The 72,089-nt window shown below is 42.0% G+C and overlaps 2 long non-coding RNA genes across 2 annotated transcripts; both read left to right on the top strand.

Moving 5' to 3' along the window:
• Positions 1 to 13,625: 13,625 nt before the first annotated feature.
• On the top strand, positions 13,626 to 34,522 carry LOC122462037. Its single transcript, XR_006284361.1, has 3 exons — positions 13,626 to 13,638; positions 19,313 to 19,322; positions 34,366 to 34,522. It is a non-coding gene; the product is annotated as an uncharacterized LOC122462037 (long non-coding RNA).
• A 13,629-nt stretch (positions 34,523 to 48,151) lies between these two features.
• LOC122462038 lies at positions 48,152 to 49,582 on the top strand. The gene is made up of 3 exons (XR_006284363.1): positions 48,152 to 48,202; positions 48,419 to 48,644; positions 49,515 to 49,582. It is a non-coding gene; the product is annotated as an uncharacterized LOC122462038 (long non-coding RNA).
• Positions 49,583 to 72,089: the final 22,507 nt, after the last annotated feature.

A 72,089-nucleotide genomic window follows, 5' to 3' on the forward strand; every position in this document is an offset into this window, starting at 1 on the left:
AGGAATGTTGGATATTATTTTCTCTGACAATGGAGACTAACGGGCTGGTTAAGATAACAGGCACAACAAACATTACAGGTAAAAATATGCACCAGGTTTTAAGCTTTTTAAAGCAACACAACATTTGAAATATATATATTCACAAAAGTCAGCTTATGCTGTTTGCTGTACACCTTGTGATTCATAAAAATAAGATTTTAACACCAGCTATTCCAAAGATTAGGTTTGCCTCAGTAGACCTTTATAGATCTGGGTTTCTCAATCTGAAATTGTCTCTATCTATCCCCTTCTCAAAATAAGCTTTGAACACTCGTTGAGGATATAATTGTGGTAGTGATAGGGTGAGGGAGAAGGGTTGTTCTAAGTCAGATGGATGGTGTTCCCATTTTTGTGTTCGCACAGTAGCCAATAGGTAGGCATGGAATGCTCCCTCCAACTATGCTGGCTTTGCTGTATAGGTAGTGGAGAAGGTTGAGGCATAGCCCCACTTACTCTCTGTCTGCATTTCAACATATTACTCCCCAAGAGGAGGCACACGGTCCCACGTGCACAGAGACCAGAGGGACTAATATTATAAGTGGGCCCTATGCAGCTGCATAAGGGGAGGGAGCGTCTTCCTTCCTTTTCTACTCCTGCATGGCTATGTAGGGGATCCTCGAAAACTGGGCCTAAAAGAGTAGACTGGGCAGCTCATCTTGCTTCACCAAATTCATTTAATACCAGTACTTGTTAAACAGCCAAAACCAAAGGGTTTTAACAACAGTCTCCTGGCTTGGCCTCTATATTGTGCATCATAACCTTCCCCTAGGCCTGAAAAGACAGAAGGAAAGCACTTTTTAGATGCGCTTGTTGTCAACAAGGTTGGAGTTGATACAAGGTTTTTACTTTATATAGAGGGAGTAATAGTATTTCCACAGTGACATCTAAGATGTTGCCACTTGCACAATAGTTTTGAGTGACTAAGTGCAATAGAAAGGATATCTGACCTATCTACATAGCTCAGAAGGTATTCAGCTTCAGAGGCTCTCAAAGTTTGGACCCATTCAGGTCGTTTTTTTTCTTTAAGCTGTTCTTACAAAAAATGCATTTAAAGATCACCATGGTTTTAGTTTGTTAAGTGATCTTTATATAGCATTGCAATACATTTTTCACAGATGCGTAAGCATAACCCATTTGTCCAACATATAAAGTGTGGGTCATGGCATTTGTTTAGTCATTATATAATTGGCCACATTTCAATGCTACAATTAAATACTATTTTTAAAACAGATATAGCTATGTTTTCTTGGCCTGCCTCTCTGATATTCTTTGACATATCTTGTTTCCAAATGTCAGTGACCCTTCTAGCATTAATAGCTTTAGCTCTGTACTGATGATAGTCTTCATCTAGAAACAGAAAAGCAACACTTTATTTTTACTATCCTTGTGAATTCATTGTGAGCCCAATCCTGAATCCTTTGGTCAGAAATCCAGGATTAGATCTTCAGCATTTAGCATTATTACTTGTAGTGAAGTGTTTTGGTATAAATATAGTTGGTCCCAGGCAGAGTATTTCTGTACTTTATGTTTTTGTTAGTGTTAGCTTTTCCACTCTTGGCATTCTAAAAGTCAAAGACTGATTATCCCTCTGCAATTGGTTTTGCTATGGAAATGAGGTGATTTTAAAGGGACTAATAGTGTGAAGTGTACAATTCTGAACAGAACTGAGAGTGTAAAGCAGTGGTTCTCATCCTATTTACCATTGTGGGTCACATACGCAACTCTCCATGTGTTTTGTGGGCTGCATTCACACAATATATATACCACCCGTCTGGCCTTGAGGATGTCACATGGGCCGCAGTTGTGTGCTGATTGGACCGCAAGCACCCTGCAGCCCACAGATTGAGAACCACAATTGTAGGCTACAAAGGCTACAAAAGGCTACAAAATTATTGGAGCTAGAGCCCAATTCAGTTCACAAACAAATGGTCTAACCACTATAGGGTTTTAGAATGTCTTTAAACAGATGTAATAGGTGGAGCTGGTAGCACCACCTGTACTTAAGTTTGTCTAACACAATCCACTTTTAGAATTTTATCAGACTTTAATTTTGGTGGCTGACCTTTTCTGTGTGAGGGGTCTGTCTCAGGGCTGAATTTTGTGGGGAAGCTTCAGACAGAACAGTTCAAATATGTCTGAGTAAGGTTAGGAACAAATACTTACAAGCATTTCATTGAGAAGCTCCTGCACCTCCGTACTTTGGAGCAGGGGTTTGAAATGTGGCCTTCATGTCAGGGATGTATCTATTGATATCCCTGTGAAAATGTGCTCTGATCTGGCCAAGTGAAAAGTCTCACTTCATACATGCTCAGTAGAGACCAGTTAGAGTTTGACTGCTCCATTCTCTGCAGTCTCCATCTGCACTGAAACTCCTATACACTGTTATCTGCCCAGAGAAACTGAGCATGATGCATTCTGGGACTGCAGGGGCTGAGCAGGACTTTCCCTGCAATTGCTGTTCTGGGCTAGTGTGGTGCCAGGTTCCTGAAATGAGACCAGAGAGACTTTCACTCATGTGCCCTCAAAGCTCTTGCTGCTAAGGGCCAGGCAGTGAGGAGACAACCTAGCTGAAATGCAAACGGCTGAGGAGCAAAGATGAGGCAGAGATAGGAGCGGGCTCAGGCAAGGACAGAAATAGGTTGTTCAGGGGCAGAGATAGAAGCAGAGAGGGTACAAAGGTAGAAGCTGGCAAGGATGGTGGGGTGATGACAGAAGCAGAAGGAAACAGAGGCAGGAACCAATGTGGTGGCAGGGAGCAGGGAAGTAAATGAAAAGGACAGGGAGGATTAGGATCAAAACAGGGAAGTAAATGAAAAGGACAGGGAGGAGTGGATAGAAACAAGGTCAGGAGCTAGGGGAGGGACAGGGATAGTGGATAGGAGCTCAATGGGGCAGAAAAAGAATGGAGGCACAGGGACAGAAAGGTTTTATACTCACTAGCACAAGCACAGAATCTGGAATTAGTTAGGAATTACTAGAATTAAGGCTGCTTGTACAATCTTAATTTGCCCCCTTGTGCATATGCATTATGATACAGTTTAATTACATTATCACATAGCATTTTTTTCCATAGGACCCTACTTCCTTCAGCGCACAGGATGGACAGTGCTCTGGGAAGGAATCAAGTTTCTATAGTGAAGGATAATGTTGTTAGTAACTTGCAGAAATTGGAAGGTGTGTAATGAATGAAGCAGTTGATTGGATGATCACATGGTTAAGACAGTTTAATGATGCCCTGGAGAAATGGATTCTAGCCCTGCTTCTGCCATAGACTTCCTATGTAATGGTGGACAAATCCCTTAACTAAACTTTTCATAGGGGGTCACTACATGTGTGTTTCTCATTTTCTGGATTCCCAACGACATACCTGGGGGTCTGATTTGTAGAAGAGCATCCCATCTCCAGCCATTGGAAATATTTGCTAATAGCAGTCACACACAGGCCTGATGCCATTGTATGCAATCTCATTGTACCATCCCATCCATAAATTTATCAAGCTCAGCCTTGAAATAAATTAGATTTTTTTGCCCCCACTGTTCCCTTTGGAAGGCTGTTCCAGAACTTAACTCCTCTCATGGTTAGAAACCTTTATCTAATTTCAACCCTAAACTTACTGATGGCCAGTTTATATCCCTTTTTTCTTTTTACAACACTGGCACTTAACTTAAATAACTCCTCTGTCTCCTTGGTGTTTATCCTTCTGATGTATTCATAGAGATCAATTATATCTCCCCTCAGCCATCATTTGGTTAGGCTAAAAAAGCTAAGCTCCTTAAGTCTCCTTTCAGAAGGCAGGTTTTGCACTCCTTGGATCATCTTAGTATCCCTTCTCTGCACCTGTTCCAGTTTGAATTCATCTTTCTTAAACATGGGAAACCAGAATCTCACACAGTATTCCAGATGAGGTCTCACCAGTAAATTGTATAATGGTACTAAGACTTCCCTACCTCCATTGGAAATACTTTGCCTAATGCCTCCAAGGACTGAATTAGCCTTTTTCGTGGCCAATCACATTGGCGGCTCATAGTCATCCTGTGATCAATCAATACACCCAGGTCTTTTTCTTCTGTCACTTCTAACTGATACATCCCCAGCTTATAGCAAAAATTCGTGTTGTTAGTCCCTAAGTGCATGACCTTGCACTTTGCACTATTAAATTTCATCCCGTTTCTATTATTCCAGTTTTCAAGGGTGTCCAAATCTTGTATGATATTCTGATCCTCCTCCTACCTTCCAAATTTGTGTTATCTGCACATTTTATTAGCACACTCCCACTTTTTGTGCCAAGGTCATTAGTGAAAATGTTAACAAAGACTGTTTTTTTCAAAAACAGGACTTTGAAGGAGGGGGTTGAATGAGGAGTAGGGGCCACAGTAAGGTGTATGGGAGATGGGAAACTTTTGCAAGCTGAATGAAAGAAATCACTTGGGGCCTGACACAAAGCCTAGGTCAGTGAAAAGACTTATTGATTTATGGGTTTTGGATTAAGCCATTTGTTGAACAAAATGTACAAATGTGAATGCACAAAAAATGGCAAGGTAAGGAATGGACTAGTCATGCAAGATGACAAAGAATAAGTACAGTACACATGTACTAGCAAATTATCATTCAGTTGTTTAGGGATGAAAGGAGAACACAGTAGGCTAACTCATACCCCATCTTTTTTTCTATTTACTGGGCCAAGACTGTCAAAAGTAACTAGTGATTATGGACGCCCAATCTGAGACTTTGTAAAGGGGCTGATTTCCAGAGGATGGGTGCTTAGTACTTTCTGCTTATCAGTCCCCTTGAAGGTATCACAAGTTGGGCTCCCAAGTATCAAGATACTCAATCCCTAACCACTTTTGAAAATCTTGGCTACACTGTCCAATATCTCTAAATCACCTCCAGTGATTACTTGTCAAGTGATTGCATTTCTCTTACCAAATTATTTATGCATGCATTTTAATATCAAGTTATCAAAAGAAATATAGAAGACTTTAAAAATAGAGATGGTGGGTGTAGTTGAATGAGCAGAGGGATGGGACCCAGGAATTCCAGGTTCTAACCCTAAATCCATCAGTGACTCAGTCTGTGGTTTTGGGCAGATCATTCAACCTGTGTGTCACAGTCTCTCTATGCATAATATGGGGATTATACGCACCTGAAGTAACAGTTCCTACACAATGAAGAACATTAGGTTGTGCATATTATATATGCATATAATATATAATGGTACCATAAACATTAGGTTGTGCATATAATATATAATGGTACCATAAACATTTGTTCTATTTTAAAGTCCATTAACACATCCAAAAGTTATTAATATCTCACATTTTAGCACTAATTTTAGCTTCTATGGCCCAAAGGATAATTTTGGATGCAAGGTTGTAATCAGTGTGACAGGTTCTCACTGTACAAGTTAAAAATATGAATCATACGCTAGGACAAAGTATCAATAAACCAAGAAAGGAACATAGCAAAATGAGGAATGCAGATAACGGTGAAAAGAATGAAAAGAATTAGAACCAGTTAGAGAGTATACCTATCTAAGCATACTGATACTGAGAAGATGAAGAGATAATCAAGTGGAAACTGAAGAACATTATTTTCAAAAGTTTTTTTGATACCTCTACACTGCCTGTGGTGGCATGGAGCTGAAAAATGATCATTGTTCAGAAAGTTAGAGCTGGTCAGTTAGAATGTAAAAGGTGAACTGCGATATATGGAAAAATTTATTACTGGTATCATCAAGAGAGGTAGGAAAACAGACAGACGGATAAGAACAAATCAATGCCAAGGATGTAATGAGGACTGTGCTGAGCCATGTGTAAAGCAAAGGTGACGGGCATTTGTAGATAATCTTTCTAAAAGTGTGTCTTGACTTTACCTGCAGAGTTTAAATGGAGAAACCAAATAGAAATAATAATGGAATTCACCCACAGGAAATCTTATGGTACTTTTAGACAAATAGAAAAAAATATGAAAGTGTGAATTTAAAAGCATAAAATGGCAGTTGGATTCAGGTGCAAAAATGGTACTGGAAACTGCTTTTAATTCGAGCTGGTAATAACATCACCCATTTCAAGTTTTGATTTCTTTATCAAAAAATTGAAACTTCAAAAAGGATGATGAAAGTGTTATCAAAAATTGAGATGGAAAGGGGCTTGACATGTCCGAAGGTTTTTTTATATTGAAAATTAAGAGAGATTCTGAATATTTTGAGTTTTTGAAATTACATACATTTGGAAATATAAACACTTTTTGAAAACAGCCTAATTTTTTACTATTATTTTGAGCAGCTCTACTTTTAACTCATTTTTATTTAAAAAAAAAACCTGACTAGATTTCAAGTTGCCTTATTTCTGTAGAAGTTAATTTTTTCCCCAGAGTTGTACAAAAAACAATGGTATATATATGATATACAATATATATTGTTCATATATATATATGAACAATTCCTTTGCTTTTATATTCCATGTGTTTGCACTTCCTGAGTTTTGAATGTAACAAATCCAAATACATAATGAAATACCAATCAAGTCTTTACATTTCCCCTGCTTTCCTACTGAACTATCAACTCAGTTTGTTTTGGTCAAAAGTGGACTGAGGTTCACTTACAAAGATTATAAACCTTTGCAAAACCTTCAGACTGATCTGAGTTTTGAATTTGCGATGCAACCTTAACCCAAGTCAGTTTTGTGTGAATAGTATGCATTATTTGAATATTTTGCATAATTCTGTTTACTTAAGTATTTCTTGGTGGTTTTCATTGTTAGAGTAAAGGATGCTATTTATACAAACTTTTACTTTTCATTTGGTCCTGCTTAAGTTTCTGTCCCCAAATGGTTCCTAAACTCTCCAGTGCAGCAGACATAGTACAAGTTTGATGACAAAAATGCTGAGAATTCATACATTATTACTTTTTCATTTTGGCTGCTTATTCACCCCCATTGATTTGTTTCCCTTATCTAGAGAAGGGATGGATCTCTACAGAATGTAAATGCACTCACTCTTCATTGGCGCTCACAGCCACTTACCAGGAAGTGCTGGCAACTATGGCTTGTAATTTGGCCTCTCTCAAAATTAATAAAAAAAACTTCTGCAAAGCACCTGGATTTCCAATTCAATCAATATAAAGTTGCTCCTAAAACCTCTCCCATGTTGCAGCACACACACAAGTGACAAATACCCCTGGATCCAGCCAGATTCAATTATTTTCTAATAAATATTATATTAAATATATCAAAACCCTTTCAGAAAAATACGTTCCCTGATGTAGCTGTGAAGTGCCCTTTCTCAGAAAGCTCCAAGATCAATCTGTCAGTGATTGAATCTTACAAAGTTTGATTGTGGTTTCCTTCCTCCCCCTCTCCCCCCAGCCATGCCTAAGACACAGAAGTTTGGGACTTTCTTTGACCTGTTTATAAATAACCTAGATCGCTGCCCTGCAATCTGCTCTTCTCTCTTTATCAACATTTAATGGAAAGGAGAGAAGTGGAAAATGCATGCTGTTAGCTATTATCTTTACAAATGACTTGCTAGCCTTTTATTTGTCTTCGCATGCTTCAAACACTCAAAGGACATTTTCAGAATTTCGCTAGATGAAGGTTCAATCCTGAAATGACTTGACAAGCTGTATCTTCCTTAAGAGATTTTGACATGATATTAAGCCATAGTTACAAGCCAATACTTGAATGTGGAGCCCTGGGGAAATCTTTCAGAACCGGAACACAACATTTACAGCAGGAGGCAGGTGTCTGCATCAGTGAAGCAAACAACAATATGATATATTTAGTATCGAAAATGGAAGTAAAACTACTGTCTCTTTACCACTGGGGACAATGGAAGAGGTTGAATGAGAAAAAAACATCCTTTTCAGCCCTGGAGAATGTTAATTTACTGACAGAATGAAATATAGTCTCATCACGGCAGGTGCAGCAAGTGCCAGGTGCTGTTCACAATATTGTCTTTGAATTTATGTGTTTCCTTACCAGTGAGAGGATGTGAAGCAGCTGTCCTGACCATGTGGAAAGAAAGTAAAGAGCTTTTAATTAGCAATAAGAGGGCCTTTAATGTCTTTTAGGAGCCTTCTTGCCTTGCACTCATATCAGTATCTCAGCAGGAGCTTTGTGCAACTCCAAAAGCACAAAGAAAAATCAGGAAAGCAATGCGTTACAGAGGATTTAGAGCACAAGTTAAAGCAGGGGCTGGGTATAACAGCTTAAGGAACTCTTGGCAAGTTTGATTTTCAAATTAAGAAACAAAAATTGCAGCTGAGTTAGTACACAAAGATTAAAAAATATTATTCAAATCCAAAATGGAAAGAGGGTCACATCAAATTAGATACAGAGATAATAGTATTAAATGCACCAGTTTTATAAATTGTTCCAATACAGTACAACCTGCATAAACCTCAGGACTAATGTAAACACTACTCAGACCAAATTCAGAAGTTTACCTCTGGGTCTCAGTCAGCCTAAGTGACTGTAACTTTCACATTGAGGGGTTCAGAATAAGATGTATGTTAAATCACATTAGAACTTCCTAACCCTCTGTATTTAGCCTAAGTAGTACACATGCAGGGAGCAATTCACTCATACACAAAAGACCTGTATAAGGGTCTAAGCACCACTTAAGTTTTGCTTATGCTCTGTTTTGAGCTGTTGCATAAACCCTGTATATATGTCTTTCACATAATGAATGAAGCCCATGGTGAATGGTCCCCAAATGGAAAAAACGATCTCATCTTAATATGAAGATTAAGAACACAGAATCAGAGTCTGCTTTCACTGACATCAATGGTAAAATTCCTATCTATTTAATTTGTAGCAGGACGCTTCCTCCTCCTTGAAAGTATTATTTTATCAGGAAGGTTTATCACTATGTTACATTTAAGGACATTATATGTAAATTAGAGTGTTTACCAAACTGGTGGTTTTCCATCAAATCATGACATTTAAATTTTGTGTCTGTTTTAGTGTGAAATCAGTTTCTCTTGGAAGAAAATTTTGAAACTCAAAAAAATTTCCACCATTTTGAAGGATTCTTGGTAAAAAAAAAAAAAAAAAAAAAAAAAAAAAAGTATGGTATGAAAGCAGTTGGTGCCTTTTAACTAAATGGTACCTAAAAAGATACAAGTGTACATCACTAAAATCAGACCTGGTATGCTTACATACGAATATGCAGAACTGAGCCCCAAAATGTTTAAATCAAACTTTATATGCCAAGTTTTGCCCTCTAATATATAATTGCATTACTGTACATCTTGAAAACTCACTTAGGCCTGGTCTACACGACACGGTTTGGTCGAATTTAACCACATTAGGTCAATTTAAAACTGACTGCATCCACACAACCAATCCCGTTCTGTCGACCTAAAGGGCTCTTAAAATCAACTTCTGTACTCCTCCCCGATGAGGGGAGTAGCACTAAAATTGACCTTGCTGGGTCGAATTTGGGGTAGTGTGGACACAAATCAACAGTATTGGCCTCCAGGAGCTATCCCAGAGTGCTCCATTGTGACCACTCTGGACAGCACTTTGAACTCCGATGCACTAGCTACGTACACAGGAAAAGCCCCGGGAACTTTTGAATTTCATTTCCTGTTTGGTCAGCATGGCAAACTCAGCAGCACAGGTGACCATGCAGTCCCCCCAGAATCATAGAGCGTAGAATGTTTCTACCCTCCCCCCTATCATCTCCGTCCCTGAGGTTATCGCAGATTAGAAGGCAAAAAAAACCACACACACGATGACATGTTTTCCGAGCTCATGCAGTCCTCCTTCACTGACAGGGCACAGCTTAATCCATGGAGGCATTCAATGGCAGAGGCCAGGAAAGAATTAAGTGAGCGCGAAGAGCGGAGGCAGGACGCGATGCTGAGCCTAATGGGGGAGAAAAAGGACACGATGAAGCGTCTGTTGGGGGAGCAAATGGACATGACAAAGCATCTGTTGGAGCTGCAGGAAAGCCAACGAGAGCATAGACCGCCCCCCTGCATCCACTGTATAACTGCTTACCGTCCTCCCCATGTTCCATAGCCTCCTCACCCAGATGCCCAAGAATGCGGGGGGAAGTGGAGGAGGGGAGGCTCTGGACATCCAGCCACTCCACTCCAGAGGATGGCCCAAGCAACAGAAGGCTGTCATTCAAACAGTTTGATTTTCAGTGTGGCTACAATAAGCAATGTGCCCTTGTCCTTCCCTCCTCTCACACCCCACCCGGGCTACCTTGTCTGTTATCTGATTTTTTTTTAATTAATAAAGAAAGAATGCATGGTTTCAAAACAATAGTTACTTTATTTTGAAGGGGGAAGGTGGTTAGCTTACAGGGAATTAAAATCAACAAAGGGGATGAGTTTGCGTCAAAGAGAAATACACACAACTGTCACACCAAAGCCTGGCCAGTCATGAAACTGGTTTTCAAAGCCTCTCTGATGCACAGCATGCCTTGCTGTGCTCTTCTAATCACTCTGGTGTCTGGCTGCTCAAAATCGGACGCCAGGCAATTTGCCTCAACCTCCCACTCTGCCATAAACGTCTCCCCCTTACTCTCACAGATATGAAGCACAGAGAAAGCAGCAATAACAATGGGAATGTTGATTGCGCTGAGGTCTGACCTAGTCAGCAAACAGTGCCAGCGAGCTTTTAAACGTCCAAAGGCACATTCTACCACCATTCTGCACTTGCTCAGCCTATAGATGACTTGCTCCTTACTACTGTCCAGGCTTCACAAGCCTTGGGAGCAAGGGGTTGGCTGGGGTAGTGCGACCACGTGGTGCTGCCGTCTGGGAGAGCAGCCTGAGGCAGAAGCCTCCAGCTCGCATGATATCCCAGGCAGGACTGAATCTCCATGAGACAAAACTTAAAGAAGAGAATGATCTGGAGTCTCTGGCTCCCATTCAGTGCTCTAAGAGGAGAATAGCCATGTCTGTCCAGGTGCTCCTGATTGACCTCACCAAGGTCTGCCAGGAGCACACAGGAGACGTATGACGGCTATCAGTCCTACTGCACCATCTGCTGAGAAGGCAAGGAGCTGCTGTTGTGTAGCAATGCAGTACCGCATCTGCCAGCAGCATCCAGGAGACGTACAGTGTTGGTGAGCTGAGCGGCCTCCATGCTTGCCATGGTATGGTGTCTGCATGGGTAACCCAGGAAAAAAGGTGCGAAACGATTGTCTGTCATTGCTTTCATGGGGGGTGGGGGGGGGAGGGAGAGGGGCCTGTACCCAAACATGTACCCAAAACCACCCGCGACAATGTTTTTGCCCCACCAGGCATTGGGAGCTTAATTCAGAATTGCAATGGGCAGCGGAGACTGCGGGAACTGTGGGATAGCTACCCACAGTGCACCGCTCTGTAAGTCGATGCTAGCCACGGTAGTGAGGACACACTCTGCTGACTTAAGGTGCTTAGTGTGGACATACGCAATCAACTGTATAAAATTGGTTTCTAAAAATCGACTTCTATAAAATCGACCTAATTTCATAGTGTAGACATACCCTTAGACCCCAATTTGTAAAATTATTTAGGCATTGCTGAGGTCAGTGACACAAGGCCTAACTGATATAGGAGCCTAAATCTCATTTTCAAAAGAAATTTAGGTTCCAAAATTGTACTGGCAATGAATGGGATTTAGACTCCTAAATTCCTTAATCCCTTTTAAAAATAAGATTTAGGCTCTGAAATCAGTTAGACATTGTGATGCTGAGCACAGCAACACTTAAATGCCTTTAAAAATCTGGTCCTTATTGTGCATGCAACCATATTAGGATCCTAATTCAAAGCCCGCTAAAATCATTGAGAATCTGTCCATTGACTTCAGCTGGTTTGGATCAGTCTTTATTTGATATCTGAGGGAAAAAAAAATATGTATTATCTTTCTATCTATCATATTTATTCAGCACCATCCAAGGCCCCATTCCTACTAAAACATATGCATGTGCACAAGGACTCCTGTTTGACTTCTTGACCTGCATACACCCCATGATACTCCAGTGTAGGTCTTCAGTGATGAAAAGGGCCTTGCAATTCATGAATGATTTTTTCCCAGGGAGCACAATGATTGGGATTATGATTGGGACACAAGGAGAGAGTCTCTAGGCATCCTCTGTCACCTTGAGCACTGGGCAGAGATAACCACAATATAGTCCTTATGGTTTTGTAGGTGTTACTATTATTTAAAAGTCTGTAATATCCCCTTTGGTTTTAAATTCTTTTGGCCCAAATTTGCCTACAGTTTTTCAAAATAGCCTCCCCTGAACACCTTGTGACCTGCTATACAAGCCTAGCATGACAGCATCAGCTGGGAGAAATTAATTAAATAAAGAAGTTATACTTAACACCAAACCTCAAGAATAGGAACTGGGACTCTGTGAATCAAAATTTGTCTTACAGACTCATAGACTCATACCTTTCTTTGAATGGTGAAATTAATACTGGGCTCTCATAAACAAGAATGGGGAGTGGTGGTAGTGCTGATGTGCCAACATGAGGCAATGAAGTATATCACTTTGATAGGATAGTGGACAATAGTCTGATTATACTTTAGCTCACTCCAAATGATAGGCTTAGAAAGCAAATAGGCCTGTGAAATGTGAAAATAATTTGCCTTTTACGTGTTAGCAGTTTCAGTTGAAGACCCACCAACTCACTTGGGGTCACTTGTATGCTGTTTTTTATCATTTGTAGATAGTGGCTTCCAAAATTAAATTGAAGCTTTAGACAGTTTGAGTGCAACTTCCCTGTCAAGTTTTTTGTGCGCACTAAAATGATTAGGGATATTAGGCTTCAATCAGAAAAGTTGCTTGTTGGTGAAATATATCTGTAGACTTACAATAAAAAAACAAATTCTATTTAAAAGGACACTATCAGTGTGAAATTTAGTCAACTGTAAAAATATAAATAGTAGCTTAAGGCAGTACACCAATTTCTTTGATTTTTTTGTAATCCTTTTCCTCTTTAAAAGTTTTTTCTCTCCCCTCTTGCTATTTTTGGAGGGTGAAGGGAAAGGAGGGAACTCACACTAACAAAAGAGGATACAGACTGACTACACAGAGCAAATGCTGTAAAAGGCACAACAAGTAAGCAAATTAGGGGGGAAAGGGATGTCTAGGGATAAACACATAACATTTGTCTTTTGTGTGGGTTTCCTATGATGTTGGTGAAGATATGTGCTACAAATGACCAAGAATCTTTCTTTAAATGTCATCCTTTCTACGAGGTACTGCACTGGTGTGAGGGACTCATGGAGAAAATAAACTAATATCACAGATCGGTCAGTATTATTGTACCCCTAATCTGTAGAAGAACTACCTCATAATCAGAGTTAAGAATGACATTTTCCATTGCAGTGAAAAGGATACCTTACATCAGTGGGGACAACCTGCGGGCCACACACGGCCTGTCGGGGTGGTCTGCTGGCGGGCCGCCAGACGGTTTGTTTGCATTTGCGCGGCTGCTTGCGGTTTCCGGTGGCTGCGGTTCGCCGTTTCTGGCCAATGGGAGCTGCAGGAAGCGGCGTGGGCTGCAGGGCCATGCTGGCCTCTACTTCCTGCAGCTCCCATTGTCCGGGAATGGCGGACCGCGGCCACTGGGAACTGCGGGCAGCCGTGCAGGTGTGGGCAAGCTGCAGCCGTGCAGGTGTGGGCAAGCTGTCTGGCGGCCTGCCAGTGGATTGCCCTGGCGGGCCACCTGTGGCCCACCACTGCCTTACATCCTTTTTTTGCCTATCAAAAATGGGCCCGATGCTGAAAATTAGTCTGTCAGAACATCTAAAATTGAACTTTGGAAGTGTTTATTGGGCCTATTTACATCTCCCATTGTGCTCAAATATTCTGTATGTTTCTGTAGCCACCAAGGAGACTACTGGTCTTGCTGATACACGATCTCTTTCTTTAAAGAGAGATTTCAGAGTAACAGCCGTGTTAGTCTGTATTCGCAAAAAGAAGGGGAGTACTTGTGGCACCTTAGAGACTGGCCGGTTTGTTTGAGCGTGGGCTTTCGTGGGCTACAGCTCACTTCATCGGTTGCATCCGATGGGGTGGGCTGTAGCTCACGGGGGCTCGTGCTCAAATGGATTGGTTGGTCTCTGGGGTGCCACAAGTACTCCTTTTCTTTTTTTAAAGAGAGAGAATTTGTCTTTGGGTTTTTGTGGTTCCCTTGCATTAAACCCCTTTGTGGTTTAACTTCAGGTTTTTGTGGTTCCCTTGCATTAGAAATTGGGAGTGATATTTCTTCTGCTGAGGCAGCTTTTACTGCCCTTATTAGTATTAGCTTATGATCTGGAGGATGGTGTGGATTGCACTCTCAGCAAATTTGCAGATGATACTAAACTGGGAGGAGTGGTAGATATCCTGGAGGGCAGGGATAGGATAAAAAGGGACCTAGACAAATTGGAGGATTGGGCCAAAAGAAACCTGATGCGGTTCAATAAGGATAAGTGCAGGGTCCTGCACTTAGGACGGAAGAACCCAATGCAGAGCTACAGACTAGGGACCGAATGGCTAGGCAGCAGTTCTGCGGAAAAGGACCTAGGGGTTACAGTGGACGAGAAGCTGGATATGAGTCAGCAGTGTGCCCTTGTTGCCAAGAAGGCCAATGGCATTTTGGGATGTATAAGTAGGGGCATAGCCAGCAGATCGAGGGACGTGATCGTTCCCCTCTATTCGACATTGGTGAGGCCTCATCTGGAGTACTGTGTCCAGTTTTGGGCCCCACACTACAAGAAGGACGTGGATAAATTGGAGAGAGTCCAGCGAAGGGCAACAAAAATGATTAGGGGTCTGGAACACATGACTTATGAGGAGAGGCTGAGGGAACTGGGATTGTTTAGTCTGCGGAAGAGAAGAATGAGGGGGGATTTGATAGCTGCTTTCAACTACCTGAGAGGTGGTTCCAGAGAGGATGGTTCTAGACTATTCTCAGTGGTAGAAGAGGACAGGACAAGGAGTAATGGTCTCAAGTTGCAGTGGGGGAGGTTTAGGTTGGATATTAGGAAAAACTTTTTCACCAAGAGCGTGGTGAAACACTGGAATGCGTTACCTAGGGAGGTGGTAGAATCTCCTTCCTTGGAAGTTTTTAAGGTCAGGCTTGACAAAGCCCTGGCTGGGATGATTTGATTGGGGATTGGTCCTGCTTTGAGCAGGGGGTTGGACTAGGTGACCTCCTGAGGTCCCTTCCAACCCTGATATTCTATGATTCTATGATTCTAAGAATATTAAGGTCAGAAGGCATCATTATGCTCATCTAGTCTGACCTCCTTCACAATGCAGAATCTCACCCACTCTCTCCTGCAATAAACCTCTCACCTATGTCTGAGCTATTGAAGTCCTCAAATCATGGTTTAAAGACTTCAAGGTGCAGAGAATCCACCAGCAAGTGACCCGTGCTCCATGCTACAGAGGAAGGCGAAAACCCCCAGGGCCTCTTCCAATCTGCCCTGGAGGAAAATTCCTTCCTGACTCCAAATATGATGATCAGCTGAACCCTGAGCATGTGGGCAAGATTCACCAGCCAGATACCCAGGAAAGAATTCTCTGTAGTAACTCAGATCCCACCCCATCTAACATCCCATCACAGGCCGTTGGGCCTATTTACAAAGAATAGTTAAAGATCAATTAATTGCCAAAATCATGTTATCCCATCATACCATCTCCTCCATAAACTTATCCAGTTTAATCTTGAAGCCAGATAGGTCTTTTGCCCCCACTGCTTCCCTTGGAAGGCTATTCCAAAACTTCACTCCTCTGGTGGTTAGAAACCTTCATCTAATTTCAAGTCTAAACTTCCCGATGGCCAGTTTATATCCATTTGTTCTTGTGTCCACATTGCTTTTATGCTTCTGAGTTGCTCCTCTCCTGCAGCAATGCAACTTCACACTCCCCCTTAATCAGGGCAGAATGTAAAATTACAAAATAGCCCCAGATTATTTAGATTAAGTAAAATGAGAGATGCCATGGGGAATTGCAGGATAACTTAAACCTAGGTAACCAGGCAACTCAATGGCATATAAAATTCAGTCTAAGCAGGAGCAATGCCTGCAGGTAGGAAAGAATCACTGAAACCATCCATGCACAGCACATATATGGGTTTTGAATTGGATGTATTCTCTTAGGGGGAAAATGTGTTAGGGGTCATCAGCTCAAAGAGATCACTTGCAGTATAGACTGCAACCTGATGCAAAATCCTGACAAGATGACAGACCATCAGACAAGTTTCTGGGTAGTAATTGCTATGTTTCGGCATTGTATCGGTGTCATAGTCTTCTAATTTTATGGCAGTAATACTGTAGTACTAAAGTACCAATTAATGATAGGGAATGTGTTATGTGTGTCAATGTGTTTTCTAAACCAAAATCTGCATCAGTTTTTCATAATTAAATTTAAATATGGTGTGTGCCAACAGTGAAATCCATTTGTTGTATGACTGTTTCAATTCTTCTGCTGTGGTTTTCTGAGGCTCAGTTAATTTTAGTCATTGTAGTCCAAGCTGCAGTAATCTAAAGCAGAGGTGAAATCCAGGTTAGAGAATTCTGAGTGGCAAAACATTCTGTACAGCTCTTCAATTAAGCAATCTCCTCATGACTGTCAAGAAATAAGTTAACTGAGTTTTTGGGCACCATTTACTGTCCTATTTCATAGTGAGAGATGAAATAGAATTTATTGTTTTTTAAGTCTTTTTTATTGGCCTTTACCTATAGAGTCACTGATTCAGTCACTGATTCTTCAGTTAAATTCAGTTATCTGGTAGTTTCTGGCATTTTGACGTGTGCTGGTTTCTAGTTGTTAAATTTCCTCTTGGAAGAACTAAATTAAAGATGATTTCAGTGGAAAAATGAATAAAAGGTTAATTCCTTTAGGCTACGAGGGATCTGCACAGTGCTTTCTTGTCTGTCTTGTACTTTTCACATAATCTTTTGTAGCCCTTGGAGTGTAACATGCAAACATTTATTATAACCTGTATATAAATGAAATAAGGAAATTGTTTAGAAATAATTATGATTACTGTAGGGACTGGTATAGAGATCCACTGCCTTACTGCTGCAGATAGCACTAGGCTGTGCCTCAAAGACACACTCTGCATCCTGGGGCTTCCTAGTTGTGCTGATGGACGGCAATTCACCCATTTAAGACTTGCATCTCCTGGATGGCTTACGGAAGGATGTGTGGGGAAGGTGCAACACATTAGCAGTCCATACAGTCCCTTTGAGCATAGGACTGTGATACTAGCCAGGACTTATACAACCATGAAAAAGATCGGGGGGGAGAGGAGTTATTGTGTCCTCTCCCCTGGGCTGTCACATAAAGGCTATTTTATTATTTGTACTGGGATTACAATAACACCTAGAGCCCACACCAAGATCAGAGTCCCTTTGTGTCGGGCACTGTACAATCACATAGTAAAAGACAGGCCCTGCCCCAAAGAGTGTACAGTCTAAGTTGACAGGACTGACAAAGCCCATGAGGGAAAACAGAGGGACAGAGAGAATAAGTGACTTGTTCAAGGTCACACGGCAGTTCAGTGGCAATATTAGGGCTAAAAGAAAAGGAGTACTAGTGGCACCTTAGAGACTAACCAATTTATTTGAGCATAAGCTTTTGTGAGCTACAGCTCACTTCATCGGATGCATTCCTGTACTAGGGCTGACACTCAAGTTATCTAAGGGCTTGTCCTGAACACTACCCACTAGACCATGCTGTCTGTCCAGTCACAATCTAGTTATTTTTCTTTTTTGGAAGATAACTAAATTCATCTCAAATTTTATACACTTATCACACAGTATAATTTTCCATTAATTTCTTTATATTTTGAGGGAAAGGTAAACACATAGAAGATTAGGGTTGGAAGAGACCTTAGAAGGTCATCTAGTCCAACTCCCTGCTTAAAGCAGGACCAACCCCAACTAAATCATCCCAGCCAGGGCTTTGTCAAACTGGGCCTTAAAAACCTCTAAGGATGGAGATTCCACCTCATCCTTAGGTAACCAATTTCAGTGCTTCACCACATTGTGATACAACTCATAGGACCAGTAAAAAACACAGTGAAATAATCAAATGTACAGCAAGCACTACAAAATTAATAGGGGCATTGACAGTGTTATATTCATTGAGGTGCACCACACAATTCCTAACAGGCCCCCAGACTGCAAGGCCAGATAGAGCACAGTACACCACAACACATTAGTGTGACTCGCTGTTAAAGTGCTCTTACAAAGTTTCCCTCAGCCATCTAGTTCTGCACTGAACTCTTCTGATAACCCTTGTGTGTTCCAAATTAGCAGACTGACGTTCCACCTCCACCCCAGTGGCAACTTTCCCTCCTTTGCTTCACAGATATTATGCAGGTAGCTATAACCATTGGGATATTGTTGTCACTGAGAGCCAATCTTGTGAGTAAACAATGTCAGTGTCACTTCCATCTACCAAAAGCACATTCAATTCTCATTCTGCACCTGCTGAGATGGTAGTTGACTCTTTCCTTGGTGGTGTTGTGGTGTCCAGTATATAGCTTCATGAGCTAGGGGACTAAGAGGTCAGGAAAGAATATCTCTGCTTGTGGCTTTCTGAACAGTCCTGTGATCAAGATGAAGGTCATCCACCTTCCCTGACCAGCCAACACTAATGCTGATGAAGCAGCCCTGGTGATCCACCAGTACTTGTATAACCAAACAAAATTAACTCTTTCTGTTGATGTATTCTGAGGCAATGCAGGCTGGTGCCAAAATAGGGATATGCATGCCATCTATTGGTCCACTGTAGTAACCTCATTAATGTAAATCCATCCATTATGTCCTGTACTTCTGAGAATCATAGTCCTGCATAGCAGGAGATGATTAATGGCCTTCCACGCTTGCATGACAATGGCCCCCACAGTGGATTTTTCAATTCCAAAATGACTTCCCACTGACCAGCAGAAATCCAGTGTTGTAAATTTCCACAGTGTTATCACCACTCACTTTTCCACTGTCAATGCAACTCTCATTCTGGTGTGCTTAGCACTGGAGGGCTAAGTCAAGCTCAGCACACCGATCCAGGAATGTGTACGTGAATCTGAAGTTCTGCAGCCATTGCTCATCATCCCAAGCCTACATTATGTTGCGATCCCAGCAGTCAGGGGCACCGGAACAGGGGGGACTCGGGGACCATGGCCTCATAATTTTTCAAAGTAGGAGGGCTATGCCCTCCCACTTTTCACCAACCATAAAGGTGAGTGATGGGGGGAAGGGGCAGAGAGGAATGAGCAGAGGGTGGGATCTGGAGGGAAGAGGCTGCACGGCAGCAAGGCTTCAAGAGAAGGAGTGGTGTGAGGGAAGGAGTTCGGGGGAGAAGGGATGGTGTCGGGGGGTGCAGGCTCACGGTTCAGGCATTGGTGCCTTCCCCCCACTTTTTGAGAGCTTCTGTCTCTCCTGCCACCTGTCATTGCTAGTTTCTTGGGCCCAGAAGTGGTGCCTCACCATTTGCAGCTACTCCATGAATGCCACCAACAATATTGAACTGGTTCCCCCTATGTGCCACAGCAATCTGACCTCCAGGAAATTGTCTTGTTCCTCATGGCTCCCTCTTGCAGCTCTGCAAAGACTGAAAGAGTATGCGTCCTGAGCTTGCAATGGTTATGATTATAGTGCAGAGCTGTGCGGTCTCCATGCTTCTGTCAGAGATGGAAGACAGCAACAAGTCCTATACGGGGACTTGGGATTTCAAAATAGGTGTGCAAATTACGGGATAGAGATAGCATAATGGGGTGGAGAAAGTTGCATGATGAGAACTTGATCCCACAGTCCCAGTCACCCCTGCATCACTCATTTCTGCCCCACCATGCATTGATAAAACTTCTCAAAAGGCAGTGCTCTCGACGAAGGTGGGTTGCAGACTGGAATACCTACATAAGTTGCACCATACTGTGCAGTGAAACAAGCAATCCTGTTGAGTATGCGCAGCGCCAGTACAATGAGCCAAGTATGCACACACACCAGCAACACACTAATTGTGATGGCTTTATGACAATGTAATTTGTGTAGGCAAGAGTTTGTAGTGTAGACATACCCTTAGATTAAAAACTCTTTGAGGCAGTGATCTTGTCACTTCTGTACTGTTACAGACGAAGCACATTTTAAACCCTGTGTCAATAAAATAATCAATTCCAGAGTTACTCTAGTTTCCAACACTTTCTCAATATGTAAAATACATAAAAATGTTTTTCCCTTTAACAACTATACACAAAAACTACTTGAGTCAAACGCAACCAATGTCCATTGCTATAATGAGATGTATGAGGATGATTTGTGGCATTTAGCAAGATCACGCATACATTAGGCAAATCAGATTCTATATCTGTAGTGACATAGAGAAGGAATAAAAGTGAAATTTACATCTGTGTGGAAAACCAGCAGAAGCTCTATGCAACATTTAAATCCTGTCTAAGCTCTAAAAAATTCGATGCAACAGTCACAGAACTGAATCTGATGAGTAGAGCTGGCTGAATAATGTTCATCAAATAATTGATTTGACCATTTTCAGAATATTTTCTCTAAACAAATATGTTCATTGATTTTTCCCATTATCTGCACACCTTATACAGCTAGATGGATACTGCACATGCACACACACCCACAATGAATTTGTCAAAAATTTTGTTGAACTATTTTTGAGTAGTTTTGCTTTTGATTATTTGCCCAGTTCTGCATGTAATCCTGCATACACTCTCATGCACTGCGTTCATTCAAATGGAAGACGAACTTCCCTTTTTACTAAAGGCAAGATCTTACAAGGTGCTCAGCATTTCTTTGAGATCCTGTGCACCCTCAACTCTTAATGACTTCTGTGGCAGCTGAGGGCACTCAGCAGAGGTGGGTGAAAATGTTCAGGTTTTTTGGCCAGTAAATGCAGATTTAGGTTGACCAAAACATTTAGCAAATTTGGATCAAATTTATTGATTTATTCAGTAAAAAACTCAATGTTTAGTTTCAGCAATTTCTAAATAAAACATTTCTATTTTTTTATTCAAAACATCTGTTTGTTCTGAATTTCCTGCAATTTTATTTTTTAAAAGGTTAACCCCCACCCATCAAACCGAACATTTCATTTCAGATTGAACAAAATATTTCATTTGACCCCAAATAATTTTTCCCCTACTTTTCAGTTTGGCAACCAAACCAAAAAAATCAGTTATTCACACAGCTCTGGCACTCAGCACCTTGTAGAACTGAGCACTGAAATGCCTAGGGATTGACTTAACTTCCATGAACTCAATGGGCTTTATATCAGGCCTTTAAATATACATCAGTATCAATAAATATATGGAGTCAAATGCAATTGTGTCAAAGCAAATATTGGAAATGCTGATTTACAATATTATCTATCTGTGATTCGGAAGGAAGAAAAGTCATTTATTTGGAGATTCCTTTAAAAAAAAAAGGGAGAGAGAGAGAGAGAGAGAGAGAGTACAGCAGTAAGATACATTATTATCTGAATTAAATATCAATTGTTGTTTGCTATTTGGATGTCGTGCCTCAGGTGAAATGAATAAGCTTTAGGAATCCCACTTGCACTCTGTATTCAGTCTTTCAGAACAAATGCCCTGTTTTTCACCATATACTTTAATATTGTTAGGGCAAAATGTTACCCCCACATAGATTTTCCCATCTTTCTTTTTCTTTTTTTCCCCAAATTAATTCTGTTCCAACCAGATTTTTCCATATCTTTCTATGCCAGTAAAATAAAAAACACTCATTAAAACTGTGCTCCGACAAGAAGTACTGCCAAATCAAGCACATTATTTACATGAGATCATGCCAGTTTCATAGTTTTCCAGATAAAAGTGGGGATGCTGTGGCTTGGCAAGAGCAATCTAAATGTGGGTCCTTTCCTGGCAAATTGTAAAATAACAGGTGCAAACTTCCGACATTTTAGAAGATTTTAGACATAGCTTTTAATTAAAAAAATAAACAAAACAATACAAAAAGAACTAAAAATGATACCAAAACACAATTTATTGACACTCCTATAATAATTTGCCTGTGTCAAATTATATTCTTTTACACCACCACCTAATCACCAACCAAATTCCTTTGCTTCAGAAGACATCATGCTATTCTCATTCGGCACACACACAAAAAAAAGCCCATGAAAATATTCAAATACAAATGACAGCACTTTGTTTCTCCCTCATTCATCCTCATCCCAGTTGGTCCATCCTTCTCTAACCTGCCATTTATCTCCTGCCCCACACAATCCCATCAGTGTTCGGACCCCAACCATTTCTCTACTTCTCCATACCCCAAGAATCCAACAATCTCTTCTCTCATTTCCATTCTTTCTGCCCTCCGAGCTATGCTCACATGATTCTCCAACCAATTATCTGTCTCAATTCTTCCTCTGCTCTCTCCCCAGCCCCCAAATAACTGGTTTGTTTCTCCAGGCAAACCCTCCCTTTGGCACTAAGTACTCTTCTTTTCCACTTAATGAGTGAATTAAATGTTATTTAGAAAAAAAATCTTTCTGATCACAGTGAAATGTTAACACTGTGTACAGGTTTAATATGAAGTACTGCCAAGTGGAAATGGATTCTGACTGGCTGATGTATAATACGCTAACTGCAAAATTGGATAGGATTGTACTTTATAATTCCTCAAATTCATTAAATCTTGACTATTCCTTTTCAGTGGTAAATATTTAAAGCACAGCCCAGAAGTTTGTGTGTGTGCTCACACGTGTGTGTATGATGGTAACTGGATCATAGTTAAGCAGTTAAAGAACAATCTCAGTATGATATCAATTGCTGGAGACAAATATGGATTAAGGAAATATGTCTACCAGGGAGCTGAAACAAGTTATTGTCATTGATCTGGAAGTCTATGTGATTTTAAGCAGTCATCTGAGTTGGCTAACAAAACAGTTGTATGATCCATTTTTAAATTTAATGATTTCCAGGGGAAAATAGTTTAAACCTTGCAGTGCAGATTAAGTTCTTGATCCTCTTTGCATATGATAAGCTGATGCTTTCTAAGTTTATAGCCAAGGGCATGCTCAAAGTACAATTCTAGAATTAGGCAGTTTTCCAATAGCAGCATATACAATAATTGTTTCAATTGCCTAAAGATATTTTTCTCCGATATGTTTATGTATTTCCCCTTCTTAATATTTACTCTGATAAGAGTTTCAGATCTATGTATAAGTATTCTCTGTGGAAATAATCAAGATAATTAATATACAGTACTTCTCTAAAAGTCTGTATGTAAAGGATGCATTGAAAGATACTTCCCTAGTATGTTGTTGATGGTTTCAGAGACAAATTATATAAGCCCAACCCTGACTGCACTGAAATCCCTGGGACTTTTGCCATTGATTTCAATGGAAACAAGACCAAATCTAAGAAAAGCAAGTGTATGATATATTACAGAAAAAAATAGGAATACCTATATGACATTCCCCAAGGGTACAGTCTTGGCAGTTGAACAGCTGTGTCCTCTCAACACTCCAACCTGGGATGCCTTTCACATTACTTTGCTGTGAAAACAACCTCTCCTGGCCTGTTCACACAAAGCTCTACCATGCAAAATCACTCCCAGATGAATGATATGCATGCTTCTAGACAGCCATTCCTGAATTATACAGCAAATCTAGACTAGTCCCCAGAAATGTGCATCTTGTACTGCACAGCTCTTTCTTTCTGTGCAGTGAAGGCTCATACAAAAATCTGTCATTTCATTCACAGAAAATGATATGCACAAACCCTGTAATCTCAAATGGAAGTTCCAGACACTTCAGTCCAAGCACACACTGGTTTAGATAAAACAATAAAACAAGTTTATTAACTAAAGAAAGATAGATTTTAAGTGATTATAAATAATGAGGCATAAAAGTCAGAATAAAAGAAAATAAAGAAATAAAAGGTAAACTGAAAACTACCATTGTTTTACCATAGTAAACCTTGTTTACTTAACAAGCTAAATGAATTCAAAGCAAAGGTTTTTCTCACCACATGCTTTTTCAAGCTGAACTCCTTCCGTTAGGACCACTCCCCCATTTCACTGATGCTTCTTTTGTCTTTCAAATGTAGTTGTAGTTCAAATTACATATTGCCTTGGAACTATTTCCCAGCATGCCCTATGACATGAAGGGCATTAACTGTTTCACAGGCAGCACCTTTCTTGGATGCTGGCTCTCTATTTCTAGATTAAAAAGCTCTGTCAATGCTCAAAGTAATAACTGAGGATTCTTAAGTAATCAATATAATTAATACATAGTCTATAGATCAGGCAACAGGTGCAACATTGATTTTGTATCTAACAGACTTTTATTTGTTCCCAATAAGTGTTCAAAGCTGCAGACTCATACTTCGTTATACAGTTTCACCACAGTATTGAAACTAAGACACTGCGGTGTGTGTATTACATAAATACCTATTACTGTTTGCCTTCACATAGTGTATTTCATTTGATCTATTTTTGTTTCATGGAACTAGAAGATACATTTGTTCCCTGAGTTATTAAATCTGACCAGGTTTCCAATTCTTAAAGCTGAGCAGCATACATATGAGATCATCATTCATTCTTTGGGGAATTTATAGTGGTGCTGTACATCTCCACCTGTGATAACATTGTAAATACTATAAAAGACTGTCTTTCCATTGTGTATCCTTCTCAGTTGTCTTAGTTCCAGTTTTCACCAGATAACAGCAAGAAATACGTACTTTATAATATGACAAGGAATCATGGAAAGTGTGGTAAGAATTACAACGTTCATACCTTCAGCTGTGTCTATAGCAGGGATCGGCAACCTTTGGCCCACCGCCCACCAGGGTAAGCCCTCTGGTGGGCTGGGTTGGTTTGTTTATCTGCCATGTCTGCAGATTTGGCTGATCGCGGCTCCCACTGGCTGCGGTTTGGTGCTCCAGGCCAATGGGGGCTGTGGGAAGCGGTGGCCAGCACAGGCCTTGGCCTGTGCCACTTCCCACAGCCCCCATTGGTTTGGAGTGGCGAACCGCGGCCAGTGGGAGCTGTGATCGGCCAAACCTGCGGACGCTGCAGGTAAACAAACTGGCTCTGCCTGCCAGGGGGCTTACCCTGGTGGGCTGCGGGCCAAAGTTTGCCAATCCCTGGTCTATAGTTTTAACTATTCATCATGTTATATTGATTCTTTCAAATTTTTTCTTATTCTTTTGCTTATTCTTGTTGCTTCCTTTTCCCCTTCTCTAGTTTTTCTATTGTATTTTGCATATTTACCTCTCTCTCTCTCTCTCTCTCTCTCCCTCTCTCTCATTGTGTTTATCAACCCTTGACTAGATTACTGCTATCTCCTCCTTTCCACCTTTTCATCATATTGACCATAGTCAGACATTTTCACATCCCTTTACTGCATTCCTCTCACTTTCTGTATCATATCTGAGTTCCTTGTCCAGGACTTCAAGGCTCTGCATAAATTATCTCCCTGCCTACCCCTGTGCTCTTGACTTTTTTCATTCCCTTTTGCTCTTCCAAGTCACATAAGTCACATTATCTTTGAAAACTCATGGTGATCGGGGGAAGTCCTAATGGAAAAAGGCTAATGTAGTGTCCATCTTTAAAAAAAGAGAAGAAGGAGGATCCTGGGAACTACAGGCCAGTCAGCCTCACCTCAGTCCCTGGAAAAATCATGGAGCAGGTCCTCAAGGAATCAATTCTGAAGCACTTAGAGGAGAGGAAAGTGATCAGGAACAGGCAGCATAGATTCACCAAGGGCAAGTCATGCCTGATTAATCTAATTGCCTTCTATGATGAGATAACTGTCCCTGTGGATGAGGGGAAAGTGGTGGACGTGTTGTTCCTTGACTTTACAAAGCTTTTGACATGGTCTCCCACAGTATTCTTGTTAAAGAAGTATGGGCTGGATGAATGGACTCTAGGATGGATAGAAAGTTGGCTAGATTGTAAGGCTCAACGGGTAGTGATCAATGGCTCCATGTCTAATTGGCAGCCGGTATCAAGTGGAGTGCCCCAAGGGTCGGTCCTTGGGCTGGTTTTGTTCAATATCTTCATAAATGATCTGGAGGATGGTGTGGATTGCACCCTCAGCAAGTTTGCAGATGACACTAAACTGGGAGGAGAGGTAGATACGCTGGAGGGTAGGGATAGGATACAGAGGGCCCTAGACAAATTAGAGGATTGGGCCAATAGAAATCTAATGAGGTTCAACAAGGACAAGTGCAGAGTCCTGCACTTAGGACAGAAGAATCCCATGCACTGCTACAGACTAGGGACCGAATGGCTAGGCAGCAGTTCTGCAGAAAAGGACTTAGGGGTTACAGTGGACGAGAAGCTGGATATGAGTCACCAGTGTGCCCTTGTTGCCAAGAAGGCCAATGGCATTTTGGGATGTATATGTAGGGGCATTGCCAGCAGATCAAGGGACGTGATCGTTCCCCTCTCTTCGACATTGGTGAGGCCTCATCTGGAGTACTGTGTCCAGTTTTGGGCCCCACACTACAAGAAGGGTGTGGAAAAATTGGAAAGAGTCCAGCGGAGGGCAACAAAAATGATTAGGGGACTGGAACACATGACTTATGAGGAGAAGCTGAGGGAACTGGGATTGTTTAGTCTGCGGAAGAGAAGAACGAGGGGGGATTTGATAGCTGCTTTCAACTACCTGAAAGGGGGTTCCAAAGAGGATGGATCTAGACTGTTCTCAGTGGTAGCTGATGATAGAATAAGGAGTAATGGTCTCAAGTTGCAGTGGGGGAGGTTTAGGTTCTATATTAGGAAAAACTTTTTCACTAGGAGGGTGGTGAAACACTGGAATGCATTACCTAGGGAGGTGGTGGAATCTCCTTCCTTAGATATTTTTAAGGTCAGGCTTGACAAAGCCCTGGCTGGGATGATTTAGTTGGGGATTGGTCCTGCTTTGAGCAGCAGGTTGGACTAGATGACCTCCTGAGGTCCCTTCCAAACCTGATATTCTAGGATTCTATAACTAACCACCTTGCTTGTTTCCATCTCTCATTCTTACTTCCATATCTTCTTCTATTTGGCTCCTAGAACTGGAATTCCTATTCTGACCTTTCTAACATTTCAGTCACTTCTTTGCATTCATTCTAAATCAAAGGAAGTGGTTACACCCAACCCATATGTGACAGGAGTCTCGGGGGGCCACACTGAGATTCCTCAATCAGGACAAACTGCAAAGAATGGGGCAGTCCCCCAAACTGGAGGTTATTTCTAATACTTAGATTTACCAATTGAGCAACAAAACAGCTTCTACAATATCTTACTGGTTACCCAGAAGCCAAAACACAGTTCCCTTAAAGTAACCCAAGCTTGGGCTCCTGCCCAGACAGCCAAGTCAAGTATGACGAGGATTACTGAAAATCTTGTTCATCATATAAAAAGTTCTAGCAATCCCAAAGGATCAGACCCATTGCCCACCAGGTCAATGAATATTTCAGATCTTACCCAAATACATGCTTACAGCCAATTCTAATTAACTGAACTAAGATTTATTTAAAAAAGAAAAGAGAGAGAGAGAGTATTGTGGTTAAAAGACCATTATACATACAATTATGAATAAAGTTCTTAGGTCAGTTTTGTAGTAAGGATGGTGAGCTTTAGAGTTGCAAAGAGTTGTTTCAGAATTAGTTGCATAGGTCATAGTCCAATGTCCAATAACAGGTGACCCAGTCTGGAAGTGCGTACCTCAGTCTTGCGACTCAATCTTCCCCTGAAGAAGCTTAAGCAGATCTGAGATACAGGATCAGGGCCTTAGAGTTCTTTTTATAGTTCTCTGTCAGCCTCTTGGCAGCCCGTGCCCCTTGAGTGAATCACTGTGGCTTTGAAGTAGACCTCCTATTTCCGAATCATCACTGGTAATTAGCTACATGAATTAGCATAAGGCAACTGCCCATCTCCCACCATTTACAGGTAGTTTGTTACATACTTCAAAGATAAATGAAGACAATGATATTACCACATTCACAATTCATCTGAATCATAGAATCATAGAATCATAGAATATCAGGGTTGGAAGGGACCCCAGAAGGTCATCTAGTCCAACCCCCTGCTCGAAGCAGGACCAAGTCCCAGTTAAATCATCCCGGCCAGGGCTTTGTCAAGCCTGACCTTAAAAACCTCTAAGGAAGGAGATTCTACCACCTCCCTAGGAATGTTAATATTCCCTTTTAATCTTTGAATCAATAGAACATAATAACAGACAGGAACCATCTAGTTACATTGTTGACCTCTAACAAGATATAGGTAAACAGACTACCACAGTCACTATCTTCTTCCAATTCTTTAATGATACAAGTCTACATTTCTAAGCTCTAGACTATCTAACATGGCTTTGCTAGCTATTTTTAAGGAATAGCCCTTATTACCATTTATATACTTTCCTAAAAAGTCTTTAAAGGGAGAATTTGGGTCATCATTTAGCCTGCATGTTGCTTAACCCTTTATGGATCAGTGTTACACCATGACAATGTCTAACCCAAACCACAACACAATACTAAGAAACAGTAACTGCCACAGAGAGCTTACAGTTTAAATTGACAATACAGACAAAGATTGATTGAAAGGAAGTATTATCTCTATTTTATAGGTAAAACTGAAGCCCAGAGAGATTAAGTTCCTTGTGAGAAGACCAATAGAAAGTCTGTGGCAGAGCTTGAAACTGAACCTAGATTTAAGCTCCAGTCCAATGACTTAAGTATAAAACCATCCTACTTTCTGTATTAATTTGAACTTTATATCATGACCTTCCAAGTTCTAGAAACAGGAATCACTCTAATAATCTTTCACGTTCTTCCCAGCTTTCATGGGAAATAGTTTGATTCTTTAGTTTATTTGTCTGTGTGAAAGAGAGGGTCTTTCATGCATATGCATGTGTGTGAAGAAAGAGGGAAAGATAAATTGAAGGAGGAAATATTGTATTTGATTCTGAAGCTGATTATTTTAATGGTCATTCATCTCTTGCAAGACTCAGTTACATACTCTAGGTCCAGCTACAGAGAAAGTTCAGTCTTCTGCAATCATGAGCCTCCATACATTGGTTGACAATTTCCTTGTTTCAGTGGAGCATAGCTGTTTTAAAAAGCCATGGTCATGGAGGAGCCATCTAACATGATAATTGGAGCTATTGAACTGGACTCTCTATTTAAGTGGGAGCCAGTTGAGAGAGTGGAGCATTGAGGTGACATGTTTCCACTGTCCTGTATTGATAAACAGATCAGCTACCAGTTTTAGTACCAGTTGGAGATTTTTCAATATGTGTAGTTTGATTCCTACTTAGAATGAGTTAAAATAATCTAGATGTCACGCGGGTATGGATCACCATCTGCATCCTTTAGGATAAAGTTCAATAACTGTTCTTCTGATCGACCAATAGAACTGAGTAGTCCAAAAGACTACCTAGGCTGCAGACTGATTAAATAATCTGATTTTAGATGTGTTAGACAGTGGTCGACAGAAGGAAAAATCTTCAAATTCATCCACCAGTAACTTCTCTGTTTTTCTGGGGTCCAGCTTAATCTAACCACTTTCAAAAGTGCTGCTGTCATCTAGGCATTGAGAAACTGAGAAATGAAGCTGTTGATGCAAAGGAAATGACAATCTGATTGTCTTGGAACTGGTTGCATCTCAGCCTATGATATCTCATCAGTCCATCCTCCCAACTATTCATTGTAAATGTTGAATAATTTAGGGAAGAGTGGTGAGCTGTGTGGGTCTTTGGAGAAGAGGGGTTTGAAGTGGGAAAAAAAGTTTCCCATAACCTTTTTGCTTCAATCAGAGAGGAGGAACCTGAAATATTTTACAACATTTTCATGCACCTCTGGAAAGCCAATTGTACAGAAAAGTCTACCAGAATGAAGATTGACATACTTCCCATGTTTATGGACAAGAAGAACCAATCTATCAGAGAAAAAGTGCAGTGTCTGCAATCCTTTGTCCTAAATCATGGCATCATGGACCATTTGCTACTAGCTTCTAATTTTTGCTTGGAAAAGGGAGGTTAGACACTGGCAGCAATTTACAAAACTCATCAACCAGCACCTGCCCCTCATTTGTACATAATTTAGTTTGATTATAAACTCTTTGGGCAGTGGCTTTGTCTTCATACATCTCTGGAAGTTGTATCATACTTTTGGCATGAAATAAATAAAAAATAATGCTTGCTTAATCTCATTATTGTTTTCCTGTCTCTAATCATTGCTTCTTTTTATATGCATATCTTTTTCTTTGTTTTCTTTCTCTGCCTCTTCTAATCACTATATATCCTTGTTTTTAAACATTCTTTTTACTGAGATGTTTTACAATAATACACATCTGCTGAAGCAATGACCAAGCTACTAGTAAGAGAAAATGTATCATGTTTAAGTATGTAGTAAAATAACACAAACTTCCTATTCAGAATAAATGCACAGCAGCTCATCATTCATAAGAACATGACACCAAACAGCAATTTCTAAAATAAAAGGAGTTAATCATTTAGGAGAAATTCATCGTCATATGGTACAATCCAATTTTATTGAGCACTGCTCAGAAGGATCAGCTAATAATGAACAGTTGATACAGATAATGATACAGAAAACCTGTATCTGTTACATATTTTTAAGTAAAAAGAAAAGGAGTACTTGTGGCACCTTAGAGACTAACAAATTTATTTGAGCATAAGCTTTCGTGAGCTACAGGAAGTGAGCTGTAGCTCATGAAAGCTTATGCTCAAATAAATTTGTTAGTCTCTAAAGTGCCACAAGTACTCCTTTTCTTTCTGCGAATACAGACTAACACGGCTGCTACTCTGAAACCTGTCATATTTTTAAGTGATTGCTTTACTTGTATGGACTCCGGGCTGTAAGGGTCATGACTGAATGCATTTTAAAACTAAGAGTCATCAGCACTGGAGATGCACCTCCCCCTTTTAAAGACAAACAAATAAACATGTTTACTCATAACCAGATGGGGAGTCTGCAGAGCACTGAAATGAGGCATGAAACAAACTCAACACAACAAGAGAGTTTTGGGAAAGCATTTCTATATCCAGCAGTGTCCCAGTCCCAACCTTCTCAGAGACACACACCAAAAATGTTGTGCATTAGGCTGTCTAATCATAAGTAGACTCAGAAGCAGGAAAAGGTTGGGAAGAACCCAGTATCAGAGCAGGCTTAGAAACACTGGACACAGTCGGTACTCATTCCATGAAGCTAAACAACCCAGCTCACACAAAAAGCCAAGAATTTTTCAGTGGCAATGGATTAGCTCAATTTCACAGTGGCCAAAGCCAGGATCATGAGCTAGAAATCCAGAAACAATGTTTTTTTTTTTAAACTAATGCACAAAAAGAAAGCAGGTGTTCAATTCAGCAGCACTGAGGCCCAGAAAAATGAGATTTTGTTCAATATCTATAAGTCCATGGAAAAGAAAATAATTATAGTTGTATCAGTTTTGGTTCCTATAGGTAAACAAGGTGCTAACTTCTAAATATCTTCCTGTCCCTAAGGGGGAAAATGAATGCATGTATCACAGGTCTGTTCTCCTGGAACATATCTGGGGCTGATAAAAGGTGTACTTCTATTGCAGGGAAATTTCAAAGTTTACAGTATGTAATCTTGTTTTTAAAATCTGAAGTATTTAATGCAGTTAAGGGAAGTTTGCACACTATCCATGGAGTATATAAAGAACAGAAATACCCAGATGATTGTAGAAAATCATGACAATTGACTTAAGATTTTGGAACATGAAGTTTGACAGTCAGTGATGGGAAATTGACTTTGTGATGTACAATTTTGCTGCATATATAACACATCTTTCCTTTCACAACAGAAAAATTGTTTTGTTTTTCTTGTAGCCACAACAAACCTGGCACAAGCCCTAGACCAGGGCATACAATTTAACAAACATTACTCTCAACTCCCTGAGAAACAAAATGTACGTATGAATAGATTCCAATGATACACTGAGTGCAGTGAACTTTGCATAGCCCGTTAATTCACTGGATACACCCACTTGACTGGAATGGGAGTGCTATTTCACAGTTATGTATTGACAACAGATTTGCATAAACATAGGCTTAGAGACTCATTAACTGAAAAAAAAACAAAACAATGATTCTGAAGCTACTACTCTCAAGAAATTTTTCCACCAACAGGTATGAACCCAGACCTGGGACACAGTGAAAGAGATGAGGAGCTCAGAGGATAAGCCATTGTAAGAACACTGAGACCAGAAATAAAAATGTAGGGGAATGAATCTAAAACTATAGAGAATGAGGAGGAAATCTTTGTAATACCAACCAGGAAAATAAAAAATGTATTTAGTTGCTCACTCATGGAGTATGAACTGATGGCTGAATTTCACTTTGCAACTTGTACAGTTTAATTCCATATACTAGAATAGCCACAGAATGACCTGATTTTTCACAGGTGCAGAGCCCTTACAGCTCTCCGTTAAACTTTAATAGCTAGTTTGGGTGCTCTGAAAATCAGGCCACTTGTGATGATGCCTAGATATGAATTTTATTACTTAATTTACAGACCCAGCTTCAAACATTTTGACCTATGCCCCTAGAATCTCTATAAGCCATTTCTTCAAAAAGTCCTATGAACCAGTAGCAAAATATTTTTTCAGAACTAGTGCTACTCCTGCTTTATTGTTTACCTCCAACTAATCTCTAAATAACCTTCCCAGGCTCTTCTATTATTAATAACTCTGTTATTAATTATTATTTTATATTTATACTTACAGAGGCGAGTGGAGAATAGAATCCTATTTTATTCCTTCAGCTGCCAGAGTAATCCAAAAAGAGAGTTCCAAAATATCCCAAAATGACAAGGTTTGTACTATAAAAATGTATTTTATAGTTGAAAAGGAACAAGTTCAAGCATGTCCTACCACTGTGGTTGCTAACTTACAAGCTTTACTATTATTTTTTTAAAATTTAGTTTATATTTCTCCCTTTCTCTCTTTTACCATTTGTTAATAACTTATCTTGGGGTTTTTAATTATTATCGTACTGCTCTCTCTTCTCTTTCTCTCCATCCCCCACGATTCTTAAATGAAATTGAAGAAAATGACTCATATGGGTTACCATGATACATGTTCTCTGTTAAGTAAAATATAGTGAAGAGGAGACAAAAAGCAACACAATGGTTCATAGCAATGTTTCCTTTTTGTGCCATTTAGGAAAGCTGATGAGAGTCGTTGACTACAGGTATCAAACTGTAAATCATCCACAAAGTGCGAAATTTAAAAATTACCATTGGTCATTTTAAATTAGGGATTACTGTTCACTTACACATGTGTTTTCCAAAAAACAGAGCTGTGCAAAATGTTCACATGGAACCTCAAAGCCTCTCAAACTAAGTTGTAGGTTTGACGCTGGAAGCAAGTGCAAACCTTGTGTAAGTTTGATTAACAAGGATGGAGGTTGATCACATGGTTTTGAAGCTCATTTTTCCCAAACAGATCTCTTTCCCAACCCTCCACCCCACAGGAAGAACCTCCAGGACCAATTTAAAGACAGGTACATAAGGTACATAGGTGTGAGGTTTCCCTTTGAATGAACTTGAAACTCAAAGGGAACCTTCAAGGGTTGATTTGTTGCTGATCCCTGTGAACCAACCATGGAACTTAGTCAATGAATCCTTTTCATGAACAAAACACTGCAGAGTTTATACAGACTTGCAAATGATGCATTATTGGACTAAACACGTTTTAAATTGGATTATAAACTGATATAATTTAAAATGTCTTTATACTATGTGTAAGGGGACTGTTTCCCCCTTATTAATATTCAGTGGGGGTGTTTTAGTTGCTAGCTCCCAGTACTAAAAGGGGGAAGGGTCAATGGGGAATCAGGACTCTGAGACTGCCGGTCCCTAGGAGCAATGGGGAGAGGCCAATGCTCCAGGTCAGCCTGAATGACAGGGGGGGGAAGGCTAATCAGGGAGTCAGGAGGCCAGGGGGGTCCCGTCCTCCGTGTGAGCTGGAATTGCCTGGGTCAGACAGATTGGGGCTGAGCTAAGGAGAAAGCAGGCGCCCAAGCTGAGCTGGGGAGCAGAGCTGTGCCAGATCCAGAGGAACCAGAAAAGCAGCCCAGAGAGAGCAGGCCCTGTCCTGGGAGCAGAGCTGCAGCCTCAAAGCCAGAGGCACAGCCCAGAGAGAGCAGACTCGCCCTGGGAGGAGAGCTGCAGAAACCAGATCCAGAGAGGCCAGAAAAGCTGCCCAGAAAGCAGGTCAGTGCTGGGAGCAGAGTCACAGAAGCAGCCTGCAGAGCAGACCTGTCCTGGGAGCAGAGCTGTAGCAACCAGAAGGGCCAGAGAAGCAGCCCAGGGAGCTGGAGGCAGAGCAGCAGCTGTGATGAGGCAGAGTGGAGCTGGAGCTGGAGTTGGGGCTGGAACAGTCCGGAGCCAGGTGTCATGAGCAGCTGGAGAGAGTGAGGGGGGACCCTGGGCAGTGGGCCCAGCACGGGGAGACTCCTCAGCCAGGAGGCTCTGCAGGCCAGACTCGGAGGGGGATTGGTAACCCTGACAGGGTGGGGGCAATGCTAGGAAGAAGGGCCCTGCCACCTAGAGCTTGAGAGTGTGTGGCCACTACCAGAGCGAATGTCCAACCCACAGCATCCCTGCAGCACAGCCAGGGCCTGAGAAGAAGGCCTGGGACTTACAAGGAACAGACTGTGAACTGCCCGGACATTCCAGAGAAACTGTTTGTGATGTTGCCTGCCACAGAGCGGGTTGATGTGTTTCCTTTAACCTTTCCCATTTTCCCTTATTCTTTTTAAAATTTATTGTTGATTACATAACTTGCATTTGCTTCAAATTGTATGTAATGATCAGTGGGTCAGAGAAGTGCCCAGGGCAGAGAGAATACCCTGGAGTGGGGACACCCTAGCCCCTCTCCTAGGTGACCACAGCAGGGTTGGGGGTCAAGCCCCGCAGGAATCCTGGGCCCAGCCTTGTTGGGGTTACGAGGACTCTGCCAGACAGGAGAGTGGAAGGTGAGTCCTCAAGGGCAGGGAGGCCACTGGGTAAAGGAAGTGGGAGTGAGGACTCAGATCCTTTCGCTAGCCCGCTTCACCTGGGTAGTGCAGAAGCCAGGAAAGCTCCCCACAATAGCGGGACTATTCCCCCACTTACATAATTGGCATCATGAACAGGATCCTATCCACAGGGTCTACCCCATTGGTTTACTGATTGAGTTCTGGTAGCACTGTCCAGGCCTGGTCAAGAACCCTACCATGGCTGGAATTGAAGAACTACGGGCCTAGTTTGCTGAACTTCAGCGCAGATTATCAGACCAAGTTGAGGCACTACAACAAGCTAGAACAGAACAGAGAGAAGTCTTATCACTGGCTAAGGTGGTAATAGACCAACAGGCAGCAGAAACTAAGAAACCCCCTACTATTTATGTCCCTCGGGAGCAGAAGGTCACAGAGTTTGATGGCTTCCTGACAAGATCAGGAGACATTACGGTAGAGGAGTGGGTCAAGTCTGTGAAGGTGGCCCTGCGTGTGCTTAGAGTACCTGAAGAAGATTGTGTAGACTTCGTAGAGGAGCACCTCAAGGGCCAGGCCAAGGCCACAGTAAAGTTCATGGCAGTGGCAGACAAAAAAGATGTGGAAAAGGTATTTGAACTTCTCCTAGAAGTGTATGGAGATAAGGTACCTATTGGAACCCGATTAAAGGAGTTCTTTGAGCGAAAGCAGGAGCCTGATGAAACTATCTGGGCATATGCATATGACCTCCAGGAGAGAATGAACAAAGTGGAGTGGGGAGACCCTCAACGAGTTCCAGACCCAAATATGGTCTGAAAGAGCAGTTAGTGCTGGGGCTCCAGGATGATTCCCTCCACCGTGAAATGAAAAGGAGGTTTAAGGAAGAGCCCAGTAAGAAGTTCCATGAACTCATGCAGGCTGCCATTATGTGGTCAGAAGAAGAGGAAGTGACAGAGACAGCCTGTGACAGAGACAGCCAAGCCTAACCCCCGTACCCGAAGTGGGGGCCTAGTGAATGCAGCTGCTGGGGAAAAGGTCCTGCCCCAAACACAGTTAACACTGGAAAGTTTAAGTGAGGCTGTCCAAAAACTGGCGGTCCAACAGGAGGAGATGATAAAAGTGGTGACTGAGTTAATGAAAGAAAAAAATCCCATTAGTATGTCAAAGTATCCAAGAGCACCGGGATCCTGAAGAGCCCCACTAAAGGATGAGCTGGGAAGGTACATCTGTTACACTTGTGAAAGGCCAGGGCATACTAGCTGGAAATGTCCACTGAGAAGGAGAACAGAGTCCCAGGCACTGAAAACCAATGGGGCACCAGGAGCGAGTGGTCCATCTACAGTCTATCTACCTAACTGCTATCTACAGTAGAAGGCCAAGAAGTGGCAGAAGGATTCCTAGGCCTCTCCTTCGTGGAAAATCACTCTGCATACAGTGTTGAAAGGAATGTGGGCAATGCCAGCATATCTAGTGACTTCTGTAAGCAAGCATTTGGAGACTGTCTAACCTCTGCAGTATGTATAGCAGGGGTAAAGACCAGATGTTTGTTAGATACTGGCTCAGAAGTCACCACCATTACTGAGTCACATTTTCAAAAATATTTGAAAGACAAGGAGCTGACCATGCACAGCACACGGTTTGTACGTCTAACAGCAGTTAATGGACTGGCAATCCCAGTGGTGGAATGACTCGAAGCAGACAGACTGCATGGGCCAGACACTGCCAGGGAAATGCACCTTAATCCTGAAAGACAAAGACTCTGAAGGGAGCCATATGGGAGAAGGAGTCCCAGGGATTCTAGGGATGAACATCATTAGTGAGCTGAATGAGCTACTGTTGCCAGTAGAAGGAACCAGAAGGATGAACCGTCATGGGCACTCTAAGAAGAATGCTGTGATGAGTAGAGTACTGGCTCGAGCACAGAGACAAAACCATTCATTGGGTCCTGCGGGGCAGATTGGAAATATTAAAGTGGGCAGAAAACAGAAGACTGTTATTCCTCCTCGGAGAGGGAAGATCCTTGACGAACACTGCTGTGTATCAGAAAATACCAATAGATATCAAGCTCTTGTAGAGCCTACATCTGGGGTAAACCTACCTAATGGACTTCAGTCAGCCAATGTACTGACTAGTGCCATCAAAGGAAGGGTACTAGTGAGTCTTCTAAACTCAAGCATGAAGGCCTTGGAGTTGCAGCCTCAGGAGGTGATCCCTCAGATGAAGGTAACATTTGGGGAGAGGGGAGAACAAGTTACCTTTCTTCAGGAAAGATGTGGTGGGAGACTGCCAGTTCCAGTTCAAGCGGCATGCCAAGGGCAAATTCCTGCACAGGTGGCTAACTTAAAGGTGTTGTCAGAGAAGCATCAAGAAGCCTTTTCAAAGGATGAGGTGACCAATTTCGATGACTGGGTCAAAGGTGTCCATGACAGGCCAAAGACAGCCAGCGAAGTTGCTCTCAGGACAACTAAAGACACAGCCCAAAGTAGGAAAAGGACTTATGATCGCAAGTCCAGTGGGGCTCTCATCCGACCTGGTGACTGTGTACCAGTTTGTAGCCACAGAAGCCAAAGACGTAATAAAATACAGGACAAATGGGATCCAAATCGCCTCACTGTGGTCACCCACAACAATCCCGAACTTCCAGTGTACGCTATCCAGCCTGAACAAGGAGGTCCTGAAAGAGTACTACAGAGGGATCAGCTAAAGCATTGGACTTTTAGTCTTACCAGGGCTCGTAGGAGGCATAGAGCAACATTTCCCGAGGAGACTAAAACCAATGGGGTAAACCCAAACCCTAACAAGAATGGCCAGATCCCTCAAACTGCCCCAGTATTACCTGAGGATAGGGAAATAGAAAATATGAGTAACGAACCACCAGTTTTAAAAAGGTCCTAGAGGGCTAATAAGGGTGTACTTCCTGTTAGATTTAGAGATAATTATGTTATTGGTTCTATGTAGTGTTTTAATGAATATTGGTATGTATAGTATGAAGAAGCAGATGTGGAATGTTAAATATGTTAAATGTTCTTTTGATAAGTGTTAATGGGTTTTTGATATGATATGATGTGGGTATATGTTGTTACTATGGGGCCCGGATGTACTGGTGTCAATATTGTGGCTGTGGCAGAATTTTAGCAAGGGGGAATGTAAGGGGACTGTTGCTCCCTTACTAACATTCAGTGGGGGTGTTTTAGTTGCTAGCTCCCTGTACTAAAAGGGGGAAGGATAATAGGGTAATCAAATTCAGTAAATCACAACCTTTCCTATGACACCTCACATGACTTGTCTTGCATCATAAAATATATAATAATTATGCCAAAGTCATATCATAATATCACTGTGAAGAATATGGGGTGCAGTGTCACACCTGTTCTTAACACCCCCCCTCCCGCACTAAAGGGGATTCCACAATCTTCCTTGGAAGCCTATTCCAGAGCTCTGCTACCCCAACCTTTTTTCCTAATGTCTAACCTAAATTCTCTTGATACAGATTAAGTTTATTGCTCCTTGTCCAACCTTTAGTACTGACATAGACATAGAGAACAATAGGTCACCGTCCTCTTGATAACAACATTTTACATATTTGAAGACTTATCAGGTGCCCCTTTCAACTTCTTTTCTCCAAACCAAGCGTTTCCATTTTTTTTAAATGTTTCCTCATAAACCAGATTTACTGAAACTTTTTTTTTTTTTTTTTGCTCTCCTCCGGACTCTCTCCACAATTTATCCACATCTTTCATAAAATCTGGCACCCAGAACTGGAGCCATACTTGTCAGTGCTGAGTAAAGTGAACAATTACTTCCTGTGTCTTACACATGACACTCCTGTTAACACACCGCAGAACACCAGCCTTTCTTGCAACTGCATCACATTGTTGACTCATATTCAGTTTGTGATCCACTATAATCCCCAGATCCTTTTCAGCAGTACTGCCACTTAGCCAGTTACTCCCCACTTTGTAGTTGTGCATTTGACTTTTCCTTCTTAAGTGAAGTATTTTGCATCTGTCTTTACTGAATGTCATTGTGATGGGTTCGATCACAGAGACCCCCTTGGAATTGTCATCTGATGTGCTGAAACTACCTCTGAGCCCATCTTCCCTGCCAGCTTGGGACTTCACAATCCTGTTTTGTTGAGCCAGACACACAAGCCTGCTGCAACCACACCTCCAAAGCTGCAGACTAAACTGGAAACAGTTTAGCAAGTGCTCCTGTCTCCAGCACCCAGACACGCAGCTCCCAATGGGACCCAAACCCCAAATAAATCCATTTTTCTATGTATAAATCTTACACAGGGTAAACTCATAAATTGTCTGCCCTGTATAAACTGATACAGAGATATGCACAGCTGTTTGCTCCCCCAGGTATTAATCACTTACTCTAGATTAATAAATAAAAAAGAGATTTTATTAAGTATAAAAAGTAGGATTTGAGTGGTTTCAAGTAATAACAGACAGAACAAAGTAAGTTACCAAGCAAAACAAAACAAAACACACAAGTCTAAGCCTAATACATTAAGAAACTGAATACAGGTAAATCTCACCCTCAGAGATGTTCCAATAAGCTTTTTTCACAGACTAGACTCGTTCCTAGTCTGGGCCCAGTCTTTCCCCTGGTACAGATGTCATTAGTTCCAGCAATCATCTTAGGTGAAAAGCAGGGGATTCCACATGACTGGCCCCCTTTGTTCTGTTCTACCCCCTTATATGTCTTTGGCACAAGGCAGGAATCCTTTTCTCTCTCTGGGTCTTCACACCTCCTTCTAAATAGAAAAGCACCAGGTTAAAGATGGATTCTAGTTTAGGTGACATGATCATATGTCACTTTAAGACTTCATTACCCACTTGCTGGCACACATGTATACAGGAAGACTTACAGGTAAACAGATCCATTTACAACCAATTGTCCTGGTTAATGGAAGCCATTAAGATACCAAACCACTATTAATGGCCCACACTTTGCATAATTACAATAGGACCTCAGAGTTATATTTCATGTTCCTAGTTTCAGATACAAGAATGATACATTCATACAAATAGGATGAACACACTCAGTAGATTATAAGATTTATAATCATACCTTACAAGAGACCTTTTGCATAAAGCATATTCCAGTTACATCATATTTACATTCATACACATATTTCCATAAAACATTATGGAGTGCAACATCACAGTCATCTTGTTGATTTCAGTCCAATTCTCTAATTTGTCAAGGTAATTTTGATGCCTAACCCTGTCCTCCAAAGTTCTTGCAAACCTCCCAGTTTGGTGTAATCTGTAAATTTTATAAGCATACACTCCACACCATTATCCAAGCCATTAATGAAAATATTGAATAATACCAGACCCAGGTCTGACTCCTGTGTGACCCCACTATATATGCATTTCCCTCCCCAGATTAACAGCTAACCATTTACTAATTCTCTGAGTATGGTCTTTCAACCAACTGTGCACCCACATTATAGTAATTTAATCTAGACCACATTTCCATAGTTTACTTATGAAAATGTCAAGTGGGACTGTGTCAAAAGGCTTACTAAAATTAAGATATTTCATCTACTGCTTCTCCTGTATTTACTAGGCCAGTAACCCTCTCAAAGAAGAAAATTAGGGTAGTTTGGCATGATTTGTCCTTGACCAATCCACGCTGGCTATGCCCTATAATCCTATTATCTTGTACATAATTACAAGTTGAGTGAACTTTTGCTATAGCTAATCATAGTGGAGAACATTGTTATAGCATCTGACTGTCTAGGATAAGTCACAGAAAGATTAAATCTTGCTCAGAACTCTGCTGGTCATTCTTTTCACTCTTACTTACCAACATGAATCTAGCCCCATGGGAGATAGATATGCGTATTTGAAAAATAAACCCCAAATTTGTGATTTTTAGGAGGAAAAATCTTTTCCTGTGGCAGAGTTAAAGTCCAGCCTTTCATGCAATTTTGTGTGTCAGAAATGCTGTTCAAAAGTGAACTGTTGAGTACCAAAAGTATAAAAGGGGAAGCATCAGTCTGTAGAACGAGAACAGTTACATCGTCTTAACCTTACATGAGTAAACACATGAAAAAATCTTGATGAGTGAATGTATGACTGGTGTTTCCCTTTTTTTCACTCATTCATGACCAAAAGAGTTGGTTTTACTCACTCTCAAAACATTCAGACCTGCTGAATGACTGCTTTGCCATACATTACTGGAATGGGGAAGTTTTTTTGTTTCTGTAAAGATGAACTAATCAAATCCCATTGGATAATGCCAGTCATTTAATAAGGAGTGCACTTTTTTTATTGACCAAGAAAGGAAAAAACAGCTGGGACACAGACTTCATAAAATGAAGGCAAAGAAGAAACTACTGCTGCTGGCATTGTCTGTTGACCTCTGGCCATGCGTAGTTACCATGTCTGACAAAGAAGGATGTGCTTTTTCCACTTTCCCAGGTGGCCACTGAAGGTTAGGTGTCCAGCAGTGTGCAACATCAAAAATATGACATCTTCATTCAAGTAAATTCTAGACAGCCAGCAAGTCTGTTAATATGAATCAGTGAGAAAACCACCAGAGATTTTATGCAACCATGTAATAGTTTGCTGAAGCTGAATGAAGCCACAGAGTCACAACAACCACACTGCATAAGAGTCAGCATTTTTATTGTGTTTTCCGAGTTTTTATAGGTAACATTCTTGAACTTGTTTTTTTTTCTAATCCCAATAGGTGCAATAAGTGAACAGAAACAATGTTGCATCACTTATGAATTAATAACGAACACAGAACAAATTTGAACATTCTAACTGAACTGTTTCTAACTGATCCATGCACCACAAAGTATTCACAGAAGAAATTCAAGAATAATTTAAACAAATGAACGTTTTGGGGAAATTTACAATTCATGAACAGAAAAAGAGGCACAAATAATTAAATACATTTTTCATTAAGAGTGATATGTCCAGCTCTAGTTAACAATAAAACAGCATGAAAAGGCCTTTTCAGAATAAAAGGCTCACTTTTTATATTTTATTAAAGCTGGCACCCTCAACACCTCCCCCTCACCCATATGCAAATACAGTAATAATGTTTACTAAATGTTCATTCTATCATGCTAATTAAGTCATATCTATTAGATGGTGGAATTGTCTTCCAAGGGAAGTAGTAAAAGCTATATCAATTGGAGTGTTTTAAACTAAACTTGCTAAAACACTTGCAAGTGTACTGCACGGAATAATTTCTGCACTGGCAAGATTTTGGAATCACAGAATAATATAAATGTAGGTCTAGAAGTGACCTAAAGAGGTCATCTAGTCCTTATCTTTATGTTGAGGCAGGATTAAGTATATTTATATAATTTCTGGCATGTTTGTCTAACCGTTCTTAAAATCTTCCAGTGACAGGGATTCCACAACCTCCGTAGTAAACTTTTCCAGTGTTTAACTATCTTTACAGTGAGAAAGTTTTCCTAATTTCTAATCTGAATCTTCCTTGCTGCAAATTAAGTTGATTGATTCTTGTCCTACCCTCAGTGCATATGGAGAACAACTGATCAACATCCTCTTTATGACAACTTTTTATATATTTGAAGACTTGTTATCATGATCCCCACCTTCTATTCTCTAAGCTAAAAAATATCCAGTTCTTTCAACCTTTCATCATAGGTCATATTTTCTAAACTTCTTATCAGTTTTGTTCTGCTCCTATACAGTGTCTTCAATTTGTTCACTTCTTTGTTAAAAGTATGATGCCCAGAACTAGACACAGAACTCCAGTGAAGGCCTCACCAGTGCCAGGTAGAGAGGAACAATTACTCAAGTCCAATATACAACACTCCTGTTAATACATCCCTGAATGACATTTTCATTTTTCATTGCAGCATCACACTGTTGACTCATATTCATTTTGTGATCCACTGTAACCTTGTATCCTTTTCTACAGTACTGACACCTAGCCAATCATTCCCAATTTATTATTAGTCCATTTGATTTTTCCCACCTAATACTTTGTACTTGTCTTTACTGTCTTTATTGCTGATTTCAGACTAATTTTCCAATTTATCAAGATCATTCTGGATTCTTATCTTGCACTCCAAAGTGCTTGCAATCCTTCCCAGTTTGGTTTCATCTGCAAATTTTATAAGCATACTCTCCACTACACCATCCAACGCATTAATGAAAATATTGAATACTACTGTCTTAAGACAGACTCCTGCAGGTCCTCACTTCATATGTCCTCCCAGTTTGACATCAAACCATAGATAACTACTCTGTGAATACAAGCATTCAGATATTTTTGCCCCCACCTTATAATAATTTCATCTAGACCATATTTCCTCAATTTGGTAATGATGTCATGCTGGACTACATCAGAATTCCAGATACATCATGTTTCCTGCATTTCCCTCCTCCCCCATCCACTAGGCTGGTTACCCTGTCAAAGAAGGAAATTAGAGGGATTGGGTGTGATTTCTTCTTGACAAATTCATGTTCTCTATTACTTATCACCTTATTATCTTCCAGGTTTGAACAAATTTATTAAGTATTTGTTCTAATATCTTTTCAAGTGCAAAGTTAGGCTAATTGGTCTATAATTCTCTGGTTGTCCTTTTTCCCCTTTCAGAAGAAAAGTACTATATTTGTCCTTCTCAAGTCATCTGCAACCTTACCTGTCCTGTTCTAGAAGATAATTGCTAATGGTTCAGAGATTGCTTTAGACCAGGGGCTCTGAAACTTGGTTCGCAGCTTGTTCAGGGTAAGCCCCTGGTGGGCTGTGAGGCACTTTGTTTACCTGAGCATCCGCAGGTATGGCTGCTCGTAGCTCCCAGTGGCAGCGGTTCACTGTTCCCAGCCAATGGGAACTGCGGGAAGCGGTGGCCCAGGTCGGGCCACTTCCCCACAGCTCCCATTGGCCGGGAACAGCGAACCGCAGCCATTGGGAGCTGTGAGAGGCCATACCTGAGGATGCTCAAGTAAACAAAGTGTCTCACAGCCCACCAGGGGCTTACCCTGAACAAACCATGAACCAAGTTTGGGAACCCCTGCTTTAGGCTAAATGACCAAATAAGGTTTATTTATCTCCGTTTACTATGATGCTAAGACTGATAATATTTGGTGCCTGAGAAATTAACCATAAAAAAGGGGGGGGAGGATAGTGTAAAAAAAACTTTGCTCAACATTTTGTGAACCCCTGTTCAATGTATTTGTTGGCTTAAACATAGTGAACGTTCCCCCAGTTCTAGTATAAAACTTCAATTGTTACTTTAAATAGGATAAATATCTGGAGTACAAAGGAGAAGTTGCTGTAAGAGACAGTTCTAGATGCATGTGTTTTCTGTTATTACTGAGTTGTTGCTAAATGATAAAAGGAGGCATTTAGAGAGTCACTGAAATAAGATCCAAACAATTTCGATTTTTCTTCTGTAGTTCTTTCATCACAAACCTCCCAGGGTTGAGAGGTACCTGCTGTGCACAATTTTTTTTTTCATTCCATTTCTACTTAAAATTTCAAAACCCTTGAGATCCCTGTCCTTTTCTCTAGCCACTAGAACACATGCAATTCCACAGTCTGCTGAACATTCATGGAATATCAGTATTTGGCATTGCTATCCTTTCAAATGTTGGCAGTACCAAATATGTCCTTTTGGCCATCTGCAGACAGTGTTCACTTTGTGAATTGGGAATATGTTATACAGCTTTACTCTTGTGAAATTCATTAGTTAAAGGGTTCTACATCTTAATTATTTAAAACAAAAGTTATGTTTCTAAGGATTTCTATTTCAAAAACTAAAAAAAATTCTGTTTCAAAACTAAATCATATTTATTCTAGTGCATACAAAAGCACAGGCAGGTTTTTGACAACAGATTCAGACACAAATACATGCAATAAACTTCTTTTCAGAATGCCTTAGCTACAGGATTATATATTTATCTATCCAGTCTACATTTTCCATGGTAGTTACATCGAAGTGATAATTCCCATATTAACAGCTTTAAAATATTACTGTACTTTTCATTTTTGAAGCTACGTATAATATATTTTAACTCTAGAAACAGTCCTTCCCATAATACCTCATATGTGACAAAAGAATGCTTTTTAGGAAACAAAAAAGATTTGTGGGAAAGACAGTGAAAATAAAAGTCTAGTGCATCTCTTTTGTGTCCATTGACCCAGCTATAAAATTGGTAAAACCAGGTCAACAGAGGAAAAACAAACTCTCCATCTGGTTTAAGTTACTGTAGGTTTATGAAGCAGAAAATATATTTGTATTCATATGTTTGAAAGATTTTACCATTATTTTTTTTTAAATCATGCTGTTCTTCCTCCATATAACACTGTCTTTGTGTAACTAAAGTTATCTATGCTTATTGATTATGTATGCATATTGTAAACAGGCTTACTTTTAAAAGGAAGCTTAGCTCTGAGGCTATGAGTAACATTTTCAAAAGCACCTAAGTAACTAAGCTTTATTGACTTTACCCAATGTCACATATCAAGGAGTTCTGACAATAGTAATTAAAATTAAAAATCTTTCACGCAAAGGATGCATACATTCAGTTTGTGCAGGTCCCAAATATAGCCTAGTAAATAAAGTGCCAATAAAAGATTGTTATTTTAAGTTGTTTCAGAAGAGAGGAACAGAAATGATTAAGCCACTTAAACTCTTCAATGAAGAGAAAAAAACCTAAAGGATTATTCTAGTGGCTGGTAGTTTCTGGACACATAAGACATATTGCTTTTAATATGATCCTAAGTTATGAATTTTATCTACATTGTCATCCTGCATGGGAAAACTTAAGAACCTAGAAGTATGTACTGAACCTCCACCCTTTTTTCTCTTCCACAAACCCTCTCTTCAATTAATCATGGTGTGGGTGAGTGAAAGCTAAAAATAACCTAGAGTTTCAAGTTGAAATAAATATGATACTGATTTAATACTATTGAAGTCAAGAGGAAATTTTCCACTGATTTGAATGAGGAGGCTCAAGCCCTCAAAGAAAAAAAAAATCCTGAAGCTGAAATTTCTAAAATAAAAAGGACGCTGTGAAGCTAATGTTCAGACACATACCCTAAAAAAAATCCTCCCAACTACTAGCTCTACTCTTTCCTGTTTAAGCAGCACTTTCTCTAGGTAGGCTCCTAAGCATCTCTAAGAGTGTGAACTTCCCTGACTATAATCCCTTGAATCATTTTTTATAGTCCCACCCTTAAGAGGGTGGACAGCTGGGCCTCCCAGGTGCATTTTATAGGAAAGATAGCAAATTACCACCCTGGCCCCTATGCACGCAAGCTTATTGTAAGGTAAGGTTTTAGGGGAAAAACCTCCCCACATCTTTTCTTTCTTATCTATGCTAACTCTGTCAGCACTATACAGCTTGCTAACATTGTACAGCTTAGGGAGTTCTCCTTTAAATGAGGTAGTAGAGGTCTGTGCTTTTGGTCCTGAAGTTCTATTTCATAGGGAAGTGTTGGCAGCATTCCTACTGGAACTAAAAATAGTGGACGGTGATTAATGAAAATCACTGAGACTAAACATCCCCAGAGAGGTACCACCAGAGTGGTTTGCATATACTGTGTCAGCTGGGTTTTCCAGACACTAACCTACAAAGAAAGGGCTTCTGGCATAAAAAGTGTGCAGTTCTGTCCTCCCGTGTTTAGGAAAGATGAGTTTAAACTGGAACAGGTATAGAGAAGGGCTACTTGGATGATCTGAGGAATGGAAAACCTACCTTAAGAGCTTGACTTGTTTAGCCTAACCAAAAGAAGGCTGAGGGGAGATATGATTGCTCTCTATAATTACATCATAGGACTAAATCAGAGGAGTTATTTAAGTTAAGCACTAATGTAGACACAAGAAAAAATGGATATAAACTGGACATCAACACATTTAGGCTTGAAATTAGGTGAAGGTTTCTAACCATCAGAAGAGTGAAGTTCTGGAACAGTTTTGAAGAGGAGCTGCGGGGACAAAACAACCTAACTGTCTTCAAGACTGATCTTGATAAGCTTATGGACGGGATGGCATGATGAGACTGCCTACAATGGTATGTAGCCCATCTGTGACTGCTAGTAGCAAATATCTCCAACAGCCAGTGACAGGACATGGGGAGGTCTCTGAGTTACTACAGAGAATTTTTTCAGATGTCTGGCTGGTGGGTCTTGCCCACATGCTCAGGGTCCGACTAATCACCTTATTTAGAGTCAGGACAGAATTTTCCCCTGGGTAAATTGGCAGAGACCCTGTGGGTTTTTCACCTTCCTCTGCAGCATGGGACACTGGTCATTTAAAGGTTTAAATTAGTGCACATGGTGGATTCTCTGTACCTTTAAACCATGATTTGAGGAATTCAGTAACTCAGCCAGAGTTTAGGGGTCTTGTGAAAGAGTGGGCAAGGCCCTGAGGCTTTCCTCAAAGCCCTGCCACACCCTGTTGCAGAAAAGGGCAATGGAGCGGGTCCTCCAAGCTGTCTAGAGTGGCTCTGTGGGACACAGCTAAAGACTGCAGGGAGCATCCAATCAGGGCCTAGCCTGCTAGTATAAGAAGAGCTGCAGGGTCAGAGTAAGATTAGTTACTTGCTGGAGCTGGAGGAATGTGGATAGTATGTCTGGCTGGCTCAGGGAGCTACAGGACCTTGGACAGAGCAGTTCTGGCAGAGACTGGAAGGAGTGAGAAGGAGCTCTGGTCTGGCAGATAGGACTCAGTCAGGACAAGGCCCTGAGATAAAGGAGAGGAAAATGCTAGCACTGTAGAGGAGTGGCCCAGGGAAGCATAACAGCAATGCAGCTTAGTTAAAGGACATGACAGATGCCTGCTATCTTTAGGGTCCCTGGGTTGGGACCTGGAATAGAGAGTGGGCCTGGGTTCCCCCGTCAGCCACTGGGAAAGCGGCCAGGACTTGGTGCATTCCAGAAGTGGAACTAAACTCCTTTAGTGGCCCAGTAGGAGAGCTGAGGCCTGAAAGTCTCAGAGAGGTCAAGGACATTGCCTCCAAGGAGGGAGCACTGGAGTACTGCTCAATACCAGGGCTGAGGCCATTTTGAAAACTGCTGGACTAATTAAGGTCCTGAGCCCAGGGAGGGTTACAGGGAAAGAAAGAAAAAACCAAGGAGAACTGGAATAGGCCCCCCATTGAACTCTTTCCCCGCAAGGGGTTTTTATTTCACATAAAGGGTGTGTGTGACTTGGCTGGATGGCTGAGTTATTGAAGACCCACTACAAACTGGGAGAGAGTGTGTGCAGGTATACACCCTCAGACATGGGCACTCACAAGAGTTGAGTGCAACCCCATTATAAGTCTATAATAGTGAGTGGGTGAGGTTCTGTCGCCTTCAATGTGCAGGAGGTCAGACCAGATGATCATGATGGTCCCTTCCGACCTTAAAGTCTGAGTATTGTGATGTGTTCTTTTGGAAAATGAAGTTGAGGCTTTCAAATGAACTCCAGCTTTTTCTCCAGGAAAGGCAGAGCTGAATCAAAGTTCTTCAGCTGGCTCCAAAAATGCAAATGGAGGTGTCAACCGGAAATCAAAAAGAGTAGCCAACAGGCAGAAGCAGGGGAGGGATCAGATTCCCCCTTCCAGTAACAAAGAAATTGATACCAGAGACAGCCAAGAAGGAGCGGGAATGTCTTTCCCCAGTCTGATTGCCCACGGTCTGTGAAAATATAAAGGACCCTGAGCCAGGTAGGCAGGCCACTGCTCCAATTTTAAACCAGACAGTCCTGCTTTTGCAATGTCTGGTACTGAGACAAAACTTGATATGGTTTTGTCTGGTCTTGTATGGGGCATGCCACAGTGGAGACTGTGCTGCTCCACTCCCATTGGCATTGCTGTAAGTCTGCATGGATGCAATGTTCTTTAGATATACATCTGTACCATGGTTAGCGCAATGGGGCCCTGATCATTGGCTGGAGTTTCTGTGCACTACCACAAAACAAAGTAACAATTTCTATAACTTCTGATAAAGTTTACGAGCTGGAATAAATGAGCTTGTTTCTGGTTTTTGTTCCTGTGGCTAGCGTATCACTATATTAAACCACTCAGTAAATGATCATTTCAATGTGTCTTTCCAATATGTCATTACATCTTGCTTGGCCACATGATATAGAAATGTCTGCTGATTTTATTTATTTATTTTTTAATGTGGAACTCTACCAACAAATACAAACAACTTTTAGACTTCATATGAGTAGTAAAACAGGGACAGCTAGCTGAGAAAGAAAAGAGTAAATTTGGCTTACTTAACCTACAGTGGATAATTCAGTGGTACTGATACTTGCAGCTCACCAAGCAAGCCATTTGTCCCAGCAATTGTCTATATATAATTTATAAGAGCTATGTTTACCAATAGGGCTTTTATAAAATGATCCTTCCAGAAAAGCTGAATTGCATCATTATGCAAAATCATTGTGAGGGATTAGGTTGCTTCTTAAGTAGAGGATTTTCAAGGAGTGCAAAAGGAAGTAGTTAATCTTCAAAAGTCGTAAATTGTTATATAATAAAGGTCATGAGCACCTAAGTGTGATGTCTAAACATGCTTTGCTAACTTTACAGGAATTACTGTTCTCCAGCAGCTGATGCATTACACAGGATAATTATTTTCCAGAAAGACTGATGTCAAAGAAGCTATTAAAGAGTTGCCCAGTCTGGCTCCATAAGTAAGTTTAAGCAGCAGCATCAGTCTTCCTTTTAAAGGTAAGAAATGTTGAAATACAAGATTCAATTGTGTTTAATAGGACACAACCCAAAACTGTCTAATAAACCAATGATTTCTTCTTAAAAGGAGACATACAATGCTTGTGGGGAGGGGTGATAGTGAGTTTAGAACTCAGTTTAGCACCTAGGAGTCCGCCCATGAGTGGTTGCCCTCAGAGCTCATGTAGACAGAATACATTAGAAATGCATTTGGAAAAGACTGATAGTATTTTAATTAATGGAGTACACTTGTGGTCCATTTATTGTAGCTGTGAGTTAAGCATTCAAATTGATCCAGGACAGGTGCATGTAATTGAGAGATATGCCTAATATTGTGGATTTCACATTTAATTTGCCTGGAGAGTTGCAGATACAATGAAAATTGTATTAGTGGAAGTCTTCAGAAGGTACTGGGCAGGTTGACAGATTTAAAGTCTTTTCAAGTAGCTGAAAAAGGAAAGGCAGTAACCTGAACTCAGTTTGACAGGAAAAATTACAAAGCGAAGCCTTGTGATGTGAACCAATGTAAAGTCTGTTTGTTTTGGGATAAGTATTCTTTAGCATTTCACACTAAATTTAGCTAAGGAGTTTTGAATTATCTGAAGCTTAAAGACAAAAATGAATACCTTACTAAAGGTAAGGAAGTTTCAGGTCAGGTGAAATATGAAAATATTAATCATTGTAAAATCCAACTTCAATTCAATCTGTTTGGGAGCTTTGTATAAGATTAAGAGATTAGAAGGAGCTATTTGTTTTTCCTGAGCATGTCAGTCATTTTGATACAAGGTACAATGTTCCTTTCTTTTTTTTTCTTTCTCCCTCCCCTTGAAGGCAGGGCCCAGGAATACTAAATATAGGAATCTGAAGTTAGTCTCTTAATAAATGGCCTGATTTTCAAAAATACTGAGTAGTTAGTGTTCCCAGTGACTTCCCATAGAAATCACACCATCCCAGTCTTGCAAGCAATTACACATGTATCCAATCCTTAAACATGAGTAATTCCATATTCACATTAAGGTCTAATCCTGGAAGTCCTTATTAAAGTGATAGAAAATCAATCATATACGAAGAAAGAACCAATGTGATGAGATGGCAACAGTTTTACAATACATAGCTGCACTTAACAGTTCTGTGAAGTGAAGAATATTGTATCCAGCTGACGCTCCAGGTAGCTGAGTTAAATTGTGGCCAGACAACATTTTACCATAGACTAATTGTGAATGATCAGATAAAAGACCATTCATAGAAGCATATTTTTTTTTTCTGTTTAAAAAGCTATATTTATTCCTCAATAGAACCTCAGGAAAATAGTAAAAGCGACACAAAATTGCAATGTCATTCAGTCTTCTTATATGCTTCTTTACACTACAGGAGACTCCACACAGCAGATGATTTTACTTAACTCATTGCTTGGTCTCCCCTCAGAAAACAAGGACAAGAGAACCTGAATTATCCCATCCAGAGTGAGGAAGTGAACAAGGTCTCTGTTAGAAATCATAATTCACCAAGACCAGATGGACTTAGTGGTTAATTTTATAAATCTTTAAGGGGGAAAATTTAGCCCCTTAGTTAACTAATGTCTACCGTTATCTCCTGTAAGGAGGTTAATCCACTCTTCTTTCAAAGAAGCTTTAGTATCAGTTTTCCCACAGCTAGGTAAAGCTATTAATCCCTGCAAATCATCTAAATGCATCTTTCCTAATTCTTAGTTTCAGTAGCTGTTGCTGCTCTTGTTATAATACTACAAAATGGAAATCTTTATTTATTCAAGTATCAGAGGGGTAGCCATGTTAGTCTGTATCCACACAAACAATGAGGAGTCTAGTGGCACCTTAAAGCCTAACAGATTTATTTGGACATAAGCTTTCATGGGTAAAAAACCCAGTTCTGCATCTGAAGAAGTAGGGGTTTTTTACCCACAAAAGCTTATGCCCAAATAGATCTGTTAGGCTTTAAGGTGCCACCAGACTCCTCGTTGTTTTTATTTATTCATAATCCCACTAGTGAACTAACACTTCTGGAAATAATATTATCAAAAAAGAATAATGTTGACAACTTTGAAAAAAGACAGTATTTCAATATTGATATACATAACCACTCAAACAGAATACATAGAAAGATTTCTGTGGATTAAGACGTTGGTTTTAAAGTAAGTGAAAAGAATAGTTCATTACATATATTAATTACAATAAAATGTTAGGTAATACAAAGCAAGCCAGAAAATACATACACATTAATGTACAGTAGAAGCCCTTATAAATCTCCAGAGATTACTGAGTATAGGGGAAACTGGTAAACACAAGAATTTCTATATGGTGACTGTTGGGAATTTATAACTCAGATGAACTCATCATCTAGTACCATGCCGAAGAATTTCAAATGAACATTAGAGAGCTAGGTACCCAGTTTTCATTGGAATTCAGACACTGTAGAAAAATTCAGACACTCCTTTGAAAAATCCCAGCTCCAGTTGTTAACTCTGCTGTCTTTCAGCTCCAAAAAGTAAGAAGCAATGGCTTGAAATTTGCCATAATGTATCTAATTCAAAATTATCAAATTGCAGTCTAGATCTATCTCTATCAAATCCTTCATCTTTGCTTTAAATTATAAAATAAGATACAAGACTATCTGGTATCAATATTTCCCTCCAATTACTTATGTGAAGAGGTAAGAAATAATTGTATAACAGTTAAAACAAAATTCAATAAAGAATAAAATGCAAACCCTTCCCTGCACAGAATAATATATTGTGACTCCATGGACAGCCTATTAGAAAGATGGAGTAACATATCAGTGACAGAAATACAAATATCAGGTGATGATTTGTCATTTAGATTACTTGATTCAATAATATATTTATTGTATCACAGCCAATTCCAGATGAAATACCACATTGGCTCTGTGTATTATTAATGACATTTTGATAATCTGAACTCAGGTGTATTCTCTTTTCTTAGCATGATCCCTTTTTAATAAACCTAAAGCATATTTTACTTGAAATATAATAAATAAAATGAAACAATTTAAATATTTAATGGTTATAAGCATCCTTGGATTTCAAAGAACAGGTATATTAAAGAGAGCAGTTTTCTTCCAAGTTATTTTTAAAGCTTTCCACATTGCTTCACCGTGTTATATTTCTTTGTTAGATCTCTACATGAAACCATCTGGTGCTGGGAGAAGCAGGCTATTGATGATGATTTCAAGAAACTCCTCATGCTGCTGGTAAAGTTCATAGTCAATGACCATACATATGGATCATGGCCCTCAAATTAAAACTGATTTCTGAAGTAGTAATCATCATAGCACCCTTTAAGTTAAGGGAAATGTTAAGTCTAAGATACGTTTGGGATGTATGATGATGCATGCTTAAAAGTTAATCAAGCACTCAGAGTTGAGGGATTGTAGAGGACCACTGGCTCTGCCATAGTTAAGGTTAAGAACCCCTTTATGTTTAAAGATTGACTCTTCTAAGCGCTCTAAAGTTCAATTGAATTCTCTTGAAATCTGCTGTGCCTCCAGGGTGTAGGGCAGGGTTAGTGATCCAAACTGGGGTCATTTGAGGAAGGGTTTCATTTCACGGCATTCAAAAACAGCATTTCACAAAGTACACAGATTCTGTCAATGTTCTTTGTGCCCACTTGGTGATCTAACAATGGCTCCCCCAGTTGCTTGACTAGCTCAGCTAGTACATGGCGTGCACTGCCTCTTTGGGAAAGTAATATTGAGATCATTATTAAAGGAAGAGTTAGCATCTCTGGATTAGTGTGTGCTAAACAGTCATGCGCCAAAATGATTAAATTTTCAGGTGCAACAAGACTATATAAGAGGGCTTCCAGCCACCTTGCTTTTATAGGACCTTGGTGATTCAAGGGGACATGCTGTGGCCATTGAACCTGAGCTAAACCTAGATACTGAGGGTGAAGTCTGAATAATACATTTAAAACTCTGAAAACCAGGAAATATTTGCTTCCCTTGTGTAGAGTGGATGGCTAGCCAGAGTTAGGTGGGGAGGCAGGCAGACTTGGGTGGGTAAGGAGCATGACTGGAGGGGCAAGGCCAGATTAGTAGTTGGGGGGCCTAGCTTCAGGAGGGTGTGTAATGGGGTTCACAACATCTGGTTCACTGTACAGCTGAGACTACATAACCAAGCAAGTTTGTGGCCCTCTAGTAAGCTGCTGTCTGTGATATACTTATGCAGCAGCACTGGGTGACAGACAGCAAGGAGTAACTTTTTCTGTGCTAATAGCTTCATGGGGTACGAAGGGGAGGGTTAGCTGGAAATGTTATTTGTGGAGGTGAGTTATATGTAGCAGAGAATGGCATGAGGAGGGGGGGAGAGATACCAATCTTCTTTGATATGCTTTAAGTTACTGTAACCAACATGGGATAAAATTGTCAAGATTTTTGGACATAACCCATAACTATGACTTGTCTTCTTGCCCTGTTAGCAACTCCATCCTCCAAGAGTTTCAAAGCATGACTATTATCACCATGCCACTATAAAAAAGTGTAAAGGCAGTAGGAGGACCACTAATCATATAACATTGTTATAATATAACATTATTTGTATTTAGCTAGCCTCGTTAGTGCCTCAAATGTAAACCTATGTGACAACTAATATTGCTTACATGACCATTAAATACTACTACAAATGTTTCTTTCTGTTCAAAAACCTAGGAAATTCAAACTAAAAATTCTAAAAAACAAGTAATACAGAGTTAAGGTACACACCAATGCAGTCTTAACTCTGTCTCCCTGGGCCTGTCAGAAGCCACTGAGAATTATCTGTCTGCATTCCAATTGCATTCATTGTGATAGGTATATGTGTATTGAATGCCAGAGGGATTAGTTGAAGATTAGCAGAGCTGTGCTACTGGTATGGGGCAATTTGGGGAACCCCTGCCTTTTTCACCTTTCTAAACACCTTTCACCGTCCCACATGTGTGTGATCAAAGGAAAGAGGTGCATGTGCACTTTGCAGTATCCAGTATGCCTAACTTCAGTGTTGAATTCTGTAGATTGTCGGTAGGGGTGAATAGGGGTCTTCTTGATAGGGGGACTGTCAGCACTGAGATGGGATATGAGTGGTCTGTAGGTTTAATGATGCGTAAGTTAAATTATACTGTTAATTAGAATACTGTACATAAGGTGAAGGGGATTTAAAATTTAGCAAGTGTGGGGTTGTTCCTGAGGAGTAGGTTCAGTATTTGGGTTTAGATAAGGTGTATATAGGTACTGTTCAGCTTAGCTCACCTGAACACACATTCTGACTGAGCAAAGAGAAAACATAAAACTCTGTCCTCCAGCGGATATGTTGCCTGTTCACTGAGTGTTCTGCACTTTCTACAAAGGCAGTGTGTGAATATGTGTGTTATGAGCATGTTGAGGCATTGTTCAGAGATCAGTTAATGTTGCATTGACATTACTCCTGGGGTATTCTGTGTCTAAAAAGGTTGCGCACAATATTTTAAAATTCTGCATATTTTATTTGTCAAAATAACAATTAGTCCAGTTTCAATTATTTTGGTAATTTATTTCAAAATATCTGTCAAGTGTGTCAATACAACAAGAGCAAAAAAGATTCCCCCAGGATTAGAGAGATAAGAAACCCCTACAACAACTCAGTTCCAGTTTGGGGGTGCTGGAGGGGATTGTGCAGGGCCCCCAGAGCCCAGACACCCACAACTCCCTCCCCTCAGAGCCAAGCTTCAGGGCACCCCCCAGCCTAGACATCCAGACTCCCCTTCCCCAAGAGCTCAGCTGCAGGGAAGCCCCCAGACACCAGCACTCCCCTCCCCACAGAGCCCATCCATGGAGCAGTCCCCAGCCCAGACACTAGCACCCAGAGAAATTTTACTCCCTCCAACTTCTTTACTGTCCCACAGGAGAACAAGATGTGGTGTGGTCCTGCTCTTCTTCGTCCTTTGCCAGAGCTGGCTGGGTCTCCCAGGCACTCTCCGACTTGCTTACTGCAAACTGGGCTCTGCAGAGTCCAGCAGCGCCTAGTGGCAGCCAGAAATTATGTGGTGGGAAACGGGATGCTGCAAAATTCTGCATTGCAAAGTGGTGCAGAATTCCCACAGAAGTATGACATGTACCTTTTTTTCTATATTTCCTAGTTTTTGGAAGTTTGCATGTTGCTAAAAACAATGTTCTGGGAGGACAGAAGACAACAGTGGGTAACATTAACTGTGCATTAATGAAATTCTTTGTCATCAATGCTTAGGTTCTTCTTTAAAAACAAAGTCAATTTGTTTGAGGCAGCATTTCCTAATGGATTGGACACAGGGCTAGGATCCAGGGGTTCTAACTTTAACCCTCCACTGGACCCAACTAAGCCCTGGTCTACACTAGGAGTTGAGGTCAAATTTAGCAGCATTAAATCGATTTAACCCTGCATCCGTCCACATGACGAAGCCCTTTTTTTCAACTTAAAGGGCTCTTAAAATCGATTTCCTTACTCCACCTCCGACAAGGGGATTAGCGCTGAAATCGGCCTTGGTGGGTCGAGTTTGCGGTACTGTGGATGCAATTAGACGGTATTGGCCTCCAGGAGCTATCCTAGAGTGCTCCATTGTGACCGCTCTGGACAGCACTCTCAACTCAGATGCACTGGCCAGGTAGACAGGAAAAGGCCCGGGAACTTTTGAATTTCAATTTCCTGTTTGGCCAGCGTGGCAAGCTGCAGGTGACCATGCAGAGCTCATCAGCAGAGGTTACCATGATGGAGCCCCAGAATCGCAAAAGAGCTCCAGCATGGACCGAACGGGAGGTACGGGAGCCGATCTCTGTATTGGGAGAGGAATCTGTGCTATCAGAACTCCGTTCCAGTTTTTGAAATGCCAAAACATTTGTCAAAATCTCCCAGGGCATGAAGGACAGAGGCCATAACAGGGACCCGAAGCAGTGCCACATGAACCTTAAGGAGCTGAGGCAAGCCTACCAGAGAGACAAACGGTTGCTCCGGGTCAGAGTCCCAAACATCCTGCTTCTATGATGAACTGCATGCCATTTTAGGGGGTTCAGCCACCAGTATCCCAGCCGTGTTGTTTGACTCCTTCAATGGAGATGGAGGCAACACGGAATCAGGTTTTGGGGACGAGGAAGATGATGCTAGCTCACAGCAAGCAAGCAGAGAAACCAGTTTTCCCAACAGCCAGGAACTGTGTCTCACCCTGGACCTGGAGCCAGTACCCCCCGAACCCACCCAAGGCTCCTCCTGGACCCACCAGGTGGAGAAGGGACCTCTGGTGAGTGTGCCTTTTTAAAATAGTATACATGGTTTAAAAGCAAGCATGTGTAATGATTAATTTGCCCTTGCATTTGTGGCTCTCCTGGATGTACTCCCAAAGCCTTTGCAAAAGGTTTCTGGGGAGGGCAGCCTTATTCCATCCATTAAGGGGTAGGCTGGGTCCCCAAGGATAACTATAGGCATTTCAACATCCCCAATGGTTATTTTCTGGTCTGGGAATAAAGTCCCTTCCAGCAGCTTTTGAAATAGACCAGAGTTCCTGAAGATGCGAGCATCATGTACCTTTCCCGGCCATCCCACGTTGATGTTGGTGAAACGTCCCTTGCGATCCACCAGTGCTTGCAGCACCATTGAAAAGTACCCCTTGCAGTTTATGTACTCGCCAGCTTGGTGCTCCGGTGCCAAGATAGGGATATGGGTTCCGTGTATGGCCCCACCACAGTTAGGGAATCCCATTGCAGCAAAGCCATCCACTATGACCTGCACATTTCCCAGGGTCACTACCCTTGATATCAGCAGATCTTTGATTGCTTTGGCTACTTGTGTCACAGCAGCCCTTACAGTAGATTTGCCCACTCCAAATTGATTCCCGACTGACCGGTAGCTGTCTGGCATTGCAAGCTTCCACAGGGCTATTGCCACTCGATTCTCAACTCTGAGGGCTGCTCTCATCTTGGTATTCATGCGCTTCAGGGCAGGGGAAAGCAAGTCACAAAGTTCCATGAAAGTGCCCTTAAGCATGCAAAAGTTTCGCAGCCACTGGGAATCATCCCAGACCCGCAACACTGTGGGTCTGTGCTTGTTTCCAGGGCCCAGAATCGGTGTTCCACCGCATGAACCTGCCCCATTAGCACCATGATGCCCACATTGCCAGGGCCTGTGCTTTGAGAGAAGCCTGTGTCCATGTCCTCATCACTCTCGTCACCACGCTGACATCGCCTACTCGCCCAGTTTCATTTTGCCAGGTTCTGGTGCTGCATATACTGCTGGATAATGTGCGTGGTGTTTAATGTGCTCCTAATTGCCAAAGTGATCTGAGTGGGCTCCATGCTTGCCATGGTATGGCGTCTGCACAGAAAAAAGGCACGGAACGATTGTCTGCCGTTGCTCTGACGGAGGGAGGGGCAACTGATGACATGGCTTACAGGGTTGGTTTACAGGGAATTAAAATCAACAAAGGGAGTGGCTTTACATCAAGGAGAAATAAAAACAACTGTCGCACAGAATGGCCCCCTCAAGGATTGCACTCAAAACCCTGGGTTTAGCAGGCCAGTGCTCAACCCACTAAGCTATCCCTCCCTCTGGCATTTCAGGCAGGGCGGAATCTGCATTAAAGTTTTCAAGGTGCCCCTGACAGACCTCACCAAAACGATTGACAGCCATTGATTTCACGGGGTGGGGAGAGCAAATGAATACAAAACAAATCTGGTCTATTTCTTGTTTTGATCCACTCTCTTTTACATCTTTGGCTGGCAGCAGACAGTGTAGTAGGACTGCAAGCCATCCACATCTCCTGGCTGCCTGGCAGAAGATGGTGCAATAGGACTGCTAGCCATCCTCATCTCCTGCCTGGTCACCATAAGATGGTACAATAGGACTGCCTACAGGACTAAAGAGAATGACCTGATCAAGTCACTCGTAGTTTAGTCCCTGCACCCATATCTGCCCAGTCGCACCTAACCGACCTTACCGAGGCGGCCAGGAGCACCTCGGACACGATGAGGATGGTTTTCAGTCCTATTGCACCATCTGCTGCCACAAGGCAATGGGTTGCTGCTGCTGTGTAGCAATGCAGTACCACGTCTGCCAGCATCCAGGAGACATACGGTGACAGTGAGCTGAGCGGGCTCCATGCTTGCCGTGGTATGGCGTCTGCACAGGTAACTCAGGAAAAAAGGCACGAAACAATTTTCTGCCGTTGCTTTCACAGAGGGAGGGCCTGATGACATGTACCCAGAACCACCCGCAGCAATGTTTTTTGCCCCATCAGCCATTGGGATCTCAACCCAGAATTCCAAAGGGCAGTGGAGACTGCGGGAACTGTGGGATAGCTATCCACAGTGCAACACTCTGGAAGTCGACACTAGCCTCAGTACTGTGGAAGCACTCCGCCGAGTTAATGCACTTAATGCACTTAGAGCAATTTGTGTGGGGACACACACAATCGACTATATAAAAATGATTTCTAAAAAAACGACTTCTATAAATTCGACCTAATTTCATAGTGTAGACAGTGGATTTGGACAAATCACCCAAACTCTGGATTTCAGTTTGTAACTGTATAAATTATAGCTGTTACTTACCTACTTCACAGGAGGTTTATGAAGATGAATTGGGCCATGTCTTTGTGAAGTTCTGAAGTGAGTGTAACATGCTATATAATTGATGGGTCTGATTGTTGAGGTTTAAGAACCCAATACCAGGTAGGGAAAGCACCATTTTATATTCAAAGTGGGGAAGAGACTTATTTGTTACTTTCCAAACTGTTCCCCCATCCCATAAACATATATGTGGTTGAACTACCTTTTTTTTTTCCCGTGGTCTCTCAGGGCTAAACAGCCTTCTGCATAACTTGCAGTGTCAGCTGCAGCAGTCTCTTACAGATCACTCTGACAGCCAATGATTATTCATGATGATGAATGCTCTAACTTGCCTAAGGACAGCTTTCCACATACTTTGCCTCAGCAGAAGAAAACATCAGGAACGGGATAAAAAAACTGGCCCTTATCATCATTTAAAGATATCTCTCAGGCCATTTAGAAAGAGACTTCAACTGTGGTAACTTCACTATCTTCACTTACAACATTAGTCTATGGGTATATGTACACTATGAATTAGGTCGAATTTATAGAAGTCGTTTTTTTAAAAATCTGTTTTATATTCGAGTGTGTGTGTCCCCACAGAAAATGCTCTAAGTGCATTAAGTGCATTAACTCGGCAGAGTGCTTCCACAGTACCGAGGCTAGAGTCGACTTCCAGAGCGTCGCACTGTGGATAGCTATCCCACAGTTCCCGCATTCTCCGTTTCCCATTGGAATTCTGGGTTGAGATCCCAATGCCTGATGGGGCTAAAACATTGTCGCGGGTGGTTCTGGGTACATATCGTCAGGCCCCCGTACCCTCCCTCCCTCTATGAAAGCAAGGGCAGACAATCGTTTCGTGCCTTTTTTCCTGAGTTACCTGTGCAGACGCCATACCACGGCAAGCATGGAGCCCGCTCAGCTCACTGTCACCGTATGTCTCCTGGGTGCTGGCAGACGCGGTACTGCATTGCTACACAGCAGCAGCAACCCATTGCCTTGTGGCAGCAGACGGTGCAATAGGACTGGTAGCCGTCATCGTCATGTCCGAGGTGCTCCTGGTCACCTCTGTGAGGTCGATCAGGAGCGCCTGGGCAGACATGGGCGCAGGGACTAAATTTGGAGTGACTTGATCAGGTCATTCTCTTTAGTCCTGCAGTCAGTCCTATTGAACCATCTTATGGTGAGCAGGCAGGTGATACGGATTGCTAGCAGTCCTATTGCATCATCTTCTGCCGAGCAGCCATGAGATGTGGATGGCATGCAGTCCTTCTGCACCGTCTGCTGCCAGCCAAAGATGTAAAAGATAGATGGAGTGGATCGAAACAAGAAATAGACCAGATCTGTTTTGTACTCATTTGCAACCCTCCCCACCCCCCCGTCTAGGGGACTCATTCCTCTAGGTCACACTGCAGTCACTCACAGAGAAGGTGCAGTGAGGTAAATCTAGCCATGTATCAATCAGAGGCCAGACTAACCTCCTTGTTCCAATAAGAATAATAACTTAGGTGCACCATTTCTTATTGGAACTCTCCGTGAAGTCCAGCCTGAAATACTCCTTGATGTAAAGCCACCCCCTTTGTTGATTTTAATTCCCTGTAAGCCGTGTCGTCAGTCACCCCTCCCTGCGTCAAAGTAATGGCAAACAATCGTGCAGCTGAGTTGAGAGTGCTGTCCAGAGCAGTCACAATGGGGCACTCTGGGATAACTCCCGGAGGCCAATACCGTCGAATTGTGTCCACAGTACCCCAAATTCGACCCGGCAAGGCCAATTTAAGCGCTAATCCACTTGTCAGGGGTGGAGTAAGGAAATCGATTTTAGAGCCCTTTAAGTCAAAATAAAGGGCTTCATCGTGTGGACGGGTGCAGGTTTACGTCGATTTAACGCTGCTAAATTCGACCTAAAGTCCTAATATAGACCAGGGCTATGTAGATGGTGATTTGGAAATGGAAGTTCGAGCACATTCTATGGAACAGCAGCTGGGGAACCCCACAAAAATATTATTGAGCCCACTGATTAACATTAGCTTCTTAACCATCAAATTCCACAACAATGTGGTCCAAGTAGCATCTGATGTAAAAAGGACTCAAGTGACTGTTGATTTGTGACTTCCTTGTACTCTGCTATTTCAACATCTCTAAGGCCTTGTCTACACTACAAAATTAGGTCGAATTTATAGAAGTCGGTTTTGTAGAAAGCGTTTTTATACAGTCGATTGTGTGTGTCCCCACACAAATGCTCTAAGTGCATGTAGTCTAATGCTCTAAGTGCATTAAGTGCGGAGTGTGTCCACAGTACCGAGGCAACCGTCGACTTCTGAAGCGTTGCACTGTGGGTAGTTATCCCACAGTTCCTGCAGTCTCCGCTGCCCATTTGAATTCTGGGTAGAAATCCCAGTGTCTGATGGGGCTAAAACATTGTCGCGGGTGGTTCTGGGTACATAACGTCAGGCCCGCCTTCCCTGCCTCCCGCCGTGAAAGCAAGGGCAGACAATCGTTTTGCACCTTTTTTCTTGAGTTACCTGTGCAGACACCATACCATGGCAAGCATGGAGCCCGCTCAGCTCACTGTCACCATACGTCTCCTGGGTGCTGGCAGACGCTGTACTGCATTGCTACACAGCAACAGTTTATTGCCTTTTGCAGCAGGCAGTGCAGTATGACTGGTAGCCGTCATCGACGTAGTCCAGGGTGCTCTTTTAATTGACCTCGATGAGGTCAGGGGCGCCTGGGCAAACATGGGAGTGACTCAGCCAGGTCATTTCCCTTTTAAGTTTCGTCTCATGGCGATTCAGTCCTACCAGCAGTGCACTATCTTTTAATCTGCAGCCAGCAGAAGACGATGGCCAGCAGTCATACTGCACCATCTTCTGCCGAGCACCCAGGAGATGACGATGGCTAGCGGTCGTACTACACAGTCTGCTGCCAGCAAGATGTATAAAGATAGATGAAGTGGATCAAAACAAGAAATAGACCAGATTTGTTTTGTATTCATTTTCTCCTCCCTCCCTCCGTGAAATCAATGGCCTGCTAAACCCAGTTTTGAGTTCTATCCTTGAGGTTTTGAATTCTATCCTTGAGGGGGCCATTCTGTTTCTCGCAAAGCCACCCCTCCTTGTTGATTTTAATTCTCTGTAAGCCAACCCTGTAAGCCATGTTGTCAGTCATCCCTCCCTCTGCCAGAGCAACAGCAAACAATCGTTTTGTGCCCTTTTCCCTGGATTGCCCGAGCAGGAGCAGACGCCATAGCACAGCAAGCATGGAGCCCGTTCAGCTCACCCCAGCAGTTATGACCATTGTAAACACCTCGCACATTATCATGCAGTTTATGAAAAACCAGGTGAGGAGGCGACGGCAGCGAGGTGATGAGGCCCTGAACGCACCTTTCTCTAAAACCGCGTTCCCCTGCAATTTGGAGATCATGGTGTTAATGGGGCAGGCTCATGCCGTGGAACACCGATTCTGGGCCCGGGAAACAAACACAGAGTGGTGGGACCGCATAGTGTTGCAGGACTGGGATGATTCCCAGTGGCTGCGAAACTTTCGCATGCATAAGGGCACTTTCATGGAACTTTGTGACTTGCTTTCTCCTGCCCTGAAGCACAAGAATACCAAGATGAGAGCAGCCATCACAGTTCACGAGTGAGTGGCAATAGCTCTGTTGAAGCTTGCAACGCCAGACAGCTACCGGTCAGTCAGGAATCAATTTGGAGTGGGCAAATCTACTGTGGGGGTTGCTGTGATGCAAGTAGCCAATGCAATCACTGACCTGCTGATATCAAAGGTAGTGACTCTGGGAAATGTGCAGGTCATACTAGATGGCTTTCCTGCAATGGGATTCCCTAACTCTGGTGGGGCTATAGACGGAACACATATCCCTATCTTGGGACCGGACCACCGGGGCGGCCAGTACATAAACCGCAAGGGGTACTTTTCAATGGTGCTGCAAGCACTGGTGGATCACAAGGGACGTTTCACCAACATCAACATGGGATGCCCGGGAAAGGCTCATGACGCTTGCGTCTTCAGGAACTCTGGTCTGCTTGAACAGCTGCAGGAAGGGACTTACTTCCCAGACCAGAAAATAACTGTTGGGGATGTTGAAATGCCAGTAGTTATCCTTGGGGACCCAGCCTACCCCTTAATGCCATGGCTCATGAAGCTGTACACAGGCACCCTGGACAGTAGTCAGGAGCTGTTCAACTATAGGCTGAGCAAGTGCAGAATGGAGGTAGAGTGTGCATTTGGACGTTTAAAGGGTCGCTGGCACAGTTTACTTACTCGCTCAGACCTCAGCGAAACCAATATTCCCAATATTTGTGCTGGAAATGGCTCTACTTGATGATCACTTTAGATAAGCTGTTACCAGCAGGAGAGTGGGGTGGGAGGAAGTTTTGTTTCATGGTCTCTGTGTGTATATAATGTCTTCTGCAGTTTCCACGATATGCTATGCATCCGATGAAGTGAGCTGTAGCTCACGAAAGCTCATGCTCAAATAAACTGGTTAGTCTCTAAGGTGCCACAAGTACTCCTTTTCTTTTTACGGATACAGACTAACACGGCTGTTACTCTGAAACCTGTCATTATGCAAGGCACTGCATTTAGCCGCATGGAGTGGAAATCTATCAACTGCATGAAAAAACTTGTACAGATACAGACAGACATCATCTTCCTTTCCAAATGCAAACAGATGGACATCGTACCAAAAGGACTGAAGGTAAAAAATCCATTACAATCTACATACCACACAGACTATGCTGACAGCTTGTGCCACACGCTCTCAAAGAAACTGCGGAATCACCTGATCAACATCCTCTACAGCAAACAGGGAAAGATTAAGAATGAGCTCTCAAAAATGGATACTCTCATAAAAAAACAACCTTCCACACAAACTTCCTCGTGGCTGGATTTTACTAAAACTAGACAAGCCATTTACAACGCACACTTTACTTCTCTACAAAAGAAAAAGGACACTAAACTTTCTAAACTACTACAGGCTACAAGGGGCCACAGCAATGGTTCCCTCAACCCACCCAGCAATATTGTTAACCTATCCAACTATACTCTCAGCCCAGCAGAAGCAGCTGTCCTATCTCGGGGTCTCTCCTTCTGCCCCTCCACCCCCTCGAACATGATACAGTTCTGTGGTGACCTAGAATCCTATTTTCGACGTCTCCGACTCAAGGAATATTTCCAAAATACCTCTGAACAACATAATGATCCACAGAGGCCTGCCTACCAACATTACAAAAAGAAGGATTCTAGGTGGACTCCTCCTGAAGGTCGAAACAGCAGACTGGACTTCTACATAGAGTGCTTCCGCCGACGTGCACGGGCTGAAATTGTGGAAAAGCAGCATCACTTGCCCCATAACCTCAGCCGTGCAGAACACAATGCCATCCACAGCCTCAGAAACAACTCTGACATCATAATCAAAAAGGCTGACAAAGGAGGTGCTGTTGTCATCATGAATAGGTCGGAATATGAACAAGAGGCTGCTCGGCAGCTCTCCAACACCACTTTCTACAAGCCATTACCCTCTGATCCCACTGAGAGTTACCAAAAGCATCTACAGCATTTGCTCAAGAAACTTCCTGAAAAAGCACAAGATCAAATCCGCACAGACACACCCCTGGAACCCCGACCTGGGATATTCTATCTACTACCCAAGATCCATAAACCTGGAAATCCTGGGCGCCCCATCATCTCAGGCATTGGCACCCTGACAGCAGGATTGTCCGGCTAGGTAGACTCACTCCTCAGGCCCTACGCTACCAGCACTCCCAGCTACCTTCGAGACACCACTGACTTCCTGAGGAAACTACAATCCATTGGTGATCTTCCTGATAACACCATCCTGGCCACTATGGATGTAGAAGCCCTCTACACCAACATTCCACACTAAGATGGACTACAAGCCGTCAAGAACACTATCCCCGATAATGTCACGGCTAACCTGGTGGCTGAACTTTGTGACTTTGTCCTTACCCATAACTATTTTACATTTGGGGACAATGTATACCTTCAGATCAGCGGCACTGCTATGGGTACCCGCATGGCCCCACAGTATGCCAACATTTTTATGGCTGATTTAGAACAACGCTTCCTCAGCTCTCGTCCCCTAACACCCCTACTTTACTTGCGCTATATTGATGACATCTTCATCATCTGGACCCATGGAAAAGAAGCCCTTGAGGAATTCCACCATGATTTCAACAATTTCCATCCCACCATCAACCTCAGCCTGGTCCAGTCCACACAAGAGATCCACTTCCTGGACACTACAGTGCTAATAAACGATGGTCACATCAACACCACCCTATACCGGAAACCTACTGACCGCTATTCCTACCTACATGCCTCCAGCTTTCACCCTGACCACACCACACGATCCATCGTCTACAGCCAAGCTCTGCGATACAACCGCATTTGCTCCAACCCCTCAGACAGAGACAAACACCTACAGGATCTCTATCAAGCATTCTTACAACTACAATACCCACCTGCGGAAGTGAAGAAACAGATTGATAGAGCCAGAAGAGTTCCCAGAAGTCACCTACTACAGGACAGGCCTAACAAAGAAAATAACAGAACGCCACTAGCCGTCACCTTCAGCCCCCAACTAAAACCCCTCCAACGCATCATTAAGGATCTACAACCTATCCTGAAGGATGACCCAACACTCTCTCAAATCTTGGGAGAAAGGCCAGTCCTTGCCTACAGACAGCCCCCCAACTTGAAGCGAATACTCACCAACAACCACATACCACACAACAGAACCACTAACCCAGGAACCTATCCTTGCAACAAAGCCTGTTGCCAACTGTGCCCACATATCTATTCAGGGGACACCATCACAGGGCCTAACAACATCAGCCACACTATCAGAGGCTCGTTCACCTGCACATCCACCAATGTGATATATGCCATCATGTGCCAGCAATGCCCCTCTGCCATGTACATTGGTCAAACTGGACAGTCTCTACGTAAAAGAATAAATGGACACAAATCAGATGTCAAGAATTATAACATTCATAAACCAGTCGGAGAACACTTCAATCTCTCTGGTCACACAATCACAGACATGAGGGTCGCTATCTTAAAGCAAAATAACTTCAAATACAGACTCCAGCGAGAAACTGCTGAATTGGAATTCATTTGCAAATTGGATACTATTAATTTGGGCTTGAATAGAGACTGGGAGTGGCTAAGTCATTATGCAAGGTAGCCTATCTCCCCTTGTTTTTTTCCTACAAACCCCCCCAAGACGTTCTGGTTAAACTTGGATTATTGCTGTGCACATTGTAAGATGAGCTATTGCCAGCAGGAGAGTGAGTTTGTGTGTGTGGTTTTTGGAGGGGGGTGTGGGGGGGGTGAGAAAACCTGGATTAGTGCTGGAAATGACCCACCTTGATTATCATGCGCATTATAAAGAGAGGTTTCAAAGAGGGATGGGCTATTACCAGCAGGAGAGTGAGTTTGTATGTGTGTGTGTTGGGGGGGGGGGAGGGTGAGAGAACCTGGATTTGTGCTGGAAATGGCTCTACTTGATGATCACTTTAGATAAGCTGTTACCAGCAGGAGAGTGGGGTGGGAGGAAGTTTTGTTTCATGGTCTCTGTGTGTATATAATGTCTTCTGCAGTTTCCACGATATGCTATGCATCCGATGAAGTGAGCTGTAGCTCACGAAAGCTCATGCTCAAATAAACTGGTTAGTCTCTAAGGTGCCACAAGTACTCCTTTTCTTTTTACGAATACAGACTAACACGGCTGTTACTCTGAAATATTCCCATTGTTATTGCTGCTTGTTGTGTGCTCCACAATCTTTTTGAGAGTAAGGAGGAGATGTTTATGGCGGGGTGGAAGGTTGATGCAAATCACCTGGCCGCTGAATATGCACAGCCAGACACCAGGGCGGTTAGAAGAGCACAGGAGGGCGCGGTGCGCATCAGAAGCTTTGAAAACCAGTTTCATGACTGGCCAGAGTACTTTGTGACACTTCTGTTTGTTTCTCCTTGATGAAAACCCGCCTCCTTGGTTGACTCTAATTCCCTGTAAGCTACCCGCCCTCCCACCTTCGATCACAGCTTGCTTGCAAAGGAAATAAAGTCACTATCATTTACAAAACATGTCTTCTTTATTAATTGATTATAAAAATAGGGAGATAACTCAGAAGGTAGCCCAGGTGGGGTGTGCGAGGAGGGTAGGAGGGAAGGAAAAGGCCACTTTAAAACTCATTGAATGCCAGCCTTCTGTTGCTTGGGCTGTCCACTGGGGTGGATTGGTTGGGTGCCCGGAGCCTCTCACCCCGTGTTCTTGGGCGTCTGGGTGGGGAGGCTATGGAACTTGGGGAGGAGGGAGGGCGGTTAAACAGGGGCTGCAGCAGTAGTCTGTGATCCTGCTGCCATTCATGAACCTCCACCAGACGGCCAGAGCATGTCCGTTTGATCCCACAGTATCCCCAGCGTTTCATAGATTCATAGATACTAAGGTCAGACGGGACCATTATGATCATCTAATCTGACCTCCTGCACAACGCAGGCCACAGAATCTCACCCACCCACTCCTGAAAAACCTCACCTATGCCTGTGGTATTGAAGTCTTCAAATCGTGGTTTAAAGACTTCAAGGAGCAGAGAATCCTCCAGCAAGTGACCCGTGCCCCATGCTACAGAGGAAGACGAAAAACCTCCAGGGCCTCTTCCAATCTGCCCTAGAGGAAAATTCCTTCCCGACCCCAAATATGGCAATCAGCTAAACCCTGAGCATATGGGCAAGATTCACCAGCGAGATACTACAGAAAATTCTTTCCTGGGTAACTCAGATCCCACCCCATCTAACACCCCATCACAGGCCATTAGTCCTATTTCCTGTTTCCTCATGCCTCCTCTGATCTTCCTGCCGCCACCTCTCCTCACGTTCATCAGCCACTGTCCTGTACTCTGCTATTGTGTCCGTCCACACATTCTACTGAGCTCTCTCAGTGCTGGACGACTGCATGAGCTCAGAGAACATTTCATTGTGCGTGCGCTTTTTCGCTGCCTTATCTCAGATAGCCTCTGGGATGAAGAGGGAGGCTTGAAACATTTGTAGCTGCTGGAGGAAAAAAAGGGAGTGAACTATGGCCCACAGACTGAATCCGGCCCCTCAGGGAAGCGGCCAGCACCATCCCTGTGATCCCTGGGAGAGGGGGGCAAAGGGCTCTGCATGCTGCTCTTGCCTGTGGGTACCTCCCGCTGAAGTTCCCATTGTCCGGAAACTGCGGCCAATGGGAGCTTCGGGGGAGGTACCCACAGGCAAGGGCAGTGAGCTCAGCCGTCTGCCTCCCCTCCCCCAGGGGCCACAGGGATGTGGTACCAGCCACTTCCCGGAGTGGCATGGGGCTGGGGACAGGGCAGGCAGGCAGGGAGCCTGCCCTGGCCCCAGTGCACGCTGCTGCCACCCCAGAGCAGCTCCAGGTAAGCAATGCTAGGCTGGAGCCTGCATCCTGAACCCCTCCTGCACTCTGCACCCCAACTCCCTGTCCTGAGCCCTCTGCCTGTACCCCAGTCCCCTGCCACACCCCACACCCCTGCTTTACCCCAACCCCCTGCCTTGGTCCCCCTCCTGCACCCCACACCCCTCCCTGCACCACTGCCATGAGCACCTTCCCACACTGTGCACCCCCTCCTGCACCCCAACCCCCTTCCCTGAGTGCCCTTGTATACCCCGCACTCATCCTCTGCCCCAACCCCTTGGCCTGAGCCCCTTCCTGCACACTGAACTCCCTCCCTCACCCCAACCCTGTGTCCCTTGCTTACATTCATGGCCCCGCATGCAATTTCCCGACCCAGTTGTGACCCTCGGGCCAAAAAGTTTGCCCACCCCTGAACTAGGTCTTGCATAGTTTGTGTTCATTTCATGTTCAATATAGTCCTTATGTTTATCACAATGTTCTATGCACTTTTAGCTGTTTGTTATTACATTTAATGTTATTCGTACATGTTACCCCATTTTCCAAAATGGAGTTCAGGTGTCCATCATGGCGTCTGAGGCAAAAGATAACTCTGACTCCACATTGTGGAAGCTTCTTTATGGAACTTTGGCAGGAAAGAAGCCAATAGACATTTGGAATTAGTTACAACTGGCTCCTGTTGAGGTACTTACCTCAGAACTTTGTCATTTGTGTCTTCAAAAAAATTAAATTAGTCTGAGCACCCGTTGCTCGGGGGTCCGTTATAGAGACAGTCAAGGTGCAGTCTTTTTGTGAGGTGTCAGATCTTTGGATCAAGACCACTGGACCAGGCAATCGGATCATGATCACCAGGAGCTGTAAAGACTGTTAACATCTATTCACTTACCTTAAACATTGTGGTGTTCCTGACTTCCAACATCTTACCTTTGGGACCAGTCGCCAGGATCCTGAGGGCTCTCACCTTTGGGACCCAGTGCTTCATCTTATCGATCCCATAAGCCTGTGGATCACCTGCGAAGACAAATGCATCTTAACCTCATTTCTGCTGGTTAAGAAAACCTAGAGACAAAGTATCTTGGGGTATTATGTTGTTCTTTGTTTAGTTGTTGCCACGGTTCGGGTTAGTTGGGGCCTGAGTTTTATACTCACCTCTGTTAAACCACAGCTTACTTGTTATTTGGTTATAGATTATGATTTTTCCCTGTTCCCACTGTTACTTCCCTTAAACAAATCTGTTGTTTTGCAAAAAATCCTCCCTATCCCTTTTGTCCACTACACCACACAAGGGAGATGGGAGGTACACCAACTTCTATCTAATCCCAGGTGATAGATCCTGAGGGGTGAAAAGATCCTGCTGCTGAAACCAGAATTGTAGCTGGCCTATTTACTCTGAGTTTCAGGTTAACATAAGTTGTATTTCCCTTGGTTGTTTATGAGAAAGTCATGAAAGACACTATCAAAAGCTAACCAATTTATTTGAGCATGAGCTTTCGTGAGCTACAGCTCACTTCATCGGATGTAGCTCACGAAAGCTCATGCTCAAATAAATTGGTTAGTCTCTAAGGTGCCACAAGTACTCCTTTTCTTTTTGCGAATACAGACTAACACGGCTGTTACTCTGAAAACTATCAAAAGCCTTACTAAAGTCAAGATATACCACATCCAGTTTCCTCATCACATCCACAAGACTTTGTCCTGTAAAAGAAAGCTATGAGGTTGGTTTGACACAATTTGTTCTTCACAAATCCATGCTGACTTTTACTTATAACCTTATTATCTTCTAGGTGTCTACAAATTGATTGCTTAATTATTTGCTTCATTATCTTTTCTAGTACTGAAGTTAAGTTGACTGGTCTGTAATTCCCTGGGTTGTCCTTATTCCCTTTTTTATAGATTATCACTCTTTTTGCCCTTTTCCAGTACTCTGGAATCTCTCTTCTGTCTTCCATGACTTTTTGATGATAATCGCTAAAAGTGGCTCAGATATCTTCTCAATCTGCTTCTAAAGTATTCTATGATGTATTTCATCAGGTCCTTGTGACTTGAAGACATCTAACTTGTTTAAGTAATTTTAACTTGTTCTTTCCCTCTTTTAGCCTCTGATCTTACCTCATTTTCACTGGCATTCATTGTTAGATGTCCAATTGCTACTAAACTTTTGTTGGTGAAAACTGAAACAAAGAAGTTATTTAGCACATCTGCCATTTCCACATATTCTGTTATCTACACAGTTCTGAGATTAAGGGACTGATTCTGGACTGATTTTAGAAGCAATGCCACTGAAGTAAATGGAATTACACCTATGTAAAATCTACATAAGTGATATCAGAATTAGGCTTTAGCTGTTTTCTCTTCTCTATGTACCATTATTCATTACAACACATACACATGTGATAATTACAAAACAGTCAATATTTGCCAACAGGTAACACACAGTGTCACAAAATACTTAGTTTTGACCCTTCCTCAGTATAGGAAATCACTGTGGGGATTATTTGGAACTATCTAATACTGTTAGTGATTACTGACTTTTGATAGCAAAGATTGTATAAAGGATATAAAATTCCCCTAGACTTATGCACATTTCATCTTGTTTTCCTCACGGTCAACTGAAACATTCCACAATTGAGGAGCCAAAGTGACACGTTGTGTAATCACATACAACTTCAATGATATCAGTAAAGCTGTACCTGTGTGTACCAGATCTGAATGTGATTTGTGGCATTTTCTCACCCTGGATTAAGAAGCTTTATAGGAATATTTAATGGTACTCCTATCAATAGCCTGATAAATATAATCTAAAAAAAAAAAATCCAGTGTAAATTCTGGTTTCCTTTTGCTATTCACTGGGTACCATGTCTCAAAATATTTTGCACATATTTTCAAATATTAATTGCAGCTGTTATTGCTTTGCATCTAATAGGCAATACAAATGATGGAGTGAATTATCAATATTTCTAATATGACCTTAGAGGGCAGTCAGCCACAGCAAATAGGAAAAAATAAAATTGTGGAGCTCTCAAATAACTCATAACTGGATGATATAGCTTTAGGTTCCAAACACAAAGCATAAAATATGCTGTATAAAACAACTAATAGTGCTATGGTACTATAAATATATATTAATATGAGATGACTCAAGTTTTCCTGTCATAGACTCATTGTGTCTCCTATCAAAGTGAAATTATTCCCTGCAGTGGTATTATCAAGTGCTTTGCACAGTGCTACTTCAAAATAACACAAGTAATAGGGCTTTCACCATTTCTCTTGGGAATTTTTTTGCATTAGAGATTTTTTTTCCATTATCCAGCCTAAATTTTCTCTTGTTCAACCATTTCTGACTTTATTATTATTTGTTACTGTTACATCACCGCTAATATGAATGGAATTTTATGATTTAGACATGGTCCCTGCCCCAAAGAGTT

Source organism: Chelonia mydas, chromosome 1, assembly GCF_015237465.2.
Source record: "Chelonia mydas isolate rCheMyd1 chromosome 1, rCheMyd1.pri.v2, whole genome shotgun sequence".
Lineage (NCBI taxonomy): Eukaryota > Metazoa > Chordata > Testudines > Cheloniidae > Chelonia > Chelonia mydas.